Source organism: Elgaria multicarinata, chromosome 9 (assembly GCF_023053635.1).
Source record: "Elgaria multicarinata webbii isolate HBS135686 ecotype San Diego chromosome 9, rElgMul1.1.pri, whole genome shotgun sequence".
NCBI classification, from domain to species: domain Eukaryota; kingdom Metazoa; phylum Chordata; class Lepidosauria; order Squamata; family Anguidae; genus Elgaria; species Elgaria multicarinata.
Genome location: NC_086179.1, coordinates 1,112,170 through 1,173,117, shown reverse-complemented (window position 1 = coordinate 1,173,117; position 60,948 = coordinate 1,112,170). Strand labels below are relative to the sequence as shown.

General features: G+C 55.5%; 2 protein-coding genes across 2 annotated transcripts; one reads left to right on the top strand and one right to left on the bottom strand.

Annotated features, from left to right (window-relative positions):
* Positions 1–415: 415 nt before the first annotated feature.
* On the top strand, positions 416–38,838 carry IMPDH1 (inosine monophosphate dehydrogenase 1). The gene is made up of 15 exons (XM_063134456.1): positions 416–477; positions 899–997; positions 16,504–16,552; positions 19,486–19,587; positions 21,223–21,297; positions 22,278–22,484; positions 22,858–22,945; positions 24,150–24,349; positions 25,370–25,460; positions 26,107–26,202; positions 27,540–27,683; positions 28,394–28,538; positions 29,452–29,595; positions 32,115–32,198; positions 37,760–38,838. Exons 1-15 carry the CDS (start codon positions 455–457, stop codon positions 37,779–37,781), a joined length of 1,569 nt encoding a protein of 522 aa, XP_062990526.1. The 5' UTR covers positions 416–454; the 3' UTR covers positions 37,782–38,838.
* Positions 38,839–40,665: 1,827 nt separating this feature from the next.
* On the bottom strand, positions 40,666–43,627 carry LOC134403924 (transmembrane protein 53-like). Its single transcript, XM_063134467.1, has 3 exons — positions 43,606–43,627; positions 42,227–42,823; positions 40,666–41,107 (listed from the first exon to the last, which is right to left on the bottom strand). The coding sequence occupies exons 1-3, from the start codon at positions 43,625–43,627 to the stop codon at positions 40,737–40,739; spliced, it is 990 nt and encodes a 329-aa protein (XP_062990537.1). The 3' UTR covers positions 40,666–40,736.
* Positions 43,628–60,948: the final 17,321 nt, after the last annotated feature.

Below are 60,948 nucleotides of genomic sequence, written 5' to 3'. Positions count from 1 at the left end.
CAGGCGAGGCGGGGCAAGGGGCCACTCCGACGCGGCTGGCCCAGGGCGCGCCGGCGCCTCCGCCCCTCCTCGGGGCCTGGCAGGGGCGCACGGCGGGGGCGGGGGCGAGCCGGGCTCCGCGCCGCGTCCCTCCACTTGCGGCCTGGGAAAGCCTCCCCGTGCCCACTGCCCCCTCCGTCCCTCCCTCCCTCCAGCGCGCCGTGCCGTGCCGTTCCGAGGGAGGCAGAGCAGGGAGGCGGAGCCGCTCCGCCCCGATGCGTGGTGGCGCACAAGAAAGACCCGGAGCAGGCGGCGGCGGCGGCGGCAGTGGCAGCGACGCGCCACGCACACGCCGGGCGGGCGAGGCGGAGGCGGAGGCGGGCAGCGAGCGAGCGAAGGGCTGTCGCTGCTGCGGAGGAGGGGGAGGAAGCAGCAGCAGGAGCAGCGCGAGCAGGCGCGAGCCCGGCCCGGCGCCATGGGCGAGGGGGAGCCGCTGAGGTAGGCGGCCAGGCGAGCGGGAGGGGGCGAGGGGGCGCCGCCAGCTGCAGCCCCGCTTGTGCCCCTGGGGATGGCCAGCCGGCCGGCCGCCTCCTGCAAGACCGCGCCAGGCGAGGGGCGGCTGGACGTGGGGCGCGCCGCCCTCCTCCGGCTGGGACGCGCGGGGCGTTGCGCTGCGGCGCGCCCGGGCCTGCCTGCCTTTCCGGCCTGCGCAGCGCAGCCTCGGGCGCCGGGTGGATCGGAGCGCCCTTGGCCCCGGCCCGGGGCTTAGGGACGGGCGCTGCAGCCGGCGGCCCCGCTCCGCGCAGGAGCCCTGCCGAGGCGGAGCGGCCCTCAGGCTCCTGCGGCGGGGAGCGCCAGCCCGCCCGCCCGGCCCGGCCATGTGGCTGCTAACGGCCTGTCCCGCTCCTTCCCTCCGCAGCATGGCCGACTACCTGATCAGCGGAGGCACCGGCTACGTCCCCGAGGATGGGCTCACGGCGCAGCAGCTCTTCGCCATCGCCGACGGCCTCACCTACAAGTAAGTCCGGGCGCGAGCCGGTCCAGGGGCCGGGCGGGGGGCGCCTGCCACGTGCCAGCCGCCGCCGCCACCTCCGGCACCTCGGCGCGTGGCCAGTGGCAGCGGGCAGCCCGGCCGAGCCAGCAACGCCCCGGCCCGACGGGAGGGGAGGGGAGGGGAGGGGAGGGCCCGCCCGCCGCGCGCACACGTGGGGCTGGCAGACGGGGGTCTCGCGTCGCTTCCACCAGGCAGAGGGGCGCGTCCCTGCCTTCCCAGGAGCGGGGAGCGAGCGAGGAGGTGAAGGTGACCGGGCTGCCCGGCAGAATGCGGCTGCTGCTGGCCCCGCCAGTGCCCCCCCCCCCGGCCCCGCAGCGGACCCCTCTCCGTAGCGCTGTCAGGGCAGCACTGCAGGGCACGGGCCCAGCCCCACCCAGCAGGAAGGGCCCGAGGGCCTCCAAAGGCAGCGGGGCTGGCGGCATTGGGAAGGCCCTCCAGTCACGCCCCCTGCCCTCTAGAGGGATGGGGCCCAGACCATCAAGTCCAGCATTGCTTCGGAACATGGGCAGCGGCCTTCTACCACGACTGCCATTTGGGCCAGTGTAGTCGACACTGCAGGATGAGCTCTCCAGGATGGGTGGGCGCGAATTTAAATGGAAGGGTTTGCTGAATCCTTTGCTCGTCCAGCTTTCTCCCCGTCCTTCCTGCATGGAGAAAAGCAGCAAGGGGGAGGGAGAGACCGTTTTGATCGGGAAAACACCCCCAAGGGGGGCAATGTGAAGCTCCCCTCCCCTCCCCCATTTTCTCTCATCACAACTCATTTTGGTCTTAAACAACCTGGTGTGTGTGTGTGGGGGAATGTCGAGAAAAGATGCCGGCCGCCTTTGCGGTCCTCCGTTCAGGCAGAGGAGCCAGGCCCTAGGGGCCCTGGCAGAGTGCTTAAGCAGGAGAGAGCTCTGGCTGACAGGTGCCCACAGGGCCCCGCCCTCAGAAGTCTGCTGTCACCCTGAAGATGGAGGCGGATCCGCTGCCTGCCTGGTTGTGGCTAGGAGTCCACAGTAGGTTTTATTAATAGAAGTATAGCTTCCAAATCGCGTGAGGTCCTGGTTCCCCTCTATTCAGCCCTGGTTAGGCCTCATCTAGAGTATTGCGTCCAGTTCTGGGCTCCACAATTCAAGAAGGACGCAGACAAGCTGGAGCGTGTTCAGAGGAGGGCAACCAGGATGGTCAGGGGTCTGGAAACAAAACCCTGTGAGGAGAGACTGAAAGAACTGGGCGTGTTGAGCCTGGAGAAGAGGAGATTGAGGGGAGACATGATAGCACTCTTCAAATCCTTAAAAGTTGTCACACAGAGGAGGGCCAGGATCTCTTCTCGATCCTCCCAGGCCACAGCTAGACCTAAGGTTTGCCCTGGGATCATCCAGGGTTCGCCCCTGACTGAGCACTGGAACCCCTGTGTGTCACCTAGATGAACAGGTTTGACCTCTGGATGATCCAGGGATAAACCTTAGGTCTAGCTATGGCCCCAGAGTGCAGGACACGGAATAACGGGCTCAAGTTACAGGAAGCCAGATTCTGGCTGGACATCAGGAAAAACTTCCTGACTGTTAGAGCAGTACGACAATGGATCCAGTTACCTAGGGAGATGGTGGGCCCTCCCACACTAGAGGCATCTGTCAGGGATGCTTTAGGGTGGATTCCTGCATTGAGCAGGGGGTTGGACTCGATGGACTTGTAGGCCCCTTCCAACTCAACTGTTCTATGATTCTATGATTTCCCAAAGGCAGAGTGAGCTACAGCATCTGGTGGCGGAGACTTCCACTAATTAATTCTGTGTTCTGTGAAGAAATAATTGTTTTTATCTTCAAACCAGTGATTTCTGAAAATAACCCCAAGCTCACATGTATGGGGAGAAAGAGCATAAGCGGTTTCCGTTCATGGTCTCTTCCCTCCTATAGATCTTCTTTCCCGCTCACCTCACTCGGCTTTCTCTCTATAAGCTCTTCTCCAACCCGACTTCCCCAACTTGGAGCCCTGCAGATGCGTTGGACTACAACTCCCAGAGCTGGCTGGGGGATTATGGCAATTGTAGTCGCAACGCATCTGGTGGACTCCGGATTGAGGAAGGCCGTCTAAGCCTCTTCCCGTGTGATGAAAGATGGTCCATTAACCAAATGAGCCCCCGTCCTCCCCCCCACCCCACCCCCACTGCCTGCATCCTTTTTGAGGTCAAAAGCGTTTTGCTTACTAAAGGGCTAAGCAGGGTTTATGGAGAAAATGAAATTGACAAGAGATATCCTTTGTGAGAATGACTCTGCTGCACAGCTGCAGGGCCCAAGAGAAACAGGTGTTGTAGCTAGCGACAGATGTTTTCAGGAAACGAGACGGCACAGAAGTGGATGTTCAGCCGGGCAGGCGTCGCACTCCCACGTGCTGCTGTGCAGCTGCTGGGAAAAGCAGAGCCAGAGAGACCTACTGGGTGATGGATCAGGCCACGTGGGACCCATCAAGCTCTGTTTCCCATGGCAGGTGCCTCCGGGAACCCCACAAGCAGGGTATGAGGACCCCAGTTCTCTGCCCTTGGTGCTCCTGGCCACTGGCATTCTCAGGTACACTGCGTCTGAATGTGGAGGTGCTGTCTTGCCACTGGCAGGCCTCTCTTCCTGCCCCGGCGTCTAATCCTCTGGGAAGTCCCGTGGGCATCTCTGCATCTTGTAGGGGGAGGCATGGGAGGTTTTGCACAGCGTGCAGCTTTGCGCCTGTCCACTTGTGGGCCGCCGTTGATTGTGCTTCTCTATAAGCGAAAGGCCAGGAAGGAGGTGAAGGAGGTGTGGAAGCCCCCTCCCCTTGGACCACTGCCCAGTCCCACCCAGCCCCGTTTCGGTGAGTTCCCCAGGCGCTACCCGGTTCCCTTCCAGCTTCACAGCCATGAGGGCTGGAGAGAAAATAGGTGAGGGTCTTGGGATGCTGCCCAAGTCACTCAGAACTCTGTTCTCCACCTGCACAGAGCCGCAGTGGCCACGCTTCGCGTTTGTTCCGCACGTTCAGAACGCTTCCCCGGTCCTTTCAGTGGTTCCCGATTTTTAGTTTTCATGACCAATAGCTGTGTATAGACCCCTCTCATTCCAATCCCCATTTAAGGCCAGCCAAGCTAGAAGCCTCCCCACCCCCCGCACATCCAGTGGCAATGAATACCGCAGGCTATGTGTGCTGTGTGCAGAAGGGCTTTTGTCTGTCTTGTGTTTACTGCCATAAATTTCAAGGAATGAGCCCATGGGGTTCTTTCATTATACAGAGAGAGAGAGAGTCGCCTTTTCTCATTTTGCCAGGTATTGGGCGAGACAGCTTGGTATTGGCACTGGGCGGGCCGGGTGGAGAGACTCGTTTTTGTAATTTAAGACATTGTTTCCTGTTCTCTGGCTCTGGGACAGAACACTGTGTCAGCCCAAACAAATGAAGGAAGTTCAGATAATCTGGAGGGGAGGATGCCACCGACGGGGGCTTTGGGGCTTTGCAGATAATTGCACCAGCTTCTCTTTGAAGCCAAGGTCTTCCCCAGCTCTGGCTTCGGGGTGATGCAGGAAGACTCTGTCGTTGCCTTAATAAGCCCCGTTTCCTTGGATGCTGAGGGTGTGTAAATGTGGGTGTGCAAATAAGAGGATTGAATGAGTAAGCCTACGGTTTCAGGAAAATCCCCATATCTGTTAACGTTAATAATGAAAGAAATGCCTTTTTTGTCTTGGGGCAGTTTTCATCTTTTTTACTGCTACCTTTTCACGCCCACCTTCACTGCATCGGCCTCTCTTGGCTTGCCTGCCTTCCTCCTCCTGCAAGTTCACATGCTGCCTCTTTGGCGTTTCTCCATCTAACTGTAGCACTGATTTAGCTGTGGGTTGTGGCCATTCCCCCCCCACCCCCCTGCGGACCCTTTATCTTCTTCCACTTCTCTCCTGCGTCATGGTCAAGCAAGGCTCTTAAAGGAACTGCTACATCTGTTATTTCTAAGCGATACAGGAAAACCAACCATTCAAAGTCGACATCGTTTTTATATATCTAAATTATTATTGCTTAAATACCCAGTGTTGTTTTAGGTTAAAGGCGTCTCTCTCTATCCACCCCACCACCCTCATATATGCACAGACACATTTTCTGAAGGCGCGGAGAAGTTGCCACTCTCAGGGGCGGGGCTGGCTGGTTCTGCGAAGGCCACGGGCATTGTGTCTCTCTGCATCCACGTTTATTGCCCACTGACCACAGTCCGTGTCTGGCCGTTAAGAGTGGTGAAAGGACTGAATTATTGTATTCATCCACAAATGCTTAGGTGTGAAATATGTGAGAATGGACTTGCTCGGTGGTGATTAATCTGGGTTGATTACATGCAGGATTTGCACCAAAGCAATCCTACCCTTCTGGTGTGAACTCCGTTCACTGCCTGGCAGGCGTTGGTGCTACTTAGCTGCGGGTTCATTAGATGCTGAGCTTATGACTCAACGTATCTCAGGTAACCCAAATTCCCAAGAGCACCGCAGATAAAGGTGTTTGGGCCCAGGTGGCTTCGCCCCAGCAACGGTTGTGTTCAAAGGCCGCCTTATGGTGGAATGTTGCTGCCTAGGTGTGGATTTGATGGCAGCCTTCCCCAATCAAGCACTGTCCAGAGGTCCAGACTACAACTCCCATAATCCTCCAGCCAGGGGAAGGCTGCTGTGAAGTGACACAGTGTCAGCTAAGATAAAGACGCAGGACACACATTTTTGCAATATGTTTAGTGAGGTTGGTGTGTCTGGGGCATAACCTCCTTCAGCAGCAACCGTGAGAAGGGCCATGGCGAATGCTTGGTTGGTTGTGGGAAAGGGTCCTGCGTAGAGATTTAAAATTTCCAGAAATTTTGAGGATAGTGAAAAAACCAGGCTTTTTCTGGTCTCCTCGGGGAAAAATGGAAATTATGGGGAAAAATTGAAAAATAAGCAATACTTTTTTTTAGCACTTTCAGACGACGTTCCCCAACCTGGTGCCCTCCAGATATTTTGGATTTCAGCTCCCTTCAGCCTCAGGTAGCATGGCCAGCAGTCAGGAATGCTGGGCACACTGTACACATCTGGAGGGCACCTGGTTGGGGAGGGCTATTTTAGGAACATAAAGCAGCCTTTCTGTTCCTAAAGTTATTTTCCATAGAATCATAGAATAGCAGAGTTGGAAGGAGCCTACAAGGCCATCCAGTCCAACCCCCTGCTCAACGCAGGAATCCACCCTAAAGCATCCCTGACAGATGGTTGTCCAGCTGCCTCTTGAAGGCCTCTAGTGTGGGAGAGCCCACAACCTCCCTAGGTCACTGATTCCATTGTCGCACTGCTCTAACAGTCAGGAAGTTTTTCCTGATGTCCAGCTGGAATCTGGCTTCCTTTAACTTGAGCCCGTTATTCCGTGTCCTGCACTCTGGGAGAATCGAGAAGAGATCCTGGCCCTCCTCTGTGTGACAACCTTTTAAGTATTTGAAGAGTGCTCTCATGTCTCCTCTCAGTCTCTTCTCTAGGCTGAACATGCCCAGTTCTTTCAGTCTCTCTTCATAGGGAGATAGAAAAAGGAAAGGAACCTCTCGTGCAAGCACTTGAGTCATTACTGACTCCAAGGCCACAGCTAGACCTAAGGTTTATCCTGGGATCATCCAGGGTTTGCCCCTGCCTGAGCACTGGTTCCCGTGTGTGTCACCTAGATGAACAGGTTTGACCCCGGGACGATCCAGGGATAAACCTTAGGTCTAGCTATGGCCCTAGAGGGACGCCTGCTTTCGCTGACGTTTTCTTGGATGACTTTGAAGCGGGGTGGTTTGCCATTGCCTTCCCCAGTCGTGGTTACCATAGGGAGATAACTTATGAATAAAATTACCATTGTATCTTAAAAGTAAGCTCAGTTAGTTAAACTTGTAATTATTGTCTGAATAGATTAGAACTACATTAAATGACCGCTGCAGCATCAGAAACACGGAACAAAACCCAAACTGTCAAGAATGCACAATGGTGACTCTACTCGCATGTTGGGAAACGGAGTATAAACGTCTATTATTTATTTATTGCATTTTAATACTGCCCAATAGCGGAAGCTCTCTGGGTGGTTCACAAAAATGAAAACCATGAAAACCATTCAAAATATAAAACGACAATATAAAAAGACAATGTAAAATACAACATAAAAGCACAACCAGGGTAAAACTAAGCAACAATGCAGAAATTAATACAGATTTAAAATACAAATTTTAAACAGCAAATTTAAAAATTAAGTTGTAAATCAGTAAAATATATTTTAGATCAGTAATGTTAATAAGGGATGAATGAAATAACTATGCTGGGAATCTTACAGAGATTATTTAAAACAAAAATACCCACACTCCCATTGGCTTCATTATTTCCAGGCATTTTAAATTTCTAGTCTTTCTGTAAAAGTGCTCTTACTACATAGTTTTTAGAAATCATTTTCGGGGAAGTTAAGGCTGAGTAACAAATGAGAGCGCTTCAGCTATTGAGCGGTATAGAAATGCAGTAAATAAATAAATAAATAAATGATAAATACTTCATCTTAAATTCTAAATGTATCGTAATCCCAAACCAGTTTTTCGGAAAATAACAAAAATGGTCCTTGGAAAAAACAGGTTTTTTTCTTATTTCCCCCGGCCCTTCACATCTCGATTCCTGTAATTGCCAGTGAAACCTGGACCACTGGTTTATCATCTGCTTATCCCATATCCCCAAGAACTGACGTTGCCTTTTCTCCACTGGGAAAAATCATGCATTTGTGGTATCATCGATGCTGGAACCACTACCCTAGTATATCGGCACTGTAATTAATTAGAGATCACTTGTGATGATAATTAGCATTTAGATGCTGCCATAGAGTATTCACGTACGTTATCTTGGTAGTCTTTCTAGCACTCATGTTGTGATGGCCAGTTATTTATTTATCCTGTTTCTGTCCCACTCCTCAGCCAAAAAAGGCTCCCAGAGTGTCTTACGATCTTCAACAAATTTTGTATACTTTTTAATGTCCACTGTTTTTTTAACTTTTGTAAACCGCCCAGAGAGCTTCGGCTATGGGGCAGTATATAAATTTAATATATAAATAAAGGAGACCGTCCCCGCCCTCAGGCATAGGATCTAAAAAAGCCAAGACACGCAAGGACAAGGGGATGGAGACTGGAGAACGAAGAGGGGGAAAGACAGAGGAAAACGTCAAAACCAAGTTGGCTGCCAGCAGGGCTGGTGATTGGTCCGGCTTCCCCTCTCTCATCTCCTGAAGGAGGGTCAGGGCCAACTGGAGGTGGCCCTGAGGTGCCCTCGGCCTGCTCCCGCCTCCGTCCCTCCCTCCATCGTCCCTCCTCCTCCTCCTCCTCCTCCTCATTATAACCCCACATAGTAGAGCCGTGAGAGCATTGGAGCTTCTCTTAGTTCACCCAACAGTGTCATGGAAGAGGTTGGAGTTGAACCAAGAAGTAGACCGGATGGAGAGAGGAGATCGGTGCCCGTATCCATCCTTGCTCATGGGGGGTGAGGTGATCAGTGGTTACTAGGCAAGAGGGCGATATATATATATATGACCTCCAGTTTCGGAGGCGAGAGGCGTCTCTCCACAAGTTGCAGGGGAATGTGAGTGGGTGGTGGGTGGGTGGGTGCTCTTGCGCTCGTGTCCTGCTTGTGGGCATCCGCCCGCCCTGGGGCAGCTGGGTGGGCACTGTGGGGACGGAATGCTGGACTGGGGAGACCTTTAGCCTCGTCCAGCAGGGCTCTTCTCCCGTCCGTATCCATAGTGGTTCTCCTCGGGGGCACAGGGCTGATCCTGATCCTTTTTATTCTCCCAGTATTTTAACACTTAATTTTAACTTAAATTTAAATTTTACTGTTTTAACTCTGTATTTTAATTTTATATCAATTTTGCTGCGTGGTTTTTATTCTAGTTGTGCTTTTTATATTGTATTGTGTATTTGTGCTTTTAACCTGTTGGTTGTCTTACTATGATTTTAATTTTTGTGAACCGCCCAGAGAGCTTTGGCTATTGGGCAGTATAGAAATGTAATAAATAAATAAATAAATTCTCCCCTGCGCTGTGTTCCTGGATAGGCAGCTTCCACCAAAGCAGCTGCTAGTCAGCAGGCAACATCCACAAGGTCCCTCGTGTCATGTTCAACTTGGCCCTGAGCTGTGGGGTGGGAAGTCTCCCATTTGAACCTTGCTTCTGTCTTAAACCCTCCCCGTCTCCCAGGCAAACTGCACCCTCTTAGCTTCAGTCCCCGCCCCGTCCGCCGCTGTAATATGTTGATCATAGTATCGACTTGCCCTGTGGTAAGGGTACCGGCATGTCAGATGTGATTGCTTGGAAGTGCTACATATGTTCTGGTGGGTTGGACTGGATGGCCTTCTAGGCCCCTTCCCACTCTACTGTTCTATGGTTCTGTGTTCTTGGTGGTGATGGCTAAATAATACTGTCCGAAAGGATGGCTCCCCTTCTGTTCCTGGTACCGTGAGGATGCTTTCGATGTGTGACCTAAGCAAGTGGGGTGCATAGCCAAGGCCCCTCCCTATCATGACGGTGATATGGGCTTGGATGTATGGACCTATTGCAGTGCAAGGGCATTTGGGGTTTCTGTCAGAATTGTAGGACTTCAGTAGGGTTGGATAAGAAATTGGAGTTCTGGATCTTTTTCTAAAGGCTTCACTTTTTATTGCAGTTGGGTCATTGAGATATCCATAAGAACGCAGAACATTTCGGGTCACTTCTGTGTAACGCATTTGTTTCATGATGATGCCATTTAAAACATTTACACAAGGTTACGAGTGTTGTTGAGAATGTCCTTGTGTAGATCAGCCTTCCCCAACATGGTGCCCTCCAGATGTATTGGACTACAAGTCCCATAAATTTTCAGGGCCGATTCCACAGAGTGGTTTGGGGGGGGATTCCTGTTCCACCCCATGGCTATTGAGCTGTGGGGTGCCACAGGGTTCTATTCCATCCCTCATAGCTGTTCAACATCTATGTGAAGCCATTGGGTGAGGTTTGGGGGTTGGGTGCCATCAGTATGCTGATAATACTCAGCTCTACTCCTTGTCGTCAGAGTCAGCTGGGGTGGTGAAGGTGCTAGACCAGTGCTTGGAGGCTGTAATGGGCTGGATGAGGGCCAATAAACTGAATCTTAATCCTGATAAGACGGAATCTCCTTTGGTTGGTGGTTCTCAAGTCTGGGAATTGCTTAAGCGACCTGTCCTGGATGGGGTTACACTCCCTTTGAAGGAGCAGATGTGTACTTTGGGAGTACTTCTAGATCCATCCTTGTCACTGGATGCCCAGGTGGACTCCGTGGCCTGCAGTACTTGGGGCCAGCGTATGCTGATCCACGAGCTACAGTTTTTCCTGGGCAGGGACAACCTAGCCACAGTCGTGGATATGCTGGTAACTTCCTGATTAGACTACTGCGGCGCACTCTATGTGGGGCTGCCCTTGAAGACAACTCGGAAGTTGCAGCTAGTGCAAAAAGCAGCAGCATCTAGACTGCTGAGTGGCACATCCCACGGAGACCACATAAAGAATTGCGCTGGCTGCCGGTCGGAATTCAAGTTGTTGGTAATGACATTTTAAAGCCCTAAATGGCTGGGACCTCGATACTTGAGGGAGCGCCTTTCCCTATATCTGCCTGCCCGAGACTTGAGATCTGTTGGAGGAGCCCTCCTCCGTGTCCCACCAATGCAAGATATACGTGTGGGAGAGGGCTTTCTCTGTTGTGGCACCCCGACTTTGGAATGCCCTCCCCTTGAAGGCCTGATTGGCATCGGCCTCATTTTTGCGCCAAAACATGGCATTTTCACAAAGCCTTCGATGGCTAAGTTCATCAAGGCTGCACATAGTTTTAATTGTTTCTACTGCTTTTAAATTCTACACTGGTTTTAGTTTGATTAACTGTTTAATTTGTTTTTAGTTGTGTACGTTGATTCATACTGTTGTTATGATTTTATCTGTCCAACACCGTGAGACCCCAGTGATATAGGGTGGGATACCAGTGTTTTAATAAATAAATCCCAATCAGCCTGGCGTGTGGCCACGGGAATGGTGGGAGTTACAGTCCAAGGCCTCTGGAATGCACCACTTTGGGGAACGGCTGGTATAAATCCTAAAAGAGCAGTAACCCTGTGCTCTGTCACAGGGCAGAGCGATGCAAGTTGGAGAAGTGTGTGTTGAATTGAGCCCCTTTCCGCCTCATAATAGGAGATGATCACATGGCAACGGTCGGATGAAAAGCTGTAGTCTTTTAGTAGGGCTGAGTCTTTTCCTCCCTTGGATTCCGTGTTTTTGGAGGTGCTCTAGTCTCTATTTATTCCTTTGTTTTAAAAGGCAGCCACTCACCCCTTCCATTTTTACGCAGATCTGCCTACCATTTTGGTTCCATTTGCCTGGTAGGCTTTGGGGCTTTATTTTCATGGTGTGTGAGAGAGGTTGAGCGACTGAGCTCCTTTGGACTGGCAGACCGAGGTGTGTTTCATTTTCGAGAATACCAGTGATGTCTGCGGGTTGAAGTCTAGGTCCAAATGGGTGGACGTTGGGAGATGGCAGAGTGGGAGACCCCGATGTCTTGGTTGCCCTCCGGCTCCAGCTGGAGGTTTGGCATTCTCCCTCATTCGCTTGAAGCAGCCAGGCGGCACTTCGCGAATGGGGCAGTTCCTGAAAGAGGCAGTCGCCTCCTGGCATCCTGTCAAGCGAATAACCTCAGGATTGTTTGAGCTTGAAACCAGGGACGGCTGTGGGGGACGTGGGCCTTGCTGTGTTTGTGGAGAAAGCGTAGCAGGGGGGGCCCTGCAGAGTTGTCCTTCCGCCAGAATACCTAGAGCAGCCATCCCTTGACCTGGTGCCCTCCAGATGTGCTGCACTACAACTCCCATAATCCCCAGCCAGCATGGGCAGTAGGTTGGGGAAGGCTGGTAGAGCGCATCTGTTCCCAGGCAATAGACGTTGGTGCAGCAGGTCGCTTCAAAGGATCTCAGCGTAGCGACCTCAGTGATCGTGGTGGTGTTGGTCTCACTGGTTTTGCGTTTATTCTTTGCTGGTGTCTTGACCCTCCTCTTCTCTTTGGTGCTCTGATGTGCTGCAAGCTGTCTTGATTTATTAAAACCTGTTTATTATTTATTAAAACATTTGTATTCCGCCCGATATCACAAGGATCTCAGGGCCTTGAGGACAGTGGGAGGATTGTTAACAAGGTCCGCCACAGCAGCTGCAGGTCCACCCAGAGCATTTGCCCTTGAACTCCTGGCCGCACACGCACATGTGCACACGTTTGTGGCTTCAGCTGGGCCCAAGGGAGAACTGGCAGCAAAACATCACTACATCAGAACACAGGAAACATGGGAATAATAATAATAGTAATAATTTATTTCTTACCCGCCTCTCCATTCTGATCGAGGTGAGGAACAACAGTAAATATAAAATACATGAAACTGAATTAAAACATAATATACATTGTTAAAACATCCTTAAAAAATGTCTAAAAATATCCTAAAATTCCACTGGATAGGCCTGCCCGAAGAGATCAGTCTTGATAGCTTTCTTAAATGCTAATAGACTGTTAAGTTGATGAGTCTCCTCTGGCAGGCCATTCCACAGTCTGAGGTGGGGGGCAGACGAAAAGGTTCTCTGGGTAACAGTTGTTAATCTAGTTTTGGCTGGCTGAAGGAAATTCTTCCCAGAGGACCTGAGTGTGCGGGGCGGATTGTACAGGAGAAGGTGATCCCGCAGGTAGCCTGGACCCAAACCATATAGGGCTTTAAAGGTGTGAACCAACACTTTATACTTTGCCTGGAAACTAATTGGCAGCCAGTGAAGAGATTTGCGTCCAGTATTGCGTCCAGTTCTGGGCTCCACAATTCAAGAAGGACGCAGACAAGCTGGAGCGTGTTCAGAAGAGGGCAACCAGGATGATCAGAGGTCTAGAAACAAAGCCCTATGAAGAGAGACTGAAAGAACTGGGCATGTTTAGCCTGGAGAAGAGAAGATTGAGGGGAGACATGATAGCAGTCTTCAAATACTTAAAAGGTTGTCACACAGAGGAGGGCCAGGATCTCTTCTCGATCCTCCCAGAGTGCAGGACACGGAATAACGGGCTCAAGTTAAAGGAAGCCAGATTCCGGCTGGACATCAGGAAAAACTTCCTGACTGTTAGAGCAGTGCGACAATGGAATCAGCTACCTAGGGAGGTTGTGGGCTCTCCCACACTAGAGGCATTCAAGAGGCAGCTGGACAACCATCTGTCAGGGATGCTTTAGGGTGGATTCCTGCATTGAGCAGGGGGTTGGACTCGATGGCCTTGTCGGCCCCTTCCAACTCTGCTATTCTGTGATTCTATGATTCTATGATTTTAAAACTGGTGTAAAGTGGTCACCCCTAGGTGTACCGGGAAGACGAGCCAAAACCCACCTGGGCCCACCTAGCCTAGCCTTGTCGACACGGTCTGGCAGCCTGTGACGCTCCAGGGTTCCGGGCAGGATTCTTCCCTTGCCCTCCCTGCAGATGCTGCTGGGGACTTAACTGGTGGGGTGGGGTGGGGGGCTACCTTCCGCATGCTCTCCTATTGAGCCACAGCCCCTCCCCAACTGTAGCCCTCGATCTGGGGGACGTCATGGGACGGAGCCAACCTGCAGGTACATCTACTACATTTAGCTGATCAATTGATTTGAAATGCTTTTAAACAACAACAACAACAACAACAACCTGCCCCCAATTATTCAGGCAGATTTTTAGAAGACCTTTTTTAATACAAAATTTTCTAAGCCAGTGGATGGAGGTGCTGCTTTAGAATTACGCCCTCTGTGCGGCGTGTGAGAGAAGGAAACGGGGTGGGCAGCCCTCTTTCTGATACCACGCGAGGGGCGTATTTGGGGGTGGGGGTGGGGAGACAGTGCTTAGGAATGCAGGGCCAGATGTGACATTGGCGTGTTCATGCCCCAGTGTGGAGTCCCAAAGCTCTGTTTGTTCTGTGGTTAACTAGGTGCAGACATTCAGAAAGTTGGGATAGTAGGCGGGCAGGGGGGATGATGACGAGGACTCAGAGCCAAGGCTCCTAGTATTTTGACAGAGGGAGAAAAATGCCTCCCTATCCACCTTCTCCACACCATGCATCATTTTGTACACCTCTACCATGTCTCCCCGTAGCCTCCTTTTTTCCAAGCTAAACAATCCCAGTTGATGTACCCACCAGCCCCTTAATCATTTCAGTTGCCCTTTTCGGCCCTTTTTCCAGCTCCGTAATATCCCTTTTTAGGTGTGGTGACCAGAACTGTACACAGTATTCTAAGTGTGGTCGCACCTTAGATTTGTATAAGGGCAGTACGATACTGGCCATTTTATTCTCAATTCCTTTTCTTATAATGCCTAACATGGAGTTTGCGTTCTTTACAGCGGCCGCACCCTGGGCGGACATTTTCATCGAGCTTTTCCACCACGACCCCAAGATCACTTTCTTGTTCGGTCACCGCCAGCTCAGATCCCATTAAGTTGTACTTGAAGTTGGGTTTTCTTGCCCCAACATGCATCACCTTACGCTTGCTTACATTGAACCGCATCTGCCATGTGGACACCCGCTCTCCCAGCTTGGAGAGATCCCTTTGGAGCTCTTCACCATCCCTTTGAGACCTCTCCTCTTATTCCATGACTACTAAGTTTGTTCAGGAGTCTTTGGTGGGGGACTTTATCAAAAGCCTTTTGGAAGTCCACATAAACAATGAGGGTAAGATGGTGCATCTTGTTGACTTCTCAGACAAATGAGTAGGAATAAAACATTCATATCTCAACGAGGGTTGGTCCTATGAAAAGACTGTTAGAGGTTTTTTGTAGCAAATTTTTTCCTCTTTAATTTTGTACTTAGACACCTTTTCTGTGAGATTTCAAATAATAGTTATTGTGCAAAAACTGGATTTTGGGTGCCATTTTCCAAGATGGCTGAGATGCCTCTATATCTAATTTTAATCTACATGGTCATAAACACCACCGTACCAAATTTCACACTAGTATCACACTGTGCAGGATTTTGATGCTAACCCACTCAGGTGCTAACCCACTGGGATGCTCAGGTGCTTCCCTGCCTGTTTCTGGGCCTCCCGGCCAGGTGTACCTTGGGAGCATCCTGTTTCTAGGGTCCCCCCAGGCCTCCCCTCTTCTGGTCGCTGGGTTTGAAAGGCTCTTGAGCGAGAAGTGGGTGGTCTCTGAACTCGCGTGGGAGTGGGTGGAGGCTGGGCGAGCTGTAAGAGGTGCCTCCAAGCTCCTGCGGCTGCTGTGGGCTCTTCCCGCCAGCTGTAGGCCTCTGTTGTGGGGCGGGGCAAGGTTTATTTAACCAATTAACTTATTTATTGCATTTCTACACCACCCAATAGCCAAAGCTCTCTGCAACAGTTAAAAGGTTCAGTCCCTGCAGACGGCTGTGAGGGTGGAGCGAGTCCTGCAGAAAAAGAGGGGCCAGTAGAATGGAGCCCACGGAGGCCTATCGCTTGCCCCTCCTGCCACGACTCCGGGTCTGCGCCCGTGGCCCCTCCTGCCTTCTGTGGGCCTCTCCGTTGGCTCGGCCGGTGTCTCCCTGGCCAAGCTGGTCTCTGGACGGTCCCTGACTGCTGACGACACCAAGGACCAAAGGCGCAGCTGCACGCAGCCCCCTCCGGCTCTGCCGCGCTTCGCCCCCCACCCCCAGAGTTCGGCTGCCCAGCGCCCTCTCTCAGTCCCACGACCCGTGGCAGATGCACATGAATGTGCGCGCGTTGTAAACAGGCTTCTGCCGCCCCTCCAGCCTCGTTGCTTTGCGTGTCTGAGCTGGGCCGGGGCAGACGGGGATGGGCCAGGCACGGCCGCTTGGGGTCGGGAGGCACGGCAGTTGGACCTCGCTTGGCAGTCGCCCCGCAAGTGTTTGCGGGCCCAAGCCCTGCCTCTACAGTGGCTGCCTGTGGGGGAGATGTCCCGGCATTCCTCTCTGGCCCTCGGTTTGTTTTATGCTAGGGAACCGCTGCTGGGTTGGGAGCGCAGGCCGGGGCTGTTTTCCATGCACAACCCCTCCCCGAGGGCAAGGAGCAGGGCCGCGTGAGCTGTGTGTCCAGGCACGTGGAGCTGGCCTCGCCGACTCCTGGCTTGCAACGGGGCAGACGCCGGCAAGAGGCCGTCGCTCAAATAGCTCAGCAAGCGCCTTCTCTGTTCCCCCGTTCCGCACGTGCTCCAGGCGACCGCCACGAGCTTTCTTGGCCCGGCTGCTTCTCTCGGCCTTGCCGTTTATTGAGCCGGCTGTCCGTCGGCCTCTGCCCGCCTTGCTGGGCCTTCTGCCTGACGCTGTTCAGATCAGCTGCCTACCTGGAGAACGTGGCGCGTGGGTGCGCCTGATGCCAGATGACACGGGGTGCACTGCCCGTGTAGGCGGGCTTTCGGTTTGGTGAGCCTGTTCTACTTCCCCAAGTTCCTGGGTGCCGCTGTAGCCGTGGCTGGGCGACAAGGATGACATGACGGCCAGCCTTTTTCTGTTTCCACAGTGACTTCCTGATCCTGCCTGGCTTCATTGACTTCACAGCGGATGAGGTGGTGAGTTTGAGTCCTTGGCTGGCCCATGGCCCTTATTCTATCTATATCTATCTATCTATCTATCTATCTATCTATCTATCTATTTTATTTATTTAAAATATTTCTTGGCCACCTTAGAATCATAGAATCATAGTAGAGTTGGAAGGGGCCTACTGTGTGGGGCCTTTCCATTTGGGATACTTCATTCCCTGAGCAACTGAAGGTGTTCCTTTGAGCAGGTCAGATCATAGAACCATAGAATAGTAGAGTTGGAAGGGGCCCCTAAGGCCATGGAGTCCAACCCCCTGCTCGATGCAGGAATCCACCCTACAGCATCCCTGACAGATGGTTGTCCAGCTGCCTCTTGAAGGCCTCTAGTGTGGGAGAGCCCACCACCTCCCTAGGTCACTGGTTCCATTGTCGCACTGCTCTAACTGTCGGAAGTTTTTCCTGATGTCCAGCCGGAATCTGGCTTCCTGTCACTTGAGCCCGTTATTCCGTGTCCTGGTATGAAGTCAGAGGGTCCTATAAGATGAGAGGTGAGCCCAGACAGAGCCAGACACCAGGTGCACCTAGCTCCATCGTGTCTACTCTGGGCAGGTGCAGCCTGGTCTCTCCCAGCCTTGAGCTTCTTGTACAGCTGTGCTCGAACGGATGCGCTGGATCGTGTCAGAGGCCTCTCCGGTCCAGTCTCCTTTTTTCCCCCCCGATGGCCGACCGGATGCCTCTGGGAAGCTCCCAAGCAGCACAGCGCGTGAAAGAGCAATAGGCACCCCCCACACCCACTCGTGCTCCCCAGGAACTGGTGCTGAGACGCCCGCTGCCTTTCCTGAAGTTGGTGGTCTAATCTGAGTTCAAATTTGCACCTTTCCAACCCAGAGGGTGGAGCAGGACCGGCGTCCAGGCCCACCGGCTCAGGAGGGCAATCGGTTCGTGCAGTGAAACACAAGGCCCCCAGCTACCGTCTGCGTAGAGAAAATAGTGTTATTCACTTGAAGACATGGTAACGTTAGCATTTAGGAAATGTTCTAAATGCTCAGAGAAGGTCATAAGAAGGCAATTGGAAAACAAGCCCACGAAACGATATCAGTGGCTTTCGGAATGGCATCGAAAGGGCGTCAGTGGCGCCATTTGCATCGTAGGCGTCCCCCTGCCGTCCCCTTCAGCCTGACCTCAGCGTGGACCACTGGGCCCCAAACAGCCACTGTGACCCGTCAGCCTCAGGGTGCTCTGCGGGGTTTTCACCCCCTGCTTCCCCCACTCCAGCAGGCCGGCTCAGTTCTGGTCCCAGCTTTGCCTGCAGCGTTGGGCGAAGTACTTCCACGCTCCCCAGTAGGGAGGGCAGCATTAAACGCTGGGGACTTCTGAGTTTCCGCTTCTCTTTCTGCAACAGCTCCGTTGTAGCACCAGCCGGGGATACCCCAGCCCCAAAGTCTCTTGCAGGGCTTGGGGGGAGGTGGGCCGTGCACAGAGCAGACCCACGGCAGCTCCTGAGGGGCCAGAGGTGCTGGTGGGCTCTGCATGCTGGGGGAAGTGGGAGGGGGGAGCTGGGGCGCGGGGGTCGGCAGCGGCGGTGGCCTTGTCCTCCGACCGGCCCGGGCGCTCTGCCGTTGCACCCCTGGGGTCTGGGGGCGTTCTCTTGGGCTTCCTGACCTGGGCTTAGCTGGTGGGGAACTGTTGTGGGTCAGGGATAGGGGGCTGTGCTCTCTGGGGGGCACCAATCCTACCTGGATTAGTGCAGGGTGGGGGTTGTACAGGCAGGAGGGTGGGGCGGCGTGGGGGGTTAGGTCAGAACGGCTGGGCTTTGCTGCCCCCTAGTGCCAACTTGGCTTCAGTGTGGAGAGTCGCTGTTTTGGCCGGAGCTCAAGTTTTCCCCAAGCTGGGGTCCTCCAGAGGTGGCTGGGGGATTATGGGAGTTGTAGTCCGACACCTCCGGAGGGCTCCAGCTTGGGGAAGCCTGCCTCACCTCTTCAGTTAATTTGCCTTACAGTATGTGCCGTGCTTGGTTTCACAACGTGCCCTTATTGGAGTTAGGTTACCTTTTATTCCAGGTTTGCAGGTGGCGACGTGAATCGCAGGGCGAGGGGCTTTCCACGAGGACCCCCAAGAGGTCTCTGTCGGGGTGGGCCGTGAACTGGGATCCACACACACACACACCCAGCGCCCTTGACCTATATTGAGTCACCGTCACACGTCAGATGAACAAGTGTCTTAGGGAAACGAGGGCCAGAGATGCGAGGGAGGGGTCTGGTTGTGTGTGTGGGGTTTTTAAATAGGTTTTTTATAGGAAACGTGCAGACAAATTGTCACCTGAGTACAGCGTTTTAGTATTTGTGAGCGCACGCAGCCATTCCAAATACGTGGTCGTGAAGGGAGTCCTGAGGGTCGGCTCCTGTAGCGATAATCTCGTCAGGGCTAATTGGGCCGCGCTGATTTGTTGGCTAATCTGCCAGCTGAGCTGGTGAAGGTCGGGCCAGGGAACGGAGGGGCGGAAATGCCCAACCCCAACTGAGAGTGGCTGGTCAGCTGGCGCGTTGGTGCGGCCCCTGGGCCTCCTCCTTCGCAGCCCTTTTCTTTGGTTGCCGAGACCAGGCAAGTGTCAGAGACTTCCCAGCTCTGGCCCTGGGTGCATCCCTTTGCCCCTGAGTCGCCCGTCTGAGTTTTGACATTCAGCTAAATCCCTTTCCGTTACATTTTATGCAGAGATGGGGAAAGATGTGCTTCTCTCTCTCTGCTAAGGATGGTTGCATGTGAGTTTGCAGTCTGACTTCCGGCCTGCTCCCCGCTGTGCTGCGTGCCTACGGCTGGGGTGGGGTGTCTCCAGCCCCTCCCTCTTCGTAGTGGACGCTCGATTCCCACTGGTGGTTAGAGATGGGCCCCTCTTAATGCGGCACCTGGCTGGCCCTGCGCTCTGGTAGGACCGTTCAGGGCTGACGCGCTTCTCTCCTCTGAAGGACCTGACCTCGGCGCTGACCCGCAAGATCACCTTGAAGACGCCGCTCATTTCCTCCCCTATGGACACAGTGACAGAGTCAGACATGGCCATCGCGATGGCGGTGAGCACCTGCCGGAGGGGGGGGCTTTAATGGGCCCCTTTCGTGTCTCTTCTCCCTGCCCTGATGAGAGCCCTGAGAACCCTCTGTGGCTGCTTAAAGGAGAGCAGCCCTTGCACCTGGTGTCATAGAACCATAGAATAGCAGAGTTGGGAGGGGCCTCCAAGGCCATCGAGTCCAACCCCCTGCTCCATGCAGGAATCCACCCTAAAGCATCCCTGACAGAGGGTTGTCCAGCTGCCTCTTGAGAGCCCCTGAGAACCCTCTGTGGCTGCTTAAAGGAGAGCAGCCCTTGCACCTGGTGTCATAGAACCATAGAATAGCAGAGTTGGGAGGGGCCTCCAAGGCCATCGAGTCCAACCCCCTGCTCCATGCAGGAATCCACCCTAAAGCATCCCTGACAGAGGGTTGTCCAGCTGCCTCTTGAGAGCCCCTGAGAACCCTCTGTGGCTGCTTAAAGGAGAGCAGCCCTTGCACCTGGTGTCCATGGGGGCTGGGACCTAGATTTCTGTCTCTGAGAGATTCCCGGGTGGGAGGTGGGGGGTGGAGGCAAGGGAGCTCCAGCCTTGCAACGCTCTGGGTCCACTACTTTCGTCAGTAGCTTGGCAGGGCAGGAAAGCAGCGCCCGGAGCCTGGCAGAACTTGACCCAGGGCCGTGCAATGCAGCTGCACCCAGCAAAGGCATTTCTTTGTGGCCAAGGCTTTGCTTGCGCTGCTGGCTGATCAGCTGCCACAGAGATCTCCTCTGGGTCAGATCGGCTAGTGGCTCCGTGGGGGCGCCTAAGAACACAAGAAGAGCCCTGCTGGATCAGACCCAGGGCCCGTCTAGTCCTGCGCCCTGTTCACACCATGGACAAACAGGAATCCACAAGAAACAGCACCCTCCCACCCATGTTCCCCAGCAACGGATGTAAATAGGTTTACTGCCTCTGATAGTGGAGGTTGCACGTATCCATGAGGGCTAGTAGCCATTCACAGCCTTCTCCTCCAGGAATTTATCCAAACCCCCTTTTAAAGCCATCCAAATTGGTGGCCATCACTACATCTTGTGGTAGTGAGTTCCATAGTTTAACTCTGTGCTGTGTGAAGAAGTCCTTCCTCTTATTTGTCCTGAATCTCCCACCAGTCAGTTCCATGGGGTATGACCCCTTTGGGTTCTAGCATTATGGGAGAGGGAGAAAAATGTCTCCGTCTCCACATTCTCCGCACCAGGCATGATTTAACAATCTCTTAGCCTCCTTATTTTCCAAGCTAAATGATCCCAGCTGTTGTAACCTTCCCTCATAGGGGAGATGCTGCAGGCCCTGGAAGCTGCCTTGGGTGGGCCTAGAAATAAAATAATATATATATATATATATATATATATATATATATATATATATATATATATATATTTAAAATTGCTAGAGCGTGTTGCTTGTGTGAGGTGTTCTGCTGGCAGCTTCCAGCAGTCTACCGGTGGCCCTTCGCACTCTGGGGGGGGGGAGCAGTGGGGGGAGCACAGAGGTGGCTCTCTGTGGGCGGGCTCCGCAAACTGCTGGGTTGGACCCTGTTGTCTCTTACACACACCCCGCCCCCATCTTTGGTTCTGTGACTTGGTTCTCTGCTTGTCTCCTAACCTCTGCTCCCCACCTGCAGCTTATGGGCGGGATTGGGATCATCCATCACAACTGCACGCCCGAATTCCAGGCCAACGAGGTCCGCAAGGTCAAGGTGAGCGGTGCTGGTGCTCCTGTCCACAGGTGGAGGGAGCCCTGGCGAAAGTGTGTGTGCGTGTGTGGAGGCAGGGAGCAGAACGCTGTGGGGAACAGGGCCGCCCCTCGCCCTCGCCGGCCTGGGCTCCCGGGGGATTTACCTGCCCGCCCACCTGCCCAGGCCAGCCTGCCTTTGGTGCTCCTGCCCTCGCTGATGTTCTGGACTGCTGCCAGCAGCAGCCTCGGGGCCAGCCCCGGCCCATCGGGTTCCTCTGATGTTTCCTGTCTGGCCCCGATCCTTATGACTGGCTTCAGGCGGGTGGAAGAGCTTGGCGGAAGAGGAGACTGGGAGGAGGGGAAGGGGCTCACGGGGGGCTCAGGGCCTTGCATGGGACGCCTGCCTCTGGCTTCAGTGGGTGCTGTTTCATTGCGGGCTTTGGGAATTTGCGCTGGGTGTATTTCGCCGCCCCCAAAGGCACGGCAAGCCTTTGGCTCCCCCCGCAAGGGGATCGTGAAGTCCTTACACAGCTGTAAATCACCTCACGGCTGCAAATAGCCGACGGTCCAACAAATCACAGGATATATTCAAACGTTTGCCTGTCTTGCAGCAGCCCACTTTAGCAAAGGTTTTGTTTTAAGAGTAGCAAGCTCCTAGTCCACACTCTTCTTCTGTAAAGACTTTTGGAAAAGATGTGGCAGCCCTGCCTCATTCTGTGGGGGTGGGTGTTTGGGGGTGGGGAGCAGGTTGCAGGGGGTCCCGGCTTCTCTGCCAGGGCTTGGGGGAGGAGAGGGCAGGGGTCTAAGACCGCGCCTGGGCAGGACGTGCTTGGAGAAGTGAGGATGGGCGGGGGGGAGGGACAGGCGGGGCTGAGGGGGGAGGAGGGCACCGCTCCGTGTAGCTCATGGGGGGCGCTAGGGTTGTGAGCAGCCTTCAAAAGCAAGAGCCCTTTCCCTTCTCCCCCTCCCCGCTCTTTCCTCGCCCCCACCCGTGCACTACAGAAATTCGAGCAGGGCTTCATCACAGACCCGGTGGTGCTGAGCCCGACCCACACAGTAGGAGACGTCTTTGAGGCCAAGATCCGGCACGGCTTCTCAGGCATCCCGGTCACCGAGACGGGCAAGATGGGCAGCAAACTCGTGGGCATCGTCACCTCCCGGGACATCGACTTCCTGTCCGAGAAGGACTACGGCGTCCCGCTCAGCGAGGTGGGCAGGCAGGGCTGGCCCCGGGCCCCGGGAACGCCAGCCCCCCTCCCCAACCCGGTGGCTGCCTCATCCACTCCCGAGGCCCTGGAAGGCTCAATGGACAAGACGCCAGCTGGGTGGAAGCCAGCCCCACGGCTGGGCAGACCCTGCCAAGCTTTTGGGCGCTCGGGGCTGCTGGCCAAGCAGGGTGCTGAGGCCTGCAGTTCCCCATGTGTCTCCGGGACAAGCTGGATGCTGAGGGCTGGGATCCCCAGAGGCCCCCGGGGCCTCCTGCTTGAAGCATTTGGAGCTCAGTGGGGGCTGCCGATGTAGGGGGGGGTTGTAGGGGGGGCTGTCTCCCTCAAATCAGCCCCGTGTCCTCCGCCCTGTGCAGGTGATGACGAAGCGTAACGACCTTGTGGTGGCCCCTGCTGGCGTCACCTTAAAAGAAGCGAATGAGATTCTGCAGCGGAGCAAAAAAGGTACCGGCAGGGAGCGGGATCGAGTCCACCAGGGATTGGGGGGGTGGCAGTTCTGGCATGCTGAGAGGCCAAGCCCAGACCTCCCTTTGGTGGCAGTGCAGGGCGACGGGAGACCCGGGTTTCCGCGGGCTGGTCAAGGCAGCGGGTGTGGCACTTGGCCTGCTTGGGGCTGCAGGGTGATACGGGGTGGGCAACATCTGGGAGCCTGGGGACCACATCAGCACACAGACCCAAACCCACCAGGGGGGCCACCCCACCCCCACCAAATTTGCCGTGGTTTTGCGCTGGCTGTGTGCCTCGATGCCAAAGGGAATCATACTTCCGGGAGGTTCCCGAGAGTGCAAGCCTGTGTGCGAAGCAGGCCTGGGCTTCCTCTGCGATCCCTGTGCTTGTTGACCCTGTCAGCACAAAACAGGCAACGGGAGCGAAGAGCAGGCCAGTCAGCCGCTTCCTCTTTGCGTGGCAGCGTGGCAGTGCGGTGGTGGCGGGCAGAGTAGTAGCGGCAGGGAAGCACCTGGGGGGTGGGCATGAATGGCCATCGGGGCCGTAGGCAGCCCACGCTGTGCACCTTTTCTCCGTGTATGCCTTCTCACCCGTGTTGTTCCCTCCGCCCCCCCTGCAAATCCTCCGTTGGTTGGGATGATTCGACGCTTCCTTTCCCAGGCCCAGGACAGACCCATGGGGTGGGGGGCAGCAGTGACTGGCGGGGGACGGAGAGACAGGGACACAGTCAGGCCAAGCGTTGAGGGTCCCGGCATGTGGCTCACGGGGTCCACTCTTCATCTCTGTTTGTTGTTGTTATAGCTACTTATATCTCGCCTTTTGCCCACTGCTGGGCCTAAAGGTGGCATTACAGAAATTAAAACATATACATTTAAAACCTATAAATGGAGATGCACAAGAGTTAAAACTACATTAAACATATCCCAATGTTAAAACATTTAAAATGACCATTTTAAAAAGTCCTTGGCGCAGACGGAGGTCCAGATCATCCACCAAAGGCCTGCCGGAAGATAAAAAAGTCTTTGCCTGCCTCCTAAAGCGCATCGGGGGTGGGGGTGGGGGGCGCAGAGTGGGGCGGGGGGAAGGCACCCCTGAGTGCCGCCGTGTGAAGGAAAGGTCCTTCCCCGAAGGGGCGCCCGCCTGCCCGCCGGCCCGCCCGCCCTCTTGCCAACCACCTCGCTGCCTCCTGCTGTCCTTACAGGGAAGCTCCCCATTGTGAACGACGTGGATGAGCTGGTGGCCATCATTGCCCGCACGGACCTCAAGAAGAACCGGGACTACCCGCTGGCCTCCAAGGACTCTCGCAAGCAGCTGCTCTGCGGGGCGGCCATCGGCACCCGCGAGGACGACAAGTACCGGCTGGACCTGCTCATGCAGGCTGGCGTTGACGTGGTCGTGCTGGTGGGTACCGCCTTCCTCCTGCCCCACTGCCCAGGGGGGTGCTGGGGAGCCAGCTTGCACTCCTGTGGGGCAGTAGGGCGTGGCAGGTCGGGCCCATCTGAGGCCGAGGGCAGGGCTGGGGAGGGCAGCGATGGGGGCCTGAAGCGCCTCCCCGCCCCCACAAGCCCATGGAGCAGAATTGGATTCTCTCCATCGTCTGCCGGTGTCGCTCAAGAGGAAATGCTGCGATTCTGCACCCAGAAAAGCCTGATTCTGCGATCTGCACCAAGACGTCCATTTCCGCATTCTTCCTTCCTTCTGCCAGTCTTGTTCTGGGTTGTTGTCGATATACTGAATCTCGCTCAGTCTTGCCTGCTTTGCGTCTTAAGGTTTTTATTTTATTTCTTTACCGGTGGGGCGCTCGTGTTGCTTCCAAGCAGGGCTTTGCAGCCAGAGGCCTGGAAACTTGCCTCAGAAAGGAAAGCCGAGAGAAAGCCCAGTGCCGTTTCGTTCTGCCCCTTTTTATGCTCCTGCGGTTACGGCAAATGCCCGCTGCTGCCCCTGCCCCCCTGCCGTTCTTTTGCCTGGAATCCCGTGTGTGTGTGTTGGTTCCTCAGCTCAGAGAGGACGGTTCAGTCATAGAATCATAGAATAGCAGAGTTGGAAGGGGCCTTCAAGGCCATCGAGTCCAACCCCCTGCTCAATGCAGGAATCCACCCTAAAGCATCCACGACAGAGGGTTGTCCAGCTGCCTCTTGAATGACTCTAGTGTAGGAGAGCCCACAACCTCCCTAGGTAGCTGATTCCACCGTCGCACTGCTCTAACAGTCAGGAAGTTTTTCCTGATGTCCAGCCGGAATCTGGCTTCCTTTAACTTGAGCCCGTTATTCCGTGTCCTGCACTCTGGAAGGATGGAGAAGAGATCCTGGCCCTCCTCTGTGTGACAACCGTTTAAGTATTTGCAGAGTGCTATCCTGTCACGGTCTCTCTCTGGCTTCCCTGCTCTGATGGGTCCTTTCTCTTCCTCTTTCTGCTGAAAAGGATTCGTCTCAGGGAAATTCCGTGTATCAGATCAGCATGATCCACTACATCAAGCACAAATACCCGGAGCTGCAGGTCATCGGTGGCAATGGTGAGCTTCTAGATGGCCTTGGCGGGGGGCCCTGCCCTGCCCTGCCCTCCCCACAGACGTAACTTTTGGGGGTTTTAAGCTAAGAGAATTAAGGATTTCTTCTGGGCAGTTGACGCTCTGGGGGAAAATAAGAGCTAGAAAGGGAAGTGATCAACATCTGAAACATAAAAGCCTAGCCTAGCATCTTGCTTCCAACAGTGGGCAGGCCAAATGCTTCCAGTAACCCCGCAAACAGGGTGAGCAGGTAAAAGCACCCACCCCGTGGCTTCTTCTCAGCACAGGGGATTCAAAGGTAGAGTGCCTGTGCATAGGGAAGCTCCAGTGGGTCATCTTAACTAACAGCCGTCGATAGAATGCCCCCCACGTTCCTCCCCCCCCCCCCCCCGAATGGGAGTCAACCCTTCTGGGGCGATGAGCGCTGTGAGATGTGGAAAGGCAGGCCGTGGTCGTTGGACGTCGAAGGGGAAGGCAGACACGGCACGGGGTGTGGGTGTGGCAGAGGGGGCCCCACCAGGCTGAAGGAGGAGCCGCTCCCGCCGCCCCCGCCCCCTGACGTTTGAGCCCCCCTGGAGCTTCCCCGCAGCCCTTGGCTTGCCGGCCAGGTATTTCACGGGCGCCTTTGTTTTCTCTCCTATGGGATGCACAGTGGTGACAGCAGCCCAGGCCAAGAACCTCATCGACGCCGGCGTGGATGCTCTGCGTGTGGGCATGGGGTGCGGCTCCATCTGCATCACGCAGGAAGGTGAGCCCCGGGGAGCGGGGAAATGCCGTGGCGGACTAGTGCTCCTGGGGCCAGCGGTCTGGGTGGAGAAGGAAGCCGGCGGGGGGCTTAGCGTACGCCCCAGAATCTCTTTCCGTTCCTAGAGGTAAGAAGGTGGGATGTAATAGCCATGGAGACTGCCTCTGAGCATGCGCAGAGGGCGTTTCCCTCGTGGCTGAGTCAGCCTGTCGGGGACCAGGGGGCGTGTCGTCCAGGCAGCCGTGAAGCCTGCCTGCGACGCTGACCTTCGCTGCTCATCTGAACGGGGACGTGGGAACGGGAGAGCGGCTTACGCGTGTGCGTCTTTGCTATCTGTGCTGGCGGGCTAAAAGGAAGTGGGGCGGCCCCCAGAGAAGCTGCCCCTGGGTTTAGCATCGGTCAAGGCCTCAGGGACCGTTTACCCTTGACTGAGCCCTGTAGTAGCGCCATGTCCTTTACCAAGAGGGGCCGCTCTGGTCCTCCTGGATGCCAGCTCAGTACTGAGCCCCCTGAGGGAAGGGAGCGGAGGCCTGGAAGGCCCTGCAGCGCTTCCGAGGAAGGGGCGAAGCGTTGGGGGGGGGGAGGCGGAGGGAAACCAAGCCTGGGTGCCTAGAACTAGCAGTCAATGCCCAGCTGAGGTCCTGACATTTGGTAACCATCACGTCTGTACAGGAAGCACAAGGCACATGAGCGGGGTATCATATGTGTAGTAGGTGTGTGGGTGTGTGTCTATGTGGGTTTCGCCGCCAGCAAAACAGTCTGGCCTCCCCCGCCCCCCAGTCCACAGATGTGAGTCAATCCCCAAATTCTGCCACGGCGGGGGACGGGGACCCTTTATGGTGACTGAGTGCCTGCTGACAAACCTTGCTGCATTCTTCTGCTTGTGTCCTTTTTTAAAATTAATTAATTTATTTATTACATTTTTATACCGCCCAATTGCCAAAGCTCTCTGGGCGGTTCACAAAAATTAAAACCATAATAAAACTACCAACAGGTTAAAAACACAAATACAAAATATGTATTTTATTTTGTTTGCAAATGTGCATGTGTGAAAATGTATTTACTGGCAAAGCAGGAGTTGACTTGAAGTTGAGTCTGATGCTGTCTTGTGTTTACTCTGAAACCAGAAGCTATCTGAGCTGTTTGAAGATCTTGTCTTCACCAGCTTAATTCATAGGGGGAGTGGGGTGGGGGGAATAGATGAAGAGTTCTGTGTCACCTGCTGAAGAATTCTGTGTCACTCAAAAGTTTGCCTGTTTTTCAGGGGCCAGGGATGCAGAGGGCTGCATGAGACCTCGGGGTGACCTTGTAGTGACTGCCCCTCTTTCTCTCTGCTTCAGTGATGGCGTGCGGCCGGCCTCAAGGCACGGCGGTGTACAAAGTAGCAGAGTATGCCCGCAGGTTCGGCGTACCCGTGATAGCCGACGGCGGCATCCAGACTGTGGGCCATGTCGTCAAGGCACTCTCTTTGGGAGCCTCCACGGGTGAGTTGGGAGAGGAACTGCCTGGCAGGTGGGCTTCCTCATCTTTCTGAGTGTGGAAGACCCTCACCCCCAGTGGTCATGCTTCGCTGTGTCTGATGGGTAGAGATTGTAAAGATCTCTGTTGTGTGCTGCCTTTCAATGAGGCGTGCTCCGTAAAATCCTAGCATTTTGAAAGAATTAATTAAAACTCCAGGGTGTTGCCTTCCTTCCTTCCATGTCCCAGTTCTTCTGTCTCCTCTCGCTTGGGGGCAGGTGAGGGTACCTCTGGTGTCACCGCAGGGCGTCTCCTCCTGTACACGTAGCTGTTTGTGATGTGCATCCATCAGCATTCGTACCCTGCCTTTTAAACATGCTCCGTGTTTATTCCTTGAAGGTTTGGGGTGGGGCAGGGGCCCGTGCGTCTCCTCAGCCCTTTCATTTTTGCTACGCTCCTGTGAGGTAGCCTAGGCCAGAGAGAGTTCCTGGGCCCGGGTTCTCAGTGAGCTTTCGGGCTGAGCGAGGATTTGAACGCAGGCCTCCCTGGCTGGCACACTGGCCAACCGCTGCACTCCAGCGTCACAGGGATGCTCAGTGTTTGAGCGTGTGGAGCTACGGGAAGCGGGGCAACGAGCCCCCCAAAGTCTCTGGGGGTGGGGTGGGGTGGGGGGTTTCCGCAGCCCATGGCTTCCGCCTCGGGTTTGTGACCTGCCTCCTTCCTTCCCGCTCCCTAGTAATGATGGGCTCCTTGCTGGCTGCCACCACGGAGGCTCCGGGCGAATACTTCTTCTCGGATGGGGTCCGGCTGAAGAAGTACCGGGGGATGGGCTCCCTCGACGCCATGGAGAAAAACAGCAGCAGCCAGAAGCGTTACTTCAGGTGTGGCTTTGGGTGGGGGGGGAGCTGGGGAGCTGGGGAAGGAGGCTTTACCTGCGCAGGAGAAGGGCGGAGGGGGGGGCGGAGGGGAGGTTGCTGCTGCTGCTGCTGTTGTCATGGCCTCTGTGCGCGTGGTCCCCTCCGGATTCCAAGAGGCTCCTGCCCCAGGGAGCTTCCAATCAGGGCCAGACTTTCCCAACCTGGCACCCTCCAGATGTTTCGGAGTTCAACTCCGTGTTCCTGGCCATTGGCCATGCTGGCTGGGGCTGATGAGAGTTGAAGTGTGAGGTGTCTGGAGGGCACTGGGTTCGGGAAGGCTGACCCCAGCAAAGCCCCGCTGTCTTGCCCCTCTGGCGGGGTGTGGGCTTTGCATGCGCGTAACCGTGGCCATGCACAAAGGCCACCTGAGATGCTGAGGGTGGCGAGAGGCTACTGGGCATCAGCTGGCCTTCCGCGTTTTTACGTAGCGCTTTGAGGATGCTCAAAGCATTTTGCGGCATTATTTATTTATTTATTTATTTATTTATTTATTCATTTCATTTCTATACCGCCCAATAGCCGAAGCTCTCTGGGCGGTTCACAAAAATGGTTATTATTATTATTTGTATCCTACCTTTTGCCCAAGGCAGCAAAATTTAAAACATATACATTTTAAAACCTATGAATACGTGACCTTGTTGCAATCCCTTACTTACAACGGTAGGCTGCTAATTCCTTTCCTCCCTACATTGCAGACGGAAGGGCCGGGGGCGGAGAGAGTGGGCGCTGCTTGCCTCAAGTGCCCCAGCCAGATGGGGGCAGAGGCAAGGTTTGCACTGGGCTCTTGCCGGCGCGTGGCTCCGTCTCTCGGCCACTTCCCGGTGGGGCTGGAAATAGCCCGTCACCCTCCCGCCCCTCTTCCCGCCTTGCCTTTCAGCGAGGGGGACAAAGTGAAGGTGGCTCAGGGCGTTTCAGGATCCATCCAGGACAAGGGATCCATCCAGAAGTTCGTGCCCTACCTGATTGCTGGCATCCAGCACGGCTGCCAGGACATCGGCGCGAAAAGCCTTTCCATTCTACGGTGAGTCGATCCGTGGGGCCAGTCCAGTGGCCGAGGGGCTTGGGGCTGCTCCCCCTCTCCCCAGTATTTTGAATTACACCCAGCTGTGCCTTCAGGGCAGCCTCAGGGTGTCGTGTTCCTCAGGAAATTCCTGCTTTCCATGGGAGGCCAATGACAAGGCCTAATCCACAAAGCTTTTATTAAGCAACAAACATCTCTTCTACCTGAAGAGAATCTAACCTCTTGGAAATGTCCCCCTAGGCAAAACTATGCAAACTAAGCGAGACAATTGTGGGATCAAGGAGAACAGGAAGCCTTTTCCCAAACACCCGTAACTTCAGAGAGCCTGGTGCGGCGGCAGGTTCTGGCACAATGCTAGCCGGACCGACTTTCTCACGCCTTCCTTCCTCCCCGTGCGTTTGAGCTTCCGGTGGACCCTAGCATCAACTAGCTTGTTGGGCGCTCTCCTCCGGAAGAAAGCTCACTTCATAGAATCATAGAATAGTAGAATTGGAAGGGGCCTACAAGGCCATCGAGTCCAACCCCCTGCTCAATGCAGGGATCCACCCTAAAGCAACCCTGACAGATGCTTGTCCAGCTGCCTCTTGAAGGCCTCTAGTGTGTAGGATTTGGCCTTGAGGAGATAAACTCTGGAGAGGTCTGACTCCCAGCTGGGGAATTGCCCATGAGAGCTTCCTCCCCCACTGGTCCAGGCTGGCTGGTGTCTGGTGCCGCCACCTCTAGGTCCGAATCTGATTCTGATTGATTACTTGAAACACCTTCTCCCAAAACAGGGGCAGTAGGGTTAGACTTGACACAGGGGTTCAGAGATGGCACGCTTGTGGGCAGCTCCCCTGGGCTTTCCAGGGCTTAGTAGTCACAGGTGTTTCCGAAATCATGTCTCTCCCAGGCAGAGGCTGTTGGGGGTGAGTGGGTGGGCAGCCTGCCATGGGGGCAGCGTGGGGGGGGGCATGCCTTGGCAACTGTAGCTGAAGGGGAACGTTCCATGGAGTCAAAGTGTGGCATCTCCGCGTTGCTCTGGCACCCCGAAACTTGAGAGGAGGGGTGCCCCATTGCCATGGCGAAAGCTGGATCTGTCTCTCTCCCCCCACCCACCCACCCAGTTCCTGTGGTACCTGTCCCAGCTTCAGCAGGCAGAGCTGCATCTCGCTGATGGCACGGCTGCCACAGAATTATGCTCTGAGATGTAAAATACTCCGTAAATCTTGGTCATAACCTGTGCTTTTCCCCCATGTTCCGAAGGTGGGTGGTGTGTATGTGTGAAATGGGTTGAAATAACTTCATTTTTTTCTCGACTGCTGTCAGCACCAAACTAGCGTCATTCGTGTGACTCAGAAAATCTATATAAAATAGACTCATTCTAGGGAAAGAATGACGCAAATCCATTATAGGTAGTTGCATCTGTAGCTAAAGAGTATTTTCAGTCTTTTTCTCCCCAAATGTCACTCGCTGCTGCCACCCCTCCCCCACCCCCACCATGCAAAGGACCTTTTTTTCTTGGCATTTTTTTTAAAAAAAACTTTGTTGCCCAAACCCACTGAAGCAAAGCACATGATTTCTCCCTTGGTCATCGCACTGTGTGGGGCCTTTCCCTTTGGGATACTTTGTTCCCTGAGCAACTGAGGGTGTTCCTCTGAGCAGGTCAGATCATAGAACCGTAGAACAGTAGAGCTGGAGGGGGTCTCTAAGGCCATGGAGTCCAACCCCCTGCTCAATGCAGGAACCCACCCTAAAGCATCCCTGACAGATGGTTCTCCAGCTGCCTCTTGAAGGCCTCTGGGAGAGCCCACAACCTCCCTAGGTGACTGGTTCCATTGTCGTACTGCTCTAACAGTCAGGAAGTTTTTCCTGATGTCCAGCTGGAATCTGGCTTCCTGTGGAGTTTCAGCTGCTGCTGCGTAGACGGAGAACTTCTGCAGGCCCTGTTTCTCTTTGATGCCCTCAGGCCACTGTGGAGCGGGCGGGTGGCCTTCGGCCTGATTCAGCAGGGCTCTTTTTACACGCTCGTACTTTTGCTAATTTGGACCAAGTGGGCTCTGCCTCCCCCACCGCCCTTGCATCTCCCTCCGAAGACGACCGGCCCAGGGTATCCCCTGGAAGCTCAGGAGGTGAGCAGGGTGGCCACTGCCCTGCCTTCCGCCTTCTCAGCACATGGCGCTTGGAGATCTGCTGCCTCCCAATGAGGGAGGGGGGTCTGTGGGGGTCAAGGGCGGTGGCCGGTTATCTAAGTGGGTTTGTTCATACTCGGCCTGCCGTTCTTCTTCAAGCCCAAGTGCTGGAGGGGTTGCAGCCGCTTCCCACGTTCCATCGGGCACCCCGAAAGCAGCCTGCAGGCGTGACAAAGCCCAAGGTGGAACATGGTCATCGGGGGGGCGGGGGGCGTCAGCAGGTGCCGGGAGCAGCCGACGGATGGGGGGGGGGCAGGGGCAGGGTGGGAAGGAGGCGGAGGCTCAGCGTTGCGTGGGGCTCTGGACCGCTGAGGAAAGGGCCCTGAGGCCTTTTTTGTGTTCTCCTGCCAGGTCCATGATGTACTCTGGTGAACTGAAGTTTGAGAAGCGGACGATGTCTGCCCAGATCGAGGGCGGCGTCCACGGTCTCCACTCGTAAGTATCTGGCCGGCCTCCACTGCCCTGGTGCTCCCTCCCGCTCTGGACCATCCTTGCTGCTTCCAAGGTCCTGTCCTGCTGCCCCCCTTCCTGGTCTTAAGCCTTCTTCCTGCCCTGGCACAGCCCAGGAACTCAGGGCTCTTGCCTTGGCGGTTTCTGTCTGGGGAGAGAAGGGCCTCCTGGCAGCCAAGGCGGCGTTGGGGGGGCATCCCTGTCTGTCCCTGGCTCCGAGGTGGGGGATTTGGGAGAGTGATGCTCTCTGCCTCCATGATCTCAGCGAGGGCGTGTGTGTGTGTGTGTGTCTGATTGCACATGGTCCTTTCTGTCCGCCCCTGTTCCTTGAACCCCCCAAGTCGCTCCTCTCCTCTTCCCTACCCAAAACGATCCGGGGGGGGGAGTACTGCATTGCTTTGGAGACCAGGGATGCGTCCGGAAAACCCTGGTTGTAGATTCACCCTTTCAAAATGCGAAGGTTTCCAGGATGCTTCATGAGAAGCCATGACGTGCTTTAGCAGTTGCTGAGGTTTGTTGCACGTGGCTGGTCTGGAGAGGTCAGGGCTTCCCTTGTGCAAGGGCTGGCGTGGGGTTTTTCGGCCTGGAAGCTCTCCTGCCTTGGACGCCTGTAGGACCGGGATCAAGGGATCAACCTCGGGGTGTGAGAGAGAGAGAGAGAGAGAGAGAGAGAGAGGAAAGGAATCTCCCCCTTTGCTTCCATACAGAGCCCATAGGAGCACATGGAGTTGTGCAGGCTGAGCATAGGCGCGTTGCAGTGGGTGGTGTGTGCATGGCAGGGGAGGGAGGAGGAGGAGGAGGAGGAGGAGGAGGACTCTGCCACTTGTCCGGATTGAGTAGTGAAAGGAAGGAAAAACCTGGCTGCTTTGCCCCCGGGCCAGTGATGTTCGGGGGGGGGGGGCGGGGTGCAGCTGCTTCGTCTTTGGCTCCTCTGGCCGCTTCCTTCCCAGCGTCCCTCTGCCCTTTGGGGAAAGGTGTAGCTGCTGCCAGGGTCCGTCCTGCTGCCTTCGAGCGGGGCTGCGTCGGTTCCGTGTCGTGCGTTCGTCCCCTTTGTGCTGGGTGGTGATGAGGGGGGCTGTGAGGTGCCTTAGGGAGAGCGAGACTCAGTGTCTCTCTGTGGCCTGTGGGACGTGGCCCGGCTCACGGCCTTGGAAGTTCCAGGTGTTTGCCTGGATCACCAGGGCCTCCCTGCCGAGAGCTTGCAGGCAGGTGTTGCTGCCTTAAAAGCACACGCTGAAGAAGCCGGTTGCAAACAGTACAGCAGATGGAAGCATCAGAAAACTCCGCCTGCCCTCTAGGCTTAGCTTGAACCCTAAACAGCAGCCCAGAGGCTGAGGAGAAGCAAAGCAGTGGCCTTGCGAAGGATGGCGCTGGAGGGGGGGTGGCCGTTCTTGCCCCCCACCCACACCTGCTTGAGCAATAAGAGATCCACCCCCCCTCCTTGCAGTGATGAGGATGCCAGGAAGCACCACGGGCAGGAATAGAGCGTCACCCCTGACTTGGGAGGGTTACAACGGCGGCAGCTTGTGGACCCCAATGGAATCCGCTGTGGCAGTTTCCCAACCCGGCCACATTCCTGTGCTCCTTACGCTGCAGCGTCATTTCCCTGACTGCCGCCCCCGCGCTCTTGCAACTCTCTCGGTGTCCTCTGCTTTTTCTGCAAGAGCTCTGCCGTTGTCCAGCAAGGTGGCTCCCCTTTCCACAGAGACGTTGCTGTCCCAGCGAGAATGTGGAGGAGCCATGACCTCAGGGTGGCCTGTGCCGTGGCCGGCCTCTGGTGATGTGTGAAATCTGGACGTTTCCCCCTAAATCCTGTTATTTGCCAGGTGTGGGGGCGGTAGAATGGCACACTGGTGCAACAGATCTGAGCAGAGTTCCACGTGTTCCACGTGGCACCTGCAGGAAGCCCTGGCCACGGTTGGTTTCTAGGCTGGGACTCCGCATGAGCCGGTGGGCTTGAAAGATGTGAGCAGCAGCAGCAGCAACTCAGGACTCTGGACGAGGGCAGAGCGGCCGCCAGGAGCCAGGGGGTCGGCTGCCTTGCTCCGCTCGGCCCCAGTTGCTGCCTCCCCCACGTTCCCCGGAATTCTGCCCGACAGTTTTCCCATCCTCCCGCCCCTCTCTCCTTCCAGCCCTATATTCCAAGGAAAACTAGAGGCTCTTGTGCAGAATGAATAAAACAAATCAACCTGCGGAGCTCAATTCTGTTCCCTGAACGTGGCATGGAATGATCACTGAACCCAAGAGGTAAAGAGCAGCCTTTCAAGGAGCGCAGCCGAAGCCCCACCATGGCCGACCCTGGCTGGCCGTCGCTCTCTGGCATCTTTCCAGCCCTGACACTGGAAGTCCTTTAACTTGAGCGGCTGAGGATGGAACCTCATGAAGTGCACAGAAGCCGTGCAGATAACGGCCACCTCCTTTCAGGGCCCGTGTTGGCCATTTGTGGCAATGGGTCAGCCTCCTCCACCACACCTGAAGGCGGCAGATGGGCTCAGGGGGACGCGGGGCTGCTTAGCTGTCTCCTGGCACCTGCTGCCTGAGGCGACTGCCTCACCTTGCCTACTGGCAGGGCCGGGGATCCATCGTCGGGATGGTTTTGGGTGTTGAGATCATAGAGTCATAGAATAGCAGAGTTGGAAGGGGCCTACAAGGCCATCAAGTCCCCTGCTCAATGCAGGAATCCACCCTAAAGCATCCCTGACAGAGGGTTGTCCAGCTGCCTCTTGAAGGCCTCTAGTGTGGGAGAGCCCACAACCTCACCAGGCAACTGGTTCCATTGTCGTACTGCTCTAACAGTCAGGAAGTTTTTCCTGATGTCCAGCTGGAATCTGGCTTCCTTTAACTTGAGCCCGTTATTCCGTGTCCTGCACTCTGGGAGGATGGAGAAGAGATCCTGGCCCTCCTCTGTGTGACAACCTTTTAAGTCTTTGAAGAGTGCTCTCATGTCTCCCCTCCATCTTCTCTTCGGTGTTGAGCTGTTTGCCTCTGGTGCACCAGGTGGGCCTGGATTCCCCTTGGCCCTTAAACAGGTGCAAACATCAATGTTAACATTCCCAGACCTCTTCTCTCCCTCCCCCCCGTCACTCAAAGAGCTGGTTTTCCATTGTTCAGCTCCAAAAAGAATGGTTTCCAGAAGATGCTGGAGTCCTGCTTTTGGAGGGGGCGGGAGGGGTTTTGGGATGTTCCATTTGCTCCACTGGCATCTTGCCCTGTGACTGGCAACTTCTGTTCTTTTGTGTGTGTTGGGGGTGGGAGGTGGATTGTGCAGGGTGGGGGCGGGGGGGCTGCAGCGTTGCTGGTAGTTTGGCTAGCAGGGCCTGGCTGGCCGTAGCGGTGCGGGGGCTGGCGCTGGCTTCTTTCCGAGGCTTGGTAGTGTCCCCGTAGGCCCTGGCGCTTGGCGGTGTGGGGCGGCTAGTGGGGCCCGGGACCGGCTTGGGGGTCGCAGCGCTGCTGGCACAGGGGCTGGGCGATGGGGGGCTGGTGGTGCTCTCCCAGGGAGGGGCCCGTTGACCTTGTAACCTTCTCTCTCTCTCCCGCCCACGCCTCGGCCTGCCTGTAGCTTTACGTTTCTGCCATGTAAGTAACTGGTATCCACGGGTCTGTCCTGTCCCCTGCGTGTGTTGGATGTGGGTCAGTGGCTACGTTCTCCCCTCTGCCCCTTCGCCTCCCACCCGCAGGGGGTTGAACTCTGACCAGTGCCCCCCCTCCCATTTTCACTCCGCACCCCCTTCCCACCCACATACACACTTCTGAAAGCTTTCCCCTGGTCCCTCTCCCTCCCTGAGATGTTCCCGGTGTGCGACTCGCTGGGCAGGACGTTCCACACCTAAAGAGCCCCCCCCTTCACCAGCCCTTTGGAGCCCCTCACCGGAGCCAGGCATCCTGGGTTGCTGAGCAGGAGGCATATGTGCAATGGCCCATTCTCCCGGTGGGCCTAGCCTGCCTTCCCCAACCTGGGGCCCTCCAGGTGTGTTGGACTACAGCTCCCATGATCCCCCAGCCAGCAGAGTTCCAGGCTGTGGAAGGGCCCCTAGACCCTTTGGCAGAGATAATGGAACAGGGGAGAACTGCAGCGGGGTGTGTGTGTGTGTGATTTAAAATGGCCCGAGGGCGTTGTGTGTATTTGCAAGAGGCAGTTGGCTGACGGAGGGGAGGGGAGGGGGTCCAGAAGTCACAGGCCGCACTGGGCGACTCTTTCTGCCCCACATCCCATCCCGCACGGCCGCGTGACTGCGTGCGCCAAGGCCTGGGCTGCACCCCAAACCCGGGCAGCTGCCTTCGCTCGTCCTGGACCGGGCTCCAACCTTGGCGTAGAACTGGCTGTTTCAGGTGTCGAGACCTGGGTGTCGGTTCCTCTGGTTCTGGGGAGACCCCCCTCTCTGTGCCTCCTCCTCCCCACCCACCCCCAGGAGAGAAGAGGGCCCTCGTGGCGGCCTCCAGGGAAGCCACGCTGCTGGGGCCGCTTGCCTTGCTCTCTCCGCCCCGAAGAGCAGGGCCTTCTCCCTTCCCGGGGAGTGTAGGGTGGGGTGGCAGTGTTTGGGGCAGGGAGGTCCGGGCCCCACCCGCCTGCCTCCTCCCACTTGGCCCCTTGGCAGGCATGGGTCTGGCTCGCTGGGTCCTCCGGGGCTGGGGTGCCCCTCAACGCCCTGGTTTCCCGGCTCTGCTCCCCCCGTTGCCAGGAGGGGGGCCAAGGAGGCGGGCGTGGGTCTTAGGGTGGGCTTGGGGGCAGCTGGAGAATCTCGGGGTTGCTCTGAATCGCGCCTCTGGGTGTTGCCCACGTCCCGTCGGCTCCTGTTTCACCAGGGGGAAAGGCTCTCGGTCCGGGGTGGGGTGGGGGGGAAGCGGTCTTCACCCCACTGCACTGGGGGGGCGAAGGGGGGTTCATGGTCTGTGCGACTTGCTCAGCCTTCCCCAACCCCTCCCAAAGTGCTGGATTACACCTCCCATCATCCCCCACCCACATGGGAAGGCTGCCCAAGTCTCTCAGAATGGCCGCCTCTTCAGCTCGGGTTTCCTTGAGGCGGTTCCTGAATCTGGCTCACTCCTGGCCAAGGCGCCTGTGCCTCTCCCCGCCCCCACCCCACCCCACCCCACCCCCAGGCTGCAGTCCGCTGGCTGCCCCCTTCTCACAGCCCTCCCCACACACACACAGCCTCCTGTGTTGCTGCCTGGCTTGTCACCCCCCCCCCCATTCCTCTCACCCCCCCTTCTCTGCCTTGCAGCGTCTTCCTGAGCAGCAGGATTCTTGAGCACCCAGGAACACTCTCCCATTGGGTGAAAAGTGGGGTGGGGGTGGCTGAGGCTCAGCTCTTGTTGCGGGGGGGGGGGAGGAAGGGAGTGGGGTTTCCAGGAGAACAAGCAGAACTGCTTCCTTGGCGGAGTTTGGCTTTGGTGGAGCACGTAGGTCATCCTCCTTGCTCCCAGCCAGGATGTGGCCCGTCTCTGGGTCTGGGCTTCAAGTGGCTGTGTTTTGGGGGCTGACGCTCCCCCACCCCCCTCTCTCTCTCTCTCTCTCTCCCCGGTCTTCTCCCCCCCCCCCCCTGCAGTTATGAGAAGCGGCTGTACTGAGGACGGCTTCCGGAGCAGCAGCCCGCGAGGGGCGCCCAACGTCCCCACGCCCGTTGCTGCCGCCAGTGGCCGCCGCCACCGCACCTGAGCTCCCAGCTCACCTGCCCCAGACCACCTGGGTGTCGCTGGCTGACAGCAAAGACTTGCACTATGCCCCCCCCCCCGGGGGCACCACGGTTCCTTCCCCTCCCTTCCCCAAGCGCTGGCGGTTGCGCACTTGGGACCAGCTGCCCTTCATGGGCCAGGGCCCGCTGGGGCCCTCTGGGGCTCCCCAGGGAGGGGGCGGGGCGGGGACCCCACTCGGGATTTCCCCTGATGACTGACTCGCTGCTCTGGAGGGAAGGAGGGAGTCCGGGCGCCCGAGGCCTCTGCAAGCTGCCCCACAGTCTCCGGCTGTTCCCTACGGGGGGAGGGGAGGGGAGGGGAGGGGAAGGGAGGCCCCCCTCCCCCTCCTAGCAGCACTGTGTGGGGTGTTGGGGAGAGGCCCCCCTCCATGCTCTGCTCCCGCTGACCCCTATTTTTATTTTGGGCCCTTCTCAGGCCAGGATCTCATTGGTCTGTCTCAGGTCAGCCCGGGGAGCCCAGCTGGCTCGTCAAAGTGAGTTTCTGGGTTGGGTGGGTGTGTGGGGAATATCCCCATGCAAAAGCTGCCCTCTCAAGGGCCGTCCTCCTCTTCCCAGCATTTTTTTTTTTTTGCGGGGGGGGGGGGGCTCAGAAAAACGTGGTGGTTGTGTGTGGGCTGCAGAGACGATGGGCACTGGGGTGGGGGTCAGTCTCCTCTCCCCAAATGCCTGTCCTGCCCCAAGGCCACCACCTCTCAGCCCGCCTAGGTAGGGGCATGGGCTACGTCCAGCCCCTCTGGCCGAAGTGTCATTCCTGCCTGTTAGCAGGTGCTGCAGCAGCAACAGCAGCTTGTGGGGAGATAGAAGGTGGGGATCCCCTGCCCCCGGGCGCTCTGCAATGGGTGGCCAGAGCTCGGCCGCCTCTTTACCACCCCCTGGCCGCGTCCCCTCCTCCCCCTCGGCTGTAACTTCTGCGCATGTTAGGTTCCAACATTGTGTTGCTGTGTATTATTAAATAATAAAGCTACAGAGCATCAGTAACTGGGTCATGTGACTGGTCTAATGTTGCACCATGCCTAGGACCGGGGTGGGTGGGGGCTGCCCCCCTCCCCACGTTTTGGCATTTGGGTTCCCATGTTCCCCCCACGAAGGAGGCTGCCCCTGGCCAGGGGCTGGTGCGGAGGTCACGGGGCCCCTCTCCTTTCCTACAGCTGCGTTCCACTTCCCCTGCAACGGCCTTCCCCAAGCTTGTGCCCACCAAATACTTGGATTGCAATTCCCATCATGCCCCATGAGCCTGGCCAACGGAGGGGGAGAAGGCTTGCCCCCATTTGAGATGCCTCTCCCAGCTGCCCCCCCCCCCCATGGCCTTCTCTGCCAGTGCCAGGAGAAGAGGCACGCGCCACCGCCTTGCGAGGGCAGTTGGAATAAAGCAAAACGGGGAGAGCGAAGCCCTCCCTAAGCAGCGAGGAAGAGGAGCCGCACCGCCCTGGAAACACTGGTGGCTGATGCCCAGCCTAAGGTCGGCCTGCTCCCATCCAGCCCCCTATGCGACACATCTCCTTTGCCCCTGAAGTCCCACAGCCAGCCCCACACCTGGGCCCGGCTACGAAAGGGGTCCCTCTGGGCGGCAGAAACGTGGACAGGGCCGGTTTCATCAGACGCATGAAGTAGTAGCCTGGAATTGTGTCTCTTTCCCCCCCCCCCCCCCCGGTATATAAATCTGCCCCTTTTGAGTTTAATGCTTCGTGCTTCTGACAAATTGGGCTACACACATGCTTGAAGCAGAATAAATTTGCTCGTCTTCTAAGGGTGGCACAAAGCCCCGTGAGTTGTGATCGTAATGCGCGAGCCTCCAGTTGGTGGATCTACAGTATATAAAAAAAGCAACAGAGAAGAGACGCCACAAGCTTGACGGCTGTCCAACCTTTTAGTCTCCTGTGCAACTCCGGGCCAAACAGTGCTACGGAGAAAATGCAAGAATGGGCTCAGCGTTTTGGAGAGAGAAAGGCGGCCTGCAATGCAGAACAGAGAAGATGTTCGGGGGGGGGGGGGGAGAGAGGTGGCGTCAGCCTTTCTGCCACTGGCACATGTTCCCCTCTTTGATGCCGGAGTTTAGCTGCTCCTCCAACTTCCTATCCCTCAGCTCTGACCAGCAACTTTCTCCTCGGGAGCGTGTGGCTCTTGAGTGCCGTGAACCTCATCCTGAAAGGGGGGCAGCAAGGGAGGCCGCTGGGCTTGCGTGCTGCAACTGCGGTGGCTGCCAGCCTTGTCCACCTCCTTTGATCTAAATCGGTCACCCAGTCTGAGTCAGGCCAGCTGAAGGGGAGGGGGAGGGCGTGCCCCCGCCTGCTGCGTGTGATCAGCCTCGAGTGGAGGGGGACTGGGCTCCAGAGCAGGGGAAGAACAGTTCTTCTGGGGCTCCTGAAACACATCACGGGCTCCAAAGCTGCCTCTAAACCCACCCGTCCTGGCCCCCTCCACATAAGCTCCTGCCTTGTGCCACTTCCAGAGAGCAGACTGTGGGGTGCTGGTGTAGCTTTGAAGGTGGCCCTTGGCCACTGGCCATTCCCAGCTGGAGGGCCAGTCCAAGACATTTCACTGCCTGAAGTGAAGCAGCAATACGGCAGCCCCTCCCGCAAAGCCCAGATGTATAGTGTCCTTGGTCACAATATTTTGGCGCTCTGAAGGCAGAAAATCTCACCACGCTTCCCTACCCCTTCCCATCAGATAAAATACCATCATAATAAATCAAATATTGGCTGTCCTCCTGTGACTGCTGGTTGCCTGATGGCAGAGCGGGCCTTGCTCACCTACTATAAGAACAGCTGCTGCTTCGATGGCTTCCTCCATTCTGGGTCACTTTGTAGACCAGAGTTAGTTCCTTCTCACACTAAAGTTTAGCCTGGAGTCTGCGGGGAACCAGGCCCAGATGCTGCAAGAAAGCAGCCAAGGCCTGGGTGTACTCCTGAGGGTAGAGGCGCAGGTGCCCTGCGTGGTGGGAAACCGGCCATGCCTGGGCCTGGACGCAGATGCCTGCTGCCCGCCAACTGTCCAGTAGCTGCTGCACCACGTGGACATCGCTCAATGGGTCATTGTGGCAGTAGAAGACCAGCACGGGGCAGCGGAGGGGCGGGTGATGGAAGACGTCCAACGCAGCCTCGTAATACGCCACGGTACACCGGCGGAAGAGGCGGAAGTAGAGCAGGGTCCCTCTGTGGAGGAGTGGGCGGAAGACCACGGAGCCGGTCATCCTGGCCACACCTGACGGAAAGGAGAGAAGGCGGGTCACAAACATGGCACAGGTGCCTGCCTACTGCTAGGTCACAGTCCGTAAAGCCAAGGTGCATCCCCGCAAGGGGCCCTGATGGGCAAGGTCCATGCGCCAGACACCCTGTTCCTAGCAGGGGCTGACCGGGGGCTCACAAGTGGGGTGTGATGGGCACAGCCTTCCCCAGGAGGCAGGCTCTGACTATTGGCTGTAAGAGGTCTGCTGCCCCTGAAAGGGGGCTCCCTGAGCTAGCAGGACCAATGGCCATTGAGCAACGGGGGCTCCGAGAGAGAAATGGTCTCCCGCCTGGGACCCTCTCACCTGGAGAGGGTGTGAGGGCGCGATGGCTGGGCAGTGCCTCCAGGATCCGGGCCAGGAGGCTTCGGATGACCAGCTGCCAGGGAACCTGAGCGGGAGGGGGCTCTTGCGCTCATGCCTGGCTTGTGGGATTCTCATGGGCATCCAGCTGGCCACTGTGGGGGCAGAAGGCTGGACTACATCGGCGTCGGCCTTTGGTCGGGGGGGGGGGGGCAAAGCAGCAGCTGTCCTGCCACTGAAAGGGAGGTCCTTCCTTCCTTCCTTTATGGATGCCTTACAGGGAGAGAGGCAAAAGCCCCATACATATAGTGGGGAGGGGGACTAAAAGCCGGTCTCGGGTTGCAGGGTTAGATGGGCCGGAAAAGGCTGATGCCTGTTGGTTAAGACAGAAAAACGCCATAAAGCATCCTGATTAACCAGAGGAGATTTTAAGGGCTTAGACAGGAAAATTGTCCTCCAGTGCCCAACGTCCCCCAGCCAGCCAGCCTGGTCTATAAAGGGCAAGCCCCAATAGTATTGGGCAAAGTGCATTTAAAGCCAGTTGAAAGCCTGCAGATGCAAGGGAGCTCTGCCCCAGGTAGGAGGACTGTGCTTCGTACCGTAGCTTTGGTCACCCCCCTTCTTCCCTAGCCTACTCCCCCTGGCCAGCCAGCTACACACCGTGTGGGGGCTGTGATCCCCTGCTGAGGAGAGGATCCACTTCATGGGTGCACAGCCCTTCCCTCCCCCCCACACACACTTTCCTCCCCCTGCCAGGGCCTCGCATGCCCAGCACCTCCACCACCACCACTCACCCCGCGCCATATCCGCCAGGCTGCCGGCGACCAAGCTGTCGTAGACCAAGCCGCAGATGCGCTCCCGCACACCAGCATGCTGCTCAGGGTGGCTGGTCAGGTGCACCATCATCTGGGCGAAGGCGTATCCTCCGATGGAGAAGGCGTGGATGAGCAGGGGCCGGGCACCCAGGGCCTTGCCGTCCGCTAGCAGGCCAAGCACCCGTGCGGCATAGGCCAGCCCCCACCGTGGCCACAGGAAGTGGCCCAGGCTGCTCTCGACTACCAGCACGGGCCAGCTGCGCCCCAGGTAGAGAGACAGGTACTTGGCCAAGGCACGGGGCCGAGCGCCAAACCAGGGCAGCAGCACCACCAGAGGCTGGGAAGCGAGGATGTCGCCCGGGGGGTGGTAGAGGCGGATGGTGCGGGAGACGGCCGTCACTGCCAAGCCAGGGGCTGGCAAGGCGTGGGCTGGAGGGGGCGCCAGTCTGGAGTCAAGCAGCTCCTCGGGGCTGAAGGGCACAGGCTCAGGCAGTGGGCCGCCTGCTTCTTTGGGGCACGTTAAAGGCGGGGCTTCGGCTGGTGCTGCCGCTTGTGCCTCGCCTGGGACGTGGCGCCCTGGAAAATACATAATGGGGAGAAGGAATGGAGCGGACAAGATGCCCTTTGCACTTGGTCCGCCATCTCCGGAGCTGCAATTGCCAAGCCCCCCCCGCCCGCCCCCGGTCCGCTAGAGGCTGCGCTGCGCTGAGGTCCCGCCTATCCCAGAACGGCCACATTAAACTTCGCTCCTGTTTCCCCCCCACCCCCCGAGAGCTGGCCAGCCTGTCCCAGCGTAAGAACGGCAGAAGAGTCCTGGAGCTGGATCAGACCAAGGGGCTCTGTAGCCCAGCATTCTGTGGCCCCAGTGGCCAGCCAGATGCCCCAGTGGGAAGCCCACCAGCAGGACGTGAGCCCAATGACAGCCTCCGGCTCATGTTCCCCAGCAGTTGGCATGCAGGGGCAATACTGCCTCTGGTATCGGAGAGAATACATAGCCGTCAGAACTAGTAGCCGTGGCTCGCCGTCTCCTTCTCCATGAATTTGTCTAACTCCCTCTCCAAGGCGTCCACATTGGTGGCCATCACTACATCTTGTGGCAGTGAGTGCCATAGCTTCCCTGTGCGCTGGGTGCGATTCTAGTCCTAGTTGAAGAGGGCACACTGGAGATCTGCTGAAGGTCCTGGAACAAAGTGGGCCAGCGAAGGAAGGGGAGGAGCAGGAGTGGCGCCCACAGCCCATCCCGTCCCGTCCCCCTCCTCAAAAGCCATGCTAAGGCTCAGCCTCCCCCCCTGGGCTTACCTTCCCCCCCCCACCCCGCGCCACCTTCCAGCTCCCCGATCCTTGCAAAAATAACCTACCAGGGTCGTGCTGAAGCCTCATTGACGCACCCAGGAACAACACTTAGTGACTTTTCGAATGTCGCGAACACCTCGCAAGCATTATCCAGGTAATGTAATCCTCACAGTAGCCCTGTAAGGTAAGAGCAGCGCGTCAGAAGAGCCCTGCCGGCTCACACCAGCACTCTGCTTCCCTCAGTGGCCAGCCAGACGCCGCTAGGAAAGCCACAGCCCAGGCGGGAGGCAGACGGCGTGTGCTGCTGCTGCTGCTGCTGCTGTGCAGCGTCCCGGTCAAGCGGGATCCCTTGCCGCTGTGGCTCCTGACCTATTGATACAGAGAGGCATTCTGGCTTCAAGACTGGAGGTCGTATAGGCAGAATTCGGATAATGGTTAGGTGCCATCAATAGCAGTTCCCTCCATGAATTTGCCTAAACCCCCATTAAAGCCATCCGTGTTGGTTGGTGGCCATCACCGCATCATGTGTCATGAGGAGCGCAAGGAACTGAGCCAAACGGTGGGGTCAGGTGACTGGAAACCAGCAAATGAACCGGCCCCGATGGCAGCCACCCAAGGGCTCTTAAAGAACTCAAATGTGGCACTGCTGTCTTCTAACAGAAATAGGTCACAGGTCTCTAAGATCGGCTTTTCCAGATGACTGGAAAGTGGCCAATGTAATACTAGTTTTAATAAAAGGATCTTGAGGGCAGGAGGGAAGAATCCTAAAAATTACAAGCCACTTAGCTTAATGTCTGTTCCAGGTAAATTGGTAGGAAGGACTGTGAAGGATAAAAGTATTAAGCAGATAGAACAGGGGTGAATAATTTTGGGAGATCCAGGGGATGTTTTCTCCCCCAGCCCTACCCCATGGGATGTACTCCTGCTTCCCCTTCTCCATGGAATTTGGTGGTTGCCATTTTTGGGGGAAGGAGGGGCAGATTTGCCACTGATTTTCTGTAGCAAAATGCTATGGAACAAGGGCCAAATGCAGCTTGTTTAGGAGGATAAGAGGCTATCTGTAGATACTAGGGCTGTGGTCTGCTCCGCTCCGGATTGCGAATCCGGAGCGAACCGACCTGATCCGCCTCTGCCAAAGGTGGATCCGGATCAGGTTGGGGGAGCTGCGGATCAAGGCGAAGCGGTTCGCCTCCATCCAGAGCTCCGAACACAGGTAAGGGGGGAGAGGGCTCACCTGGCATCACCGCAGTCCATGCGGTGATGGCAACAGAGCCAGGTAAGGGGGCAGGGGGGCTTACCTGCCTCCATCGTGGTCCAGCACCGGCTTCAACTGAGGGCCAGGCCTCAAGACGGAGGAGCAGGCCACAGTCTGCTCTTCCGGTTTGAGGCCTGGCCCTCAGTTGAAGCCGGCGCTGGACCGCAATGGAGGCAGATAAGGGGGTTTACCTGGCGGTGGCGGCACAGTCCATGCAGCGACAGTGGCAGAGCCAGGTAAGGGGGCAGGGGGGCTTATTCGGCGAGCCGCTGCCACCACAGAGGCAAGTAAGTAGGGAAGGGGGGCAAAATGTCGATCCACCCCTCCAGATCTCGCTCTGCTGAGTGGAGCGGGGGAGGGTTGGAGCGAAGCGGATCAGCCTGATCCGAAAGTTGCAGATCGGGCCGCAAAGTGGTTTGGGGGGGTCTGTGCACAGCCCTAGTAGATACTAATCATCATGCATATCACTTCCAGTGTCAGAGGCAGGATGTCTCTCAACACCAGGGGCCAAGAAAAGCAAGTGGGAGGGTCCTGTTGCCCACATGTCAAGCTAGTGGGCTTCCAGGAGGCATCTGGTCGGCCACCGTGGACAACAGGACAGTGTAGAATCATAGAATCATAGAACAGCAGAGTTGGAAGGGGCCTACAAGGCCATTGAGTCCAGCCCCCTGCTCAGTGCAGGAATCCACCCTAAAGCATCCCTGACAGAGGGTTGTCCAGCTGCCTCTTGAAGGCCTCCAGTGTGGGAGAGCCCACCACCTCCCTAGGTAGCTGATTCCATTGTCATACTGCTCTAACAGTCAGGAAGTTTTTCCTGATAGAGCTCTTGTGTGATCCAGCAGGGATCTTCGTATGCCATTGCATTTGCCATTGCAATGCCTATACCCCCACTATGGAGGGAGGGACCTTTCTTGAATTTGTGCAATCCCTTTTCATTTCATTTCTTTATTATTCATCAGAGCATTTATAACCTGCCCTATTATCACTGGGATTTCAGGGCGGCGTACAGATTTTAGCCACCTTAAATGGTTAACAAACCATTTGGCTACCTCGCTGCTTGACCAGAACACCAGATCATTTATGAACAAGTTCAAAGGCACCAGACCCACTCCCTGGGGGTCCCCACTGCTGGCATCCCTCCATTGTGAGAACTGGCGGTTCATTCCTGCTTCCTGTTCTCCAACCAGATACCGATCCATCAGAGGACCCCCTCCTCTTGTCCCGAGGCTGCGACATTTGCTCAGGAACCCTTGGCGGGGGACTCTGCAGTCCAAGCCAGGGCGGCATCCCTTGCCCTGTTGCTGCGTCTCCAACATGGGGATGAGGCTGAGAGAGAGCAGCTGGCCCAGGCCTCCCAGCAAGTGCACAGCAGAGGTGGGATTTAAACCCAGGGCTTCCTGAGCCAAGCCTCAGCCTCCCGCACGCAGGAGTCACTGCTCCTGTTGGAGAATTACTCAGTGCACATCCATCCAAATATGTATTCATTTTATTAACTGAAATATGTATATCCTGTCTTTTGGCCCAGATACCTGTAAGGCTGCTCACATTGTAAAACCACTTACAATATATAAACACAAAACAAAAACAAACAATACACACACACAGAGATCAAGAGAACAAACAACCGAGCCAGAAAAATAACCAAACCAAACTTGAGGGGAGAACTTGCCAGCATAAAGCAGCAGTGTGTTCAGATCTAATCCGAATGGTTTGTTACTCAGTGTGTGGGCCGGGAGAAGGTGCTCTGGGCTGGGGGGGGGACCCCAGCCAGGAATGCGGTGGGGGGCATCTTCTCCCCTGGGTTTCCATGGGAACAGGGGCACGTCCCCTGGCTGACCTTGGCCCTGGAATCTCTCCAGAACACAAGCCGGCCAGGAGCCAGGGGGGATGGGAAGGGGAGGACGGACCCTCCGGCTGCAGGACTGGGGCACTGCCCCCACCTGCCCCACCCCCACCCCGCCGGGTTCCCCATGTGCTCCACTCTCCCAGGAATACTCCTCAGGGTAGGGGTGACCCGCAGCCTCTCCTGCTTCTGCAGTTCTCTCAAGAAGATCCCAGCTTCTCTGCTTGTTGTCAGCCGGGGTTTGTGGCGGCGGCAGGAGTGGTGTAATCAAAGCTGTAGTTGATAAATTCCACCCATTCACTGAGTGAAGCAGGGGATGAGAAGGCATGTGAGGGAAGAATGCACTTTGGAGGATGCGCTTCCCTGCATCCCAGACCCCCTCCTAGAGAGGAAGGGATGCACATGGCTCCATCGGCCACGGATAAGCCCTTGTAACAATGGCCGTCTAGTGCTGCAATTTTTAGGATAGCTGTTCTCAGCAGCCAGATAATAAATCCCGCTTCCTTGACAACTAACATTTCTGAAACATCATCTTTGAAGGCGCTCCGGGGACCTCACAGGACGTGAGCACCAGAGCACCCTCCTGCTTGGGTCCCCTGTCAGCTGGCACTGAGAGGCCCACGCTGCCCTTGGTCCTGGTGGTAAGAAGAAGCCAGCGTGACAGAAGCTCGTTCTCCAGGAATTTGTCCAATCCCCTTTTAAAGTCATCCTAACTGGTGGCCATCACTACGTCCTGTGCAAGTGAATTCCGAAGTTTAACTCCGCACCGCGGGACTTTCTTCTTTCTGTCCTCTATCTCCCACCATTCAGCTGCATGGGATGACCCCTCTGGGTTCTCGTATTATAAGAAAGGGAGACGTGTATAAAATTATGCATGATGTGGAAAAAGTGGATAGGGAGAGGTTTTTCCTTCTATCCGCTTTCACCACAACGTGCACAATTTTATACACTTCTAGCATGTTGTGCCCGCCCTTACTCGCATTTTTTTCCAAGCTAAAGTGCCTCAAATGATGCGTTCTTTCATTACAGAGGGGTTGCTCCAAGCCCTGATATTATTTTGGTCACCCTTTGCTGCACCTTTTCCACCTCTACAAGAGCTTGTTTGAGGCAGCGTGACCAGAACAGTACATATATTTCCAAGTGGGATCAGACCATAGATTTGTACAAAGGCATTATTTCGTTGGCCATGTTTACGTTTGGATTCCTTCCCTAGCCATCCCCAATGTGGAATTTGCCTATTAATTTCTTAGTCTCCTGCTCTGTTTGGTTATAGTGTGTGTGTGTTGGGATGGTGGAGGAGGGGGAGGAGAGGCAGAAGCGCCTGTGCTGGACCTTTCACACAGAATAGGAGTGTAACGTGTATTGCTGATAAGTATTCATTGTATTCAATAGGAGTGCTATTCCTAATTATCTGCATTATGCTTCTAATCGTCCTAATAGCATTGTTTGTAGTAATGTGTTTTCCTTGTTTTATCATTGCACAGTTCTGTTATTCTCTCATTCTGTTTGAGCAATAAATGTATATTTTGTGGTACCACTTTGCATTGTTCGGCTTGAGCGAAGTTTCAGGGCCGACCACCCAAACCTTAATTCTTGAAGCCCAAAACGCTTGGTAAAGATTTGTAAAGCTGGCACTGAGTTGGGGCTGTCCTTTAAAGCCTTTGCATTCTCTCTTGATCTCAGATAAACACGTTCAAGTTTGGGAACCAAACTGTCCGAGGGAGCGAGGAGTTATCCGCCTCAGGCCGGAGTCCTGGCCACTGGCCCGGGGCCTGCTGAAGGGCACAGGGCCTGCTGCTCCCTGGGAAGTGGCCCCTCTGCAGGAGGCCTGGCTGTGCACCCACGTCTAGGCCCCAGCTGTTGGCCCGTCTGCTAGTGCGGACTCACAGGATGCCCACCTATCAGCGCCAAGGCCCAGGGCACCCCTTCCTCTCTAGCTTGGGCTGGAAGGAGGCCTCCACGGAAGGCGATACCCTGCCCTGCCCAGAGAATCACCAAGCCCTTTGTGCGCTGCCCCTCCACCCGCCTCCGCGACACTTTGGCGCCGGGCCTCTTGGCCTGTTCTGGGGAAGGGGGGAAGGGGTCCTGCCTGCTTTGCTGGACAAGGGGTCTTCCTTACTTGCCGGAAGGCCGGCTGAAGCCGAGTCACAATGGGGGGACGTTTCAGGGAGCGCTCCGGCTGCAGCGCCAAGAACTCGCGTGGACCAGCAGGGGAGGGGGGCTTCCCTGGTGTGGGGCCACCCCTCACAGCCACGACCTTCGAGGTCGGTGGGATGGCGCCGTTCAGCACCGCCGCCGGGCGCGAGCCAAAGGTCACGGGTGGCGGCATCCGAGCACCCACCCGAGAACCCCAGCAGCGCCACGCAGGAGCCCTTCCCCCGCCCCCCGCCCGGAGGTGCTTTGGCGAGGCCAGATCTACCCCAAGCCGGAGGAGGCCCTCGGGGCCCCGACAGTTGCCGCGGCTGTTCCAAGCCCTTTTCAAGCAGCCGCGTCGACGCTGCCCGAGCCCGCCGGGCGCCGCTCCTGCCCCGGGGCGCCCCCCCCTGCTGAAGCGCACGGGCGCGGAGCAGCCAGCCCAGTCCGCCCTCCCGCTCGCAAGCCCGCCTCGCCGCTCACCAGGGCCGAAGCCGCATCCGTCGCGGAGGTCCGGCTGCGGCCGCGCGGCTGCCATCTCCCCGGCCACGAGCGGCGAAGCGCGGCAGCTGCCTCCGCTCGGCCGCCCGCGGCCCCTCCAGCCTCGGCTCGGGCGCTGCAGCGGCGCTTGCTGGCCCAGCGAACCTCCCGGCCTCCCTCGCGGCGGCCCAGATTGCTCGCGGGCGGGCGGGCGGGGGGGGGGGGGGGCGGCGGGGCGCAGGCCATTGGCGCACGGCGGTTGCATACGCAGCTGGCGCCCCCCCCCCCGCGCGCACGCAAATGTGGGCAGGCGGGCCGGCAGGCGGCGAAGGGGCGCCCGCGGAAGGAGATGCGAGGGGCCCGCGGAGAGGGGCCCGCAGCGCTTCCCAGGGGCCCCGGCACGCGGAAAGGGCGACTTCGGCAAGCGTAGGGTGACCCTGTGGAAGGGAGGACAGGGCTCCTGTGCCTTTAACAGCTGTATTGAAAAGGGAATTTCAGCAGGTGTCATTTGTATATGGTGAAATTCCCTCTTCATCACAATAGTTAAAGCTGCGGAGCCCTGCCCTCTTTTAAACCTGGTCACCCTAGTATAGCTCCTGCACTTTAACTGTGGTGGTGAAGAGAGAATTTCACCAGGTTCCCCATATCTACAAGTGACACCTGCTGAACTTCCCTTTTCTATGCCACTGTTAAAGATACAGGAGCCACGTCCTCCTTTCCATAGGGTCACCCTAGGCAAGCGGTGCGCGATGCCCATGGGCGCGGGGAGCGAGGGCGGCCGCTCCGCACAGCGAGCAGCGGGGAGGCCGGGAGGGAGGCCGGACGGAGCCGGCGAGTTTGGGGGTTGTCTTCTCTCCCTGTGGTGGGCATTTGTGACGCTCCCTCCAAGCCCCAACACACGCACGGCGAGCGCACCAGCTCCGACGCGCCTCGCTCCAGGGCGGGGAAAAGTCCAGGAAGAGCCGAACCACCCACCGGCCACCAGCATCTGGCGCCCACTTAGAGGACCTGGAGAAGGACTTCCTGCCCTGGTGGGTTAACCTTTGAGGAGGGCAATAACGCACACCTCCCTCTCTCTCTCTCTCTCTCTCTCTCTCTCTCTCTCTCTCTCTTTCCTGCCCACTCATCTCTCTCCCCCTTCTCTCTCCTTGCTCCCAGTTCATGCAATTGAGCTTAGCAAAAAGAAGATGATGGCCGGGGTAAGGGGGTGGGGACCTTCCATTGGCACTTAGGGAAGGGTTTCACCCCACCCACTCCCAGCTTAATTGCCATGGGAGGGGGGACAATACGCATGGAGGGGAAGGTTAATCCTTCCCAATTGCAGCCCCCTTGGAGATCCCCCCCCCCCAACATGGCAATTAAGTTTAGGGGAAAGAATCCATTGATACCAATTGAATGTTTAATTTTTAAAAAAATGCTCTGTGGTATGAAGGAGGGTGTTGCAACATGTGGGGGGAGGGGTAGGAAGGGGAGGGGGGGTTGAGCCTTCCCTCCCCAGCTACAATCCTGTTTGGAAATGGCTCCCTGCACGTCAGTTAAACTGAGCAAATAGTCTTCCATTGGCACCGAGGCACTCAGAGCTCTGGTCAAGGGATCCAGGGCCCTGGGAAAGAGACTCAGTGCGGCAGGCGGGGGTGGGAGGGGCGCAGGCCCAGGCCCAGCAACGCCCCTGCAGCACAGCCATCGTCCCTGATCTTGGGCCTACCAGAGGTGCCAGGAAAGGGTTACTCTTCTGCTTCCATCCTGGCTGGGCTGGATTCCTTAAGCTGCTTCTCTTGACTGGTCAGCTGATGACAGGAGCAGCTGAGTGAGGCTGGGAGGAGGTGGGGTGGGGTCCATGCAGGGCAAAAGATGGCCTAGGTCCAGAGGCCATCATTCTGGAAACCCAGATCTTATCTGGGTTTCCAGAATGATGGCCTCTGGATTTGCACCATAGAATCATAGAATAGTAGAGCTGGAAAGGGTCCATAAGGCCATCGTGTCCAACCCCCTGCTCAATGCAGGAATCCACCCTAAAGCATCCCTGTTCAACTGCTGGTGGCTTGCAAATTCATCTGCCAGGCGAGCCTGCATTTTGCCACGCAGTTGCGCATATTCTTTCATGCCCCTTGTCTTACCACAGGTCTTGCATTCTGAAGAGCTTCAGTCCCAGGAGGGCTGGACCGTGGGCCCTTTCCGAGTGTGGAGATCAGCGTTTTGTCATCTCTGCTCCCACCCACCCACTAAATCAAAGAGGGCCAGCATCTCTGTCTTTGGCTCACAGGAAAGATGTTTCCTCCAATCAGAGTTGTATAAAATTATGCAGGTGTGGAGAAACTAATAATACTAGAACCTGGTGATTTATCCAAAGAAGCACCCTCTTTTCCACCTTAAAAACAACAAGATGCAGCTGTCAGATTTAAGGGCCATCGTGGGGCTGCCGGGGCTGCACGTTGCCCACCCCTGGTCTAGGGCTTCAGGGGGTCAGACATGCACAGGCGACAGGAGAACTGGGGCCAGAAACCGCGTCATTGCGCACCCCTGCAGTGAGCTGCGCTTGGCTGAGATGTGACGCCTCTGTCAAAGTAGGTATCAATGTTCTCTGCTGCTTTGTCAGCATGATAAAGATCAGGATGCAGCCTGGAAAAGTGGGTGCCAATGCTTTGAACGCCCTGAATTACTTTATCTTTCACAGTTTGTAGCAACAGTGTTTTATTTCTGTTCACCCTTTTCCGGGGCCAGTAGGCAGGCGGTAGTTATGAGCCTCTGCTGCCACATTCATAATATGTTCAGTTTTGGAACAGTCGGGCAGAAGGAATTTTCTCAGTTTCTGGAGTGTCCTGTTCTACTCTTGCCTTTGCTTTGGTAAATTTCCTAAATGTGTTTTTATTCCTGATTCTTTCTTCCCTGCCCCCACCCCACAGAGTTGTCATTTTAGTGTGCAATCTTTGCGTGTGTGTGTTGCATTGCATTTTTTATTTTTTATTGGCCGAGGTAGTGATACAGACCCATCTGATGACCACTTTTGTAGCATCCCTATAGTGTGTGTGTGTGTGAGTGTGTGTGTTTGGAGTACCTTTGGCGTTGGACTCAAAATACTGTGTAACAGTTTCTTCTAGATTGTTTATCACACTTAGCTTAAGCAGCATGCAAGAATTTAGAATCATAGAATCATAGAATAGTAGAGTTGGAAGGGGCCTACCAGAAGGGAAAAGGAGGACAGGGCCCCTGTATCTTTAACAGTTGTATTGAAAAGGGAATTTCAAGAGGTGTCATTTGTATATATGGGGAACCTGGGGAAATTTCCTCTTCATCACAAGAGTTAAAGCTGCCCTCTTTTAAATCTGGTCACTCTAGTATAGCTCCTGCAGCTTTAACTGTGGTGATGAAAAGGAAATTTCACCAGGTTCTCATATATACAAATGACACCTGCTGAAATTCCCTTTTCTATGCAACTATTAAAGATGCAGGAGCCCTGTCCTCCTTTTCATAGGGTCACCCTATACAAGGCCATCGAGTCCAACCCCCTGCTCAAGGCAGGAATCCACCTTAAAGCATCCCTGACAGGTGGTTGTCCAGCTGCCTCTTGAAGGCCTCTAGTGTGGGAGAGCCCAGGCATGGATGGTCAGGCCCTTACAGAATATTTGTGTGAATTACTGGGGCTTGGTCTGATACACCCTTAATGCCTAGTCTGGGCTATACTGCTTGTCACTATGAAAAAGTCCAAATGTCAAATGATACTATTGCATTTATGGGAGAAGGAGCCTGTCAAATCTTTTGTAGTAGGACTCCTCTCTTACTCAGTTCCAGTCCCCTCCTGGTTTTACCTTCTTTGAAGCTGTCTAGTTGTCCACGTGTGCCAGAGATAAGTAGTATTTACCTTGTATTGGGTATCTGGATCAAGTCTATTCTGAGCACTCTCCTTTGCAAGTACTTATGGGTCCCTAGTTGACAGCTGGTGGCCCCTGTGTGAACAGAGTGCTGGACTAGATGGGCCCTTGGTCTGGTGCAGCAGCAGGGCTCTTCTTTCGTTATGTACCACTATGACTGCCTCTTGTCTATTGTTATTAATTGAATTTCTTAAATTACAACAAAATTATTAAAACATACAAAAAAATTAAAAACCCAGCCACATACAATTTCCATCAAACTACCAAAACATAATAAACCAACTAAATCATCAGTACAGACCATAACCCAAAACATTGATGCATAAAATGCCCATTACATGCCTTGAAATCCTTGGAAGTAGAGGAAAGCCTTGACCTGGTGCCCCAAAGATGACAATGTAAGTGCCAGGAGAGCATTTCACAAGTGGGTAGTGGGAGTGGGGGGGGCACCGTGGAAAAGCCCCCCTCCCTCGTTGCTGTCCTCCAAGCATCCCTGGGAGGAGGCGCTCTGAGGAGAAGCCTCAGGTGTTGCTTATAGCGCATGTGTAGGTTCATACCAGAGCAGCGCTCCATCAGGTGTGGCAATCCTGAGCCATGTCAAGCTTTCTAGGTCAAATCCAGCACCTTAAATGAGCTCAGAAATTTACAGGAGCTCAGAAATTTACAGGCAGCACAAGCGGGCCAGAATTTGTACCATACACCCAGGCCTTTTGGTGCCCACTATCAGCCTGTCTGCTGTCCTGTTTTTGAGTGGCCCACGGCTCCGTAGAATCATAGAATCAAAGAATAGCAGAGTTGGAAGGGGCCCACAAGGCCATCAAGTACAACCCCCTGCTCAATGCAGGAATCCACCCTAAAGCATCCCTGACAGATGGTTGTCCAGCTGCCTCTTGAAGGCCTCTAGGGTAGGAGAGCCCACCACCTCCCTAGGTCACTGGTTCCATTGTCGTACTGCTCTAACAGTCAGGACGTTTTTCCTGATGTCCAGCTGGAATCTGGCTTCCTTTAACTTGAGCCCGTTATTCTGTGTCCTGCACTCTGGGAGGATCAAGAAGAGATCCGGGCCCTCCTCTGTGTGACAACCTTTTAAGTAATTATTATTATTATTTATTTATTTATTTATTTATTTATTTATTTATTTATTTATATAGCACCATCAATGTACATGGTGCTGTACAGAGTAAAACAGTAAATAGCAAGACCCTGCTGCATAGGCTTACATTCTAATAAAATCATAATAAAACAATAAGGAGGGGAAGAGAATGCAAACAGGCACAGGGTAGGGTAAACAGGCACTGGGTAGGGTAAAACTAACAGTATAAAGTCAGAACAAAATCTAGTTTTGAAGAGTGCTCTCATGTCTCCCCTCAATCTTCTCTTCTCCAGGCTAAACAGGCCCAGTTCTTTCCGTCTCTCTTCATAGGGCTTTGTTTCCAGACCCCTGATCATCCTGGTTGCCCTCCTCTGAACACGCTCCAGCTTGTCTGTGTCCTTCTTGAATTGTGGAGCCCAGAACTGGACGCAATATTCAAGATGAGGCCTAACCAGGGCCGAATAGAGAGGAGCCAGTACCTCACGTGATTTGGAAGCTATACTTCTATTAATGCAGCCCAAAATAGCATTGGCCTTTCTTGCAGCCATATCACACTGTTGGCTCCTGTTCAGCTTGTGATCTACAACAATTCCAAGATCCTTCTCATTTGTAGTATTGCTGAGCGAAGTATCCCCCATCTTGTAACTGTGCATTTGGTTTCTATTTCCTAAATGTAGAACTTGGCATTTATCCCTATTAAATTTCATCCTGTTGTTTTCAGCCCAGCACTCCAGCCTATCAAGATCACTTTGAAGTTTGTTTCCGTAATGTGTGCCGAACCAAGTCTGTTTTAGGAGACCCTCTCCTCATCTCAGGATGATTGTCTCCTGTGGCAGGGCAGCGTCTGGCCTCTCCCTTCTGACAAAATCCGCAGCCCTCTGCCTTGCCCTTGGGCCCTCTGACGTTTGCGGTCTACACACACGCACTTAGATCAGCCCTCCTTCCGCCTCATTGTTTATACTGGATCAGGGGTTCCCTTGCTTAAGAGTTGAATTGTGAGCATAGCCACAACTTAAGCAACTTCTGTAACTCAAGCCAGCAGTACAGGAGGTGCCGGGCCCAGGGCTATTCACACACAGACGGTTCCTGGTTGTGCTACGCCCTGACTTGAACTCGGGCTGGGCAGTACTGATGAACAGGTGTCCGTCCCCACCCCTCCACCCCACCTGCATCCCTAGACGGTATCATAGCTGTTGTGGAAGTACTGTGCTGTACTGGCAGGAAATGCAGGTGCCACACGCAAGGGTGGAGCTGTGCTTGTTTGTCTCACGGTTTGGTCCATGGCAAAAACTGCCTGCGGAGCGGGCAGAGGCAGAGACCTGCAGCTCTGTCACTAGATGGCGCCAATGTCAAAGGGTAGGAGGCTTGGGGGAGGCGGGGTGGCCCTTGTGTGAGGGGGCAGCAGCAGCCCCCTCCCTCTGTCCTGTCACATAAGCTCTGCACGTGCCGGGGTGGGGTGAGGGTGGCATTAGCTTCTTAAAGTCACATGCTGTTAAGTACTCCTCTAGTCTGAACTGCTCAATGCAACTTGCCTGTACGTTGAGCCTCTCCTTGCTGGCCGGTGAGCAATTCCCCCTGCACAGAGAACCTTCTGGAGCCCCAGGCTGACTGGGAAAGGTGATCCCTCCGGCGGCCTACCTACCAGGGCCAGGCGGGGGCTCCTGGGACTCACTCTCCACTTCAGCTCCGGGGACTTGGCTGGCTGGCTGGCTGGCTTCCCAGTTCTTGTTGGGGGAGTTCCAGACTTGTCCTGGTTGGATTCCATGGCCAGCTGCAGAGGCCTGGCTGCTGTGGCCGGCTAACCCCCTTGGCGCCAGATTCAACACACTCACTTTCAGAGGCAGCCAGGCACATCGATCCCAGCCGCCGAGGGGAGCGTAAAGCCCCGCTTGGACAGAAGCCTTCCCAGGGCCAGCAGCTGTATCCTGGGCGTGTGGGGAGATATCGGTCAGGGCCAGGCCTGGCCGGAGCTGCATGCATTCCACGCCTCTACAGAAGGGCACAGCTTGGTATTGGGCACAAGGTGCTACACCCTACAAGCCCCTCTCTCCCTCTCTCTAAAGCAGCCCTGGTCTCAGCAAGGCACAGGGCATACCTGGGCACATCTCAGGAGCCAAAGGGGGTTCTGTGACTGAGACCCCTTGCTTTGGTGTTCAGAATGCACCTCTGCTAGACCGGGCCTCTTTGGCCCTCCGCATGGCCAGCAGAACTAGAACAACAAAGGGGGTTGTGGCACCTTAAAGAGCAAGACATGTATGAGGGCAGAAGCATTTGTAGACCAGATAATCATGCAAGATGAAGGAAAGGTCTGCCAACGGCAAACCCATTTGCATCGTCAACACGTCCGTTCCCCAGTGCCGAAGCCAAGGAGGGAGACATTAAAAGGCGAATGGCCAAGCTAAGGGATGCCGGGGTGGTCGCTGCTCCATGCAGCCGCTCATGGTGCAGGCGCTGGGCGCGGAGGGCTGCGCTGCGGCTCCCACCATCCAAAGGGTCTTCCGTTCCAGCACTGCTCTCCTTTTGCCATTCTAGACCCAGCAGTTAATTTCCAAAATGGTGGGTGCTGGCTGGCTGGCCTCAACCAAGTGGCCCGGAGGCTCCTTCACCCTAAGACGGTGTGGTTAGAAAGTGTTCCTTGCCCATGCTCAGGTGCACTCTCTTCCATAGTACGAGATGACATTTTCCTGCATTCAGAGAAGGCTCTGAGGTTTAGTCCAGACTGAGATCCAGCCCTGTCTAGCTAGCCCCCACCCCATCCCCATCCCTCTCCTTTGGTTTGGGTGCTGTGGGCATGGCTCAGCCCCAATTTAATTCCTGAAGTGAGTCAGACAGAGCAACCCAATTTTCTACAGCCTGGAGGAAAGAGACCCTCCAGCCCCTGACCCCAGCATGGAAAAACTGGGTGTACGGCTGGGCTGGATCAATAGGTGTCAGTCACTGGCCCTGGAGGGATGGGAAAGCGCTTCTCCCAGGGAAGGAATCTATGGGCAGGGAAGCCGCTGGGCTACAAGCCGCAGCTGAATGGCAGCAGGAGAGAGACGGCTGCTGCCCCATTGCAGACTTGCACCAGAGGGAGTGGGGATGTTGCCCTCACAGTGCTGCAGGAATGGCAACAGTGGTGCCTGCAGGCTCCAGGCTTCTATGCTTTTCACTAGCAAGTTACAAGTATTTATTAATCTATATAACAATACGGTCATGTAAGGCTTATTACTCGAGATCTACCAGACTGATTTTGCTCATTTTGGTTTTAAATTGAAGCTTGAGCAGTGTAGATATGCAGGAAATTCTGGAAGTTCGAAAATGTTCAAAGCATGAGCTTTAATAGCAATGAATTTCATCTGTGTGCCAAACAGGCAAGGCGACCCCTCTGCCACCAGGATGAAGGGCAGCCCTATTCAGACGAACAGCGTGGTGTGAGGGCGGATCCTGGCGGTTAGGCTGCCGCTGTCAGTGGGGGGCAGGGCGGAAGAGGAGGCCAATCAGGGCACATGTGGGAGTGGGCGGGGCTGCACCACATGCAAATAATGGAGGGAGATTTACTATGCATGACCCATATTTGCATTATTCATCAGTTTCTCTATGGTAAGGAGACTGAGGAGCAAAAAAGCAGCACTGATAGCACCCATAGTGACATGGGCTTTACACTAGTAGTATTACCAGCAGCAGCAGTAAGGAAGGGTTATAAGGAGGTATTTTTGGAGGACTGAGCCACGTTTGTTTTTAAACAGAATTTTTATTGCTGCAGGTTCCAAATATTGTTTTCTTTTGCTCTTAGCAGCAATATATCAATTCTTTGATTTATTGCACAGTGCTGTGGGTATGGTACAGTCAGAGAACTACCAAGCTTTTGTGAACCGCCCAGAGAGCTCCAGCTATTGGGCGGTATAGAAATGTAATAAATAAATAAATAAATAAATAAATAAATAAATACGCTTATTAAAACCTTTTTTTTAAAAAAAAACGAATCTCTGTGTTCTGCAGGGCTCAGAGTTGCCTGGAGGGTGGGGGAGCGATAAGAAGGAAAACCTGAGGTCGTTGTGCAACACTGATAGGCGCAGGAGGCCTCTCAGAGTCTGGACATGGGAACCATGGGTGGGACCGGTCCAGGAGAGGCTCCCTGGTGGCCCATGGAAGTTAGCTGGGAGCATCCCTGAAGTTCCTTCTTTGTGGCCTCCATCCAACGCCATGGAGTAAATCGGTGTGACTTGGTTTGCACAATCAAAAGAAGTCACGGTGGCTTCTTGTGGCCCATGGCGCATACGGGTTGCGATTTGCATAATCACGGCCTGCCTGCGGCTTATTGTGTCATCTGAAGCACGCTTGCCGGAGGGTTAAACAACCCTCAAATAAACCTAAACCACCTGGGCACAAGCAACCAGGATGATCAGGGGTCTAAAAACAAAGCCCCATGAAGAGAGACTGCAAGAACTGGGCATGTTTAGCCTGGAGAAGAGAAGATGGAGGGGAGACATGAGAGCACTCTTCAAATACTTAAAAGGTTGTCACACAGAGGAGGGCCAGGATTGCAGGACACAGAATAATGGGCTCAAGTTACAGGAAGCCAGATTCCAGCTGGACATCAGGAAAAACCTCCTGACTGTTAGAGCAGTACGACAATGGAATCAGTTACCTAGGGAGGTGGTGGGCTCTCCCACCCTAGAGGCCTTCAAGAGGCAGCTGGACAACCCTCTGTCAGGGATGCTTTAGGGTGGATTCCTGTATTGAGCAGGGGGTTGGACTTGATGGCCTTGTAGGCCCCTTCCAACGCTGCTATTCTATGATTCTATGAACGCGATAAGCTGTGGCTGAGTGGTGATGATTCCAATCATACAGGGCTGCTCGGTGACTCACAACAAGCTGCCAAGCCTTAAGCCGAGTCGGCCCTGTGCGCCTGGGCTGTGGGGGTGCGGGGAGCAGTATGGAAATAGAGGAGCTGCCACTCCGGAAGCACCCTGGGGCTGCCCTTCCAGTGCTCTTTCTCTGTAAGCTGCAAGCGACAATGCAATGGGCTTCCCAGACTTTTGGAGGGCCTGAGCTGCTTCTGTGTATTCGTCTTGCTATGTTCCATCCACACTCGTGGTTGTCACAGGAGCCACGTGGGCAAGGAAGGGCCATCGCACACGAGCCAAGTTTAAAATCTCCTTTCCCCAACCCATGTTTAAAGATTTAATTTCCACCAAATCCTTTATTTTTTTAATATCTGAACTATTGCGCTGTTACTTTAACAACTTTTAAAGAACTGTTTTAACCATCGTTAAAATAAATTGGGCTGTGTATAAACAATGCATGGTGCTGTCTGGGATGGCAGCAATTTATTAAAATAATTGATTAGATTTGCACCAAAACACTTTTCCATTTAAGTTCATTGCACAATTATTTTAATAATTAAAAAAAAACACATTTTAGGTCAAGTTGAACTATTTTTAAAATTTTGTTGTAAAAGTGGCACTGATTAGAAAGGCAGCAATGAAGGCGTGCCAATGTGGCAATCGGCTCTCTGTACACGTGAAAACCTTGCCAATATAATAGGAAAGAGCAGCCGGGCCGGTGAAGATTGCACTTCTGCCCCATTCTTAAAACGAAAGAAAGAAAAGGCAGATTTTTCTGCAGTCTCAAAAGAAATGGAATGGTTGAATGACCACACCAGCTGGATGCCTCATGAAAGTTGAGGGTGCTCCCAGACAGAGGTTCCTAGCGCTATTGATTAGCAGGCCTGGCTTTATCTCCGTAACAGGCTTTCTGCACTTAGAGAAAAGACAGCAGAAGCCGTGGGAAACGTGGAAAGGCCCTGAGTGGAAGAGGAGGGGCGCTCCCAGACCAAGGCCTCCGAGGACTTCGCCATCAGCAGGCCACGTGTGGTGGTCCCACCTTTTTCTCTTCTTTAAGGGAAAAGATGCATGAAGCAATAATACGAATACAAATAAACCAGGAGGGTCATGAGCAGAAGACACACAACAACATCTGGATCATTGGCGTGCGCACAGGGGATGCAGAGGGTTCCATTGAACCCCCTAATGTGCCGCCGCCGCCATGTTTGCCCCGTCCTTGCTGAACCCCCTCTGAGGCCGCTGCGGGCCGAGCCAGGCGCCGTCACTCTGGAGACGGGTCAGAGGGAAATGTGCAGTGCCGCCCGTCAGAAGCCTCCAGCGGCTGCGCCCACCCCACTCCGGTTCCTGCTCCTCCTCCGGCTCTGCGCCTCGTTGTGGCCGCAGCTGCGGTTCCTGCTGCTGGGCCTGGCGGGGGCGGGGGCGGGGCCTGGCTAGGTGTATGGCGGGGCCAGTAAGTGCCGTTTGGGCTTCCCTGCGGAGCGGAGACCTTTGTGGGTGCGTTTCTCCGCTGCTTTCCCCAGTTACCTCCTTCCGCCTTTTTCTTTCCCTGCGAAGGGCCAGAGCAGGGAGAGTGGCCGGCGGGCGAGGGGCTGCCGCGCTTCCCGCAATTCACTCGTCAGGCAGGCGCGTTCCTTCAGGGGCAAAGACAGATGTTCGGGGAGAAGGGCTGCTCTCCTATTTCCAATTCACAGAGACCACTGGAAGAGACCTGCTGCCAGCTCTCCTCACAGAGGAGAGCTGGCAGCAGCAACGAGGAGGAAGAGAAGAGCACCACGTGCGAAGGAGGTGAGGGGGAGAAGGCCGGCCAGCGGTGGGGCTTACAGTCAGGGGCCTACACTGTTCCTAGCTCTACAATATTTATTTTTCAAGCCATTCTTTTGGTAAATATGGTATGTGTGTCTCTTGT

What these genes read in the sequence shown, in the direction of transcription:
- LOC134403924 (XM_063134467.1), bottom strand. Translation starts at nt 43,627, where the DNA reads ATGAGGCTTCAGCACGACCCTG. An exon ending in GAGGCTTCAGCACGACCCTG is followed by an intron (nt 42,824 to 43,605) that starts GTAGGTTATTTT and finishes TGTATTTTCCAG; the next exon opens with GGCGCCACGTCCCAGGCGAG. An exon ending in CCTGGCGGATATGGCGCGGG is followed by an intron (nt 41,108 to 42,226) that starts GTGAGTGGTGGT and finishes CCTTTCCGTCAG; the next exon opens with GTGTGGCCAGGATGACCGGC.
- IMPDH1 (XM_063134456.1), top strand. Translation starts at nt 455, where the DNA reads ATGGGCGAGGGGGAGCCGCTGAG. An exon ending in GCCGACGGCCTCACCTACAA is followed by an intron (nt 998 to 16,503) that starts GTAAGTCCGGGC and finishes CTGTTTCCACAG; the next exon opens with TGACTTCCTGATCCTGCCTG. An exon ending in ACGAGGTCCGCAAGGTCAAG is followed by an intron (nt 21,298 to 22,277) that starts GTGAGCGGTGCT and finishes CGTGCACTACAG; the next exon opens with AAATTCGAGCAGGGCTTCAT.